The sequence below is a fragment of the Hemitrygon akajei genome, chromosome 10 (assembly GCF_048418815.1).
Source record: "Hemitrygon akajei chromosome 10, sHemAka1.3, whole genome shotgun sequence".
Classification (NCBI taxonomy): domain Eukaryota; kingdom Metazoa; phylum Chordata; class Chondrichthyes; order Myliobatiformes; family Dasyatidae; genus Hemitrygon; species Hemitrygon akajei.
The window spans coordinates 51,582,861-51,654,949 of record NC_133133.1 but is presented as its reverse complement, the minus strand read 5'-3'; the positions used below and the strand labels follow the sequence as shown (position 1 = coordinate 51,654,949).

Genomic DNA, 72,089 nt, shown 5'->3' with positions numbered 1-72,089 from the left:
TTCTCTAAGGGTTACAGGCAATCATATAGTCTAGACAATCCTGTGATTTACAGAGAGCAGTAGACACTACATTATTGTTTTCTAATCTGAGATTATAATAATGATATTAATAAAAAATCAGATATGTAACAATGACACAATAAAATTTTTACAATGAAACTGCCTTAATGGTACTAGCTTGCACCATTTACTCATCTTGTACCCTTGCCAGTGCAATAATAAAGTCTAAAAGATAAGGTAAGCAGATGTACAGTGAAACATCAAAACAAAATGTAAAATGTGTCATTGTGTCCAAATAAATGCTGAGGGGCAGCCCGCGATTGTGACATGCTTCCTGTACCAGCAGAGCATGCCCTCAACTTTCTAACCCTTTCTGAAATGTGGAAACAAACAAGAGTAACTGGAGGAAACCCAGGCAGCCATAGGGAGAATGTAGAAACTTCTTCCAGCAGGAATTGAACCCCAATTGCTGATCACTGGTGCTATATTAACATAACTGTGCTACCAAGAATATGGAAAAGAGATATTCAAAATATTTGATCTCTGTAGGAATGTAGGAAGGGGTGAAATGCCTGCTGAGCATTGAGAATTCCATTGGAAATGTGGCTAGTGCTAACAGACAGGTACATTGATTGATTGATTGGATTGAAGAAATGCTTTCAACATGGTTGGATACTCATCAACATCAGGGATCTCCAGGAGCCATGTAGAGAAATTGCTGATCATGTTTTGGACATTAACTGAACCTCTATATTTTGGTGGAGACACTGTACCTCATCTCCATGAAAATGTATGAAATGTGTATAAAAATATTGTTTCCTACAAAGAGAGTGTGTGGGCCACATCTGGTTGGTGATTAGGCTCTTCTCCATTCTACAGATGAAAGATGAATCAATAAATCCTCTTTTGTCATGGTCCCTTCTAGCACCTGACTAACTTCCTCAGGAATTGGGCCTAAATCACCTCGTTTAGTTCCCAATCATTCCCAGGTTCCAATAACTACAAACACCTGCTTTCCATCAGCCAATGCTGCATAAGAATCCTGTGACCACAACTAGAAGGTGCTGGTTTGTTGACTTGTGTATGAGTAACCTTGTTCCATGGTCCTTAGGACTATCAGTTCCAAGTCAAGCATTGGTCCTGAATTCTCTACTGAAACCAGGACTCTGGGTAAAGACTCCCCTGGCACCCATTCCACGCTTGCTATGACGGTAATGCCTGTCGACTCGACCTCCGTGCCCGTGTTCAGCACTTAGGTTCGTTCCACTGCCACGTCCTTGCAACATCTTTAGTTGACCTAAGTATTGATTTCTCTGAGTGATTGTTACTTGCTGCAGCAGAACTATAAGACAAAATTAAATTCAAATTTCCAAAAATTGTCTACCCTTATGTTATTTTTTTCATTGCTGCCTTTTCCTTTGTCAACAATTGCACTCTGGGTGGAGCTAATTCAACTCCTATAACACTTGAGCAGAATAATCCAAGTGCAAGACCAAGATCACCAGTTTGTCCTATGGATATTTAGGGAACAATAGAGAAAGTAGAGTGTGGAACTTCTGTCATTTTAACAGGCAGTTTAAATGAGAAATTATTCCAGATGTACATTGTGTGATGGTAACAGTAGAGGATTATACTTTTCATGGTTCAAGTGGTACCGCTTTGGATTTAACTGTTACTGGAAAAAGTTAAGAAATAAGATAGATATTTTATTTTCTGAACTACTGCTTCAGATTATTTGAGTATTTGGGAATTATTCAACAAATCTACAACTAGTTTGCTTATTAACCTTGGTCTAATCTTTTTTTTTTCTTGGTATCATAAATAGAATAATTGGTGCACTTCATCTTCAGCTTCTTTGGTGGCTCCTTGGGCAAGAGAACGACTTGCTTTTATTCCAGTTTTGTAGATTTTAAAGCATTTTATGAGATCACATAGGCTTTTCTACAGATAGGCAGATCTGAAAATGGGGATGAGGAAGGGGAATAGACATGTGGGTATTTTGTAAGATGACATTTTCCTTCTGTTGCTTGTACAGGGCTCTCCTGTGCATCTAGCACATACCCTGGGGTTCCCATTGTTGCCTTGAAAGCTCCTTCTTCACATTGACAATTCAGGAGTCAGTGGGGATGAAGCATTCATTGAAAATGTCACTGAATATTATTCCGTAGTAATCATCTGCCCTAACAAAGCTGAAAAGCGACTGTTTAGTGTCAGCCAATAAATTTAATATGAAATTTAATATAATTAATTTTGTTTCTTGTACCATATCACAGATCCTTTTATTCCTTTCAATACCATGAACTGTGCTGCCTCTGTTCAAATACATCTCTTCTGAAGGCAGCAGTGATGACCTAGTTTTGCAATCCACACAAACAGAATCATCATCTGATAAAATCATCACATCACAGAAACCAGTCTGCCCTCCATGGACTATGTCTATTCTACTTGCTGGTTCAATATAGCAGCTAGCATAGTCAAATACCCCACCAACCCCAACATTCTCTCATCTCCCCTCTTCTATATTGCTGATTTTTTTTAAACCCTCAAAGTGCATCATCAATCTCAAGGGCAGGTTCTACACCATTGTTATAAGATTATTGAATGGTTCCTTAGTGCAGTACGATGGACCTTGCATTCTGCCTCGTGAAGACCTTGCACTCTATTGTCCATGATCTGCACTGTTCTTTCTCTGTAGCTGTTAAACTTTTTCTACATTCTGTTAGTTTTACCTTATGTATGTACAGTACCTTCATACATTGTGTAATGCATTGATCTGTATGAACAGTATGCAAAACTAAACTTTCATTCTACTTCTGCACAAGAAAAAATAATAAACAAATTGCAATTCCAATTCTAATTCATCTCCAGATTCACCATGCCTCATAATCGTAAGGACTTCTGCAAGGTGTACCACAGACTCGTCTTTTGGAGGCAACAGGAACAAAGCGTGGTTTGTCTTTCGTGATGGTTCTGGTATGTCTTTGTAGATCTGTTTTATAGTTTTTGTACTGTTATATTTCTGCAAAATTCATGTCAGAATTGATTTATATTCTTGATTGGCTCAAAAAATGGAGCCAGTTATTATTTGAACCTTGCATAACTTTGTTATATGGTGCTACTACTCTTAATAATTCTGAATCTGTATCTAAAGCAAACCTTCTTGAGATACCACCCTTTTAGAAGTCCTTGATGGTGCGAGGGTTATGCTCACAATGGAGCTGACACACCTTACAACCCTCTGCAGCCTCTAGTGATCCTGTGTACTGGATCTTCCATACCAGGCAGTCATACATACATCTGTAGAAATTTACTAGTGTCTTTGGTGATATAGTATCTCTCTTCAAGCTCCTAATGAAGTAAAGTCACTGGTATGCCTTCACTATTGAATCATAGTGTTGGGCCCAGGATGCATCCTTCGACATGATGAGGCCCAGGAATTTGAAGCTGCTCACTGTGGTCTCTCAATGAGGACTGGTTTGAAATCTCCTGACTTCCCCTTCCTGAAATCCACAATCAATTCCTTGGTTTGACCCTGAGTGCTAGGTGGGTTTTTTTGTGACACCACCCAACCAGCCAGGAACATGCACTCTTCTCATTATTACCATTGGGGAGGAAGTACAGGAGCATGAAAATCCACAGTCAATATTTTAGGAACAGCTTATTCCACTCTGCCAGTAGATTTCCAAATTCATGAATGCATAAACACTCCCTCACAATTCCTCTTTCGCATTATTTATTTATTTATTTTTCTCACACTCTACAGTAGTCATTTTATGTACTGCACAAAATAGCGTGACATATGTCAGTGATAATAAATGTGATTCTTTTTCTTCTCTGCACCTTTGAAGTAATTCATATCTATGACAAACATGATTTATTTTTGCAGTATATCAAAATGGACTATGTCACAGCAATGTGACATCAGTATTTATTACACATTCATTTATCATGTTTGCTTGTTTTATAACATGCCACAAAACGAAAATAGAAACTTTAAGAAAATTAGTTTGTTCAATAAATAAAACCAAAGTGATTATAGATACTTCACATACGCTGAGTTAAAGCACCTATAGAAGCTTAAGTAAGTGTCAAACTGGACAAAACAAAACTAGAGGTTACAATGCTGGTCACTTAGCTATAGGAGGGATGCCATTAAACTAGAAAAGATGTAAGAAAGATACATATGTTGCCAGACTAGGTTGAAGTAATAAGAAGAGGCAGTATATGACTAACACACACTAAATTCAAGAGGAACTCAGCAGGCCAGGCAGCATCTATGGAAATGAGTAAACAATCAATGTTTTGGACCGTGAATCTTCATTAGGACAGTAGGGTCTTGGCCCAAAACATCGACTGTTTACTCCTTTCCGTAGACGTTGGCTGGTCTGCTGAGTTCCTCCAGCATTTTGTGTGTATTACTTTGATTTCCAGCATCTGCAGATTCTCTCTTGAATAGGACTGTATTGCATGTTGTATAACTATATTGATTCAAAGCTGTAAAGACACTCCTTGCAATTGAATTGAATTGACTTTATTACTTACATCCTTCATATACATGAGGAGTAAACATCTTTACATCATGTCTCTGTCTAAATGTGCAATGTACAATTTATAGACATTTTTAATAAATAGTATGTACAACAGGACACTCAATATAACAGAAATACATTTAATAATAGTTGTATTAGCATGAATTAATCAGTTTGATGGCCTGGTGGAAGAAGCTGTCCCAGAGCCTGTTGGTCCTGGCTTTTATGCTGCGGTACCGTTTCCCAGAGGGTAGCAGCTGGAACAGTTTGTGGTTGGGGTGACTCGGGTCCCTAATGGTCCTCCAGACCCTTTTTACACACCTGTCTTTGTAAATGTCCTGAAAAGTGGGAAGTTCACGTCAACAGTTGCGCTGTGCTGTCCGCACCACTCTCTGCAGAGTCCTGCGATTGAGGGAAGTACAGTTCCCATACCAGGCAGTGATGCAGCCAGTCATGATGCTCTCAATTGTGCCCCTGTAGAAAGTTCTTAGGATTTCGGGGCCCATACCAAACTTTTTCAACTGTTGAGGTGAAAGAGTTTGTATATTCTCCCTGGAATCATGTGGTTTTCCTCCAAGTGCTCTGGTTTCCTCCCACGTTCCAAAGAGATACAGGTGAGGGTTAGTAAGTTGTGGCCATGCTGTGTTGGCATGGGAAGCATGGTGACACTTGCAGGTTGCCGAAGGACATATCTGAATGTGTTGGTTGTTGATGCAAATAACGTATTTCATTGCACATTTTGTTGTTTCAATATACATTACATCTGACAAGTATAGCTAATCTCTCTTTATTGGCCGGAACCATTTACTCAGTGTTTATTCATACTCCTCTCTAAAACCATTCTCCCTTCCTGATATGGTAACTCTAAGGGCTTGGGGTACTGACACAGAAGAGAAGAAAATCCCTAAAGCAGATCATTCTCTCCCTTTTAAAGCGTGCATCAAACACATGGAGCTCACTGGAGGAGTGCCAGTTACTCTGTGTGGCTTTGCCTGCTAGAATGTAATGGCATGCAAACCACGCCATAGCTGTGGTGTATTGGGATGTGTCTCTAATTTCACACAGAATTTCCTTTTTGCTCTCACGGTAGCATTCTTTTGGTTGTACCTGGACTTCTTGTAGAAATCTAGATCGTCAGTCTTGAACACCGCAAAGCTAGATCTCAGCAGACTGCAAATCTCACAGTTCACCCAGGGCTTCTGGTTTAGGATGACTCACTGCGTTCTCGGAGACTCACAATTATCCGTGCAGGTCTTGATGAAGTCAGAGATGACTGTGGCATATTCATTCCGATCTGAAGTTGAATGCATAAATATTGTACAGCCCAGTGTTTCAAAGCAGCCTTGTAAACAAATGCTCCTCTGCCTCCCTTTGCCATATCTTCGTGATCCTCTCCACTTGGTATTACAATCCTCAATTTCTGCCCATGTATTGGGGGAGTACAACCACAGAGTACCAGCAGATTTGCCAAAACACTGTAATTACCAGCAAGGACAGAAATTATTCTCTATCCCTACTTACCTTGGAATATATTTTACAGTATAACGTGGAATGTGACTCGACGTTTAGTTCAAGAGCCTGATGATTGAGGGGTAATAACTGTTTCTGAGCCTGGTGACGTGAGTCCTGAGGCTCCTGTGTCTTCTTCCCAATGGCAGTGGTGAGAAAAGAGAATCACTTGTGTGGTGGAGGTTCCTGATAATGGATGCTCCTTTCCTGCAACAACACTTTGTTAGATATGCCCAAGAGTGGGAGAATTTTACCCATGATAGACTGGGCCATATCCACTACTTTTTGTAGCATTTTCCATTCAAGGACATTGGTGTTTCCATACCAGACTATGATGCAGCCAGTCAATATACTCTCCACCACACATCTACAGAAGTTTCTCAGAGTTTTATATGTTACTAGACAACCGGGTGACCGTTTGAGAGAAAGGTAGTGCAGTCTGATGTGACCAGAATGAACATTAAATTTTCCTGAATGCTATTGCTATCGCTTTGCTTTGGAAATTGAAGAAGAAAAACTCAGTTTATTAAAGAAGAAAGATGCATAGCAAGGGAAATATTGCTCCTCATTTAACGAAGGACACTTTTAATGACAACATTTCTGGTTGATAAGCCACCCTTGTGCCTTTCACTGTCATTCTGGAGACGTGCAGTGCTTTCATCCGCTGTCCCTTCATGTCTTCTGCTGTTTGTCTCTGATCCTGGAGACGTGCATTTCTCTGCTCCTTTGTCCCTTCCTCTCTCCGCCTTCTGTGCTGACATTGAAAAAGAGGTTGGTGTTTAAAGCACAAGTCAGAAGATGAATACCAGAAAATTTTCAAGTAACTGAATATCCCTTGAAGTACAGTTAAGTTCATCATCAAGAAATGGAAAGAATATGGCACAGCTGTAAATCTACCTGGAGCGGGCCATCCTCAAAAACTGAGTGATTGTGCAAGAAGGGGACGAGTGTGGGAAGACCTATGGAACTGCAGGACTTACAAGCTTCAGTAGCTGAGAATGGAGAGTCTCCACATACAGGAACTGTTGCCTGGGTGCTTCACCAGTTGCAGCATTATGGAAAAGTGGCAAAGAGAAAGCCACTGTTGGAAAAAAAACTCACATGAAATCTTAGGAAGAGTTTGCCAGAAAGCATGTGGGAGACTCTGAAGTCAGGTGGAAGAAGGTTCTATAGGCTGATGAAATCAAAATTGAGCTTTTCAGCCATCAGACTAAACCCTATGTTTGACATAAGCGAAACACTGCACCATCTCTACTGTGAAGCATGGTGGAGTCTGCATCATGCAGTGAGGATGCTTCACTGCAGCAGGCCCTGGAAGGCTTGTTAACCTAGAGGGTAAAATGAATGCAGCAAAATCCAGGGAAATTGTCGAGGGAAACCTGATGCAGTCTGCAAGAGAACTACGACTTGGGAGAAGATTTGTTTACCAGCAAGACAATGACCCCAACATAAAGCCAAAGCTACACAGGAATGGCTTAAAAACAACAAAATTAATGTCCTAGAATGGCCAAGTCAGAGTCCAGACCTCAATCCAATTGAGAATTTGTGGCTGGAGTTGGAAAGGGCCGTTAACTCATGAACCTAAAGCAATCTGACAGAGTTTGAGCAGTTTTGTAAAGAAGAATGGGGAAAAATTGCAGTGTCCAGATGTGCAAAGCAGGTAGAGACCTATACACACAGACTCAAGGTTGAAATTGCTGCCAAAGGTGCATCTACTAAATACTGACTTGAAGGGGGTGAATAATTATGCAGTCAATCATTATGTCCTTAATAATTGTAATAAATATAGACCAATTTGTAGAATTTGTTTTCACTTTGACATGAAAGACACTTTTTCTGTTGATCAGTGTCAAAAAAAGTCAAATTAAATCCATTGTGATTCAATGGTGTAAAACAATAAAACATAAGTACTTCTGGGGGCGTGGTATTGAATACTTTTTATAGGCACTGTATATATCAAAAGGACAAAACTGACCAGTTAGCCTTTTGCAAGATGTTGTTAATTGTCATGGTTCCGGTTGGCTGTTCCCCTTTAATGCTCCTTTCTCCCTGATTATGCACTAATTTCAGTCTTAGGATTTCCAATTACTGCTAGTTTACTTGATTGCAGTTCACCTGGTTTTCATCAGAGACTGTGGAATAAATACTGGTGTCACTATCACAGGTTGCCAGTTTGTTGGTCTACTCTCATGTGATACTTCATTCCCTTGTCCGATTAGAACCGTTAGTTCTAAGTTCTGCTCTAGTTTCAATATAGTCCTTGTAAATCCTGTCTCCCTGTCAAGATTCCTCCGGTTTGCTGTTCTATGTTCACGTCTATGCCAGCCTCCCCAACTCAGTCAATGTGCCAGTGTCCTGCACTTGGGTCCTCCTCAGTTGCCCCATGCAACAGTTAACATAAAATACATAATAAGGCTAAAGGAATATTCCTAAAGCAATATGCTGTGACAGGTTTGGAAAGGTGCCTGGTTATTAAATGAAAAGTGGCTGGAAATAGTAATTTGACTCCAAGTCACATGCTAAAAGTCTGTGCTACTGAGGGTTGAATCAAAGGGATACCTTTGCATAACCAAATACTGTCCAGGCATATCTCAGATTGGACTGTTGAGAAATGTTCTGTATTTTATTTTTATTTCCAGTTGTAAACCAAAAGAGACTGAAGAATGATCATTCTTTGAAGGAAGCTCGCAAGCACATGATCTATGTATTTCTGTGTCTACCTTTCTTTCGTTCTATCTTATATAGCATTTGGTAATTGGTAATTGTTAGAATCAACATTGGATGGAATAAAGTCAACATTCCAGAATGGCCATGTGCAATTTAGATTAACATTGTGAGTTACATGAGTATATCTAATTGTGAATATGAAACATCCATATTTTAAACATTGGTAACCAATGAATAATTTGAGTTGTTATTGTGGAGAGATATGTTTAAGTAGTCTTAAACATATTGTTCCATAAAGTGGATCATTTTCCCCTTGTGTTAATTATGATATAGGTTATAGACCTCCAATGCCATACAGTGGTTTCTGGTCATTTCATAAGTTTAAATGATATTCTTCAAATTTATATCTTGAAAAATTTTGGAGATTTTGTCTGTAACTAACTAAATTAAGGACTGTTACTGTGTTCTGGGACAAGATGCCCAAAGGGAATTATGTCAATCTGCTCAGTAACTTTCAATTCCCTGGCAATGACCACCTCATTTTCACCAGGGATATCCAGTCCATGTACACTTCGATCCCCAATCAAAACAAATCTTAAAGCTCTTTGTTTCTTTCTCAGTAAAAAAAGCAAAGAGTTCCCCTCCACCACCACTCTCCTCTGTCTTGCAGAATTGGTCTTCACTCTCAACAATCTTTCCTTTGGCTCCTTCCACTTTCTCCAGACTCATAGGGTAGCCATGGGCACCAGCATGGGTCCCTGCTATGTCTGCCTCTATGTTGGCTATGTAGAACAGTCTATGTTCCAAGTCTTCTCCAGTAATGCTCCCCAGCGCTTCCTCCGCTACATTGACAACTGCATTGGTGCTGTTTCATACACTCACACTGAACTCAACAATTTCATAAACTTTGCCTCCAACTTCCACCCTGCCCTTGAATTGACTTGGTCCATTTCTGACTCCTCCTTCCCCTTGCTCGATTGCTCTGTCTCCATTTCTTGTTGCAAGGACGTGGCTGGAGATGAACCCAAGTGCAGGACACAGGTGTGGAGACAGAGTCGTGAGGTGTTAGCACCATCGCAAACAGGGAACCGGTATCCAGGCCAGTCTTTACATAGAGACAAGGTTTAAGTAGAACATCTAGGAAATGATGCGGAGTTTAGAACTGACAGTCCTAAGGAATTGGGAAATGAGGTTTACTCACACAAGAGTCGACCAACTGACAAAGCTTGGCTCTGACGCCCGAGTTTTATCCTATGTTCACTCCATACCTGCGAGACGAATTGGGGACCCTGATCAGAGATGAAATCCGAAAGTCTGCAGTGTCTTGTGCCGAAGGGAGTTTAGGGAGGGCTACAAAATGCACCGTTTTGGAGAAGCGGTCTACCACAGTGAGTATGGTGGTGTTTCCATGTGCAGGGGGTAGACCAGTGACAAAATCTAGGGCGATGTGTGACCAAGGACGACTCGGGACAGGTAGAGGACGAAGAAATCTGGCAGATAGACGGTGGGAGGCTATTCTGTGGGCACAGAGGGAACATACCGAGACATAGGAATGGATATCCGCATTCATGGAAGGCCACCAAAAGTGTCTTTTCAGGAGAGACAGTGTCCGATCACTCCCAGGGTGGCAGGCGAACCGAGACGTGTGCCCCCACTGGAGAACCTGAAACCTGACGGAATCGGGCACAAAAAGGCGATTGGCGGGTCTTTTGCTGGGGTCAGTGTCATCCTGTTGGGCCTCATTTACAATAGACTCGATTTCCCAAGCGAGGGCTGCCACCACACAGGGTGGTGGGAGGATGGTCTCTGGGCTGGAAATGTCCTCCTTGGAATTGTACTGGTGGGAGAGCGCATCAAGTTTCCCGTTCTTGGACCCCAGACGGTAGATGAGAGTAAACTTGAATCGTCCAAAGAACAATGCCCAGCGGGCTTGGTGGAAGTTCAAGCATTTGGTGGTCTGGATGTATCCAAGGTTCTTATGATCAGTCCAAACAATAAATGGGTGTTCCGCCCCCTTCAATGCCAGCTTGACCGCCAGTAGCTCCCGGTTCCGCATGTTGTAATTTCATTCAGCAGGGGATAGCCGGTGAGAAAAGAAGGCACAAGGATGATGCTTCAACTCGTCTGGAGTTGATTGTTGGGACAAAACTGCTCCCACCCTGGAGTCAGAGGCGTCAACCTCTACAATGAATTGATGGGAGGGGTCCGGTTGGACCAGGATGGGAACGGTCGTGAAACGCCTCTTCAGGTCAGTGAATGCTGAATCACCCTCGGGGTCCCAAAGGAACGGTGTTGTAAGGGAGGTAAGTCGGGTGAGGGGCGCTGCCACCCGACTGTAGTCCCTGATATATTGGCAATAGAAGTTAGCAAGCCCCAGGAACCGCTGAAGTTGCTTGCGGGTCGTGGGTCTGGGCCATTCTTCCACTGCCTGGATCTTCTCAGCATCTGCCCTCATTTGTCTGGTCTCGGTGATGTAGCCCAGGAAGCTGACCGAGGGAACGTGGAATTCACATTTTTCCACTTTCACAAATAACTTGTTCTCCCACAGACTCTGTAGGACTTGGCAGACATGCTGAATGTGTTTCTGGAGCTGCTGGAGAATATCAAGATGCTATCTAGGTAAACGTACACAAAGCGGTTAATAAAGTCCCTCAGCACATCATTGATTAGGGCTTGAAAAACGGCGGGGGCATTGGTGAGGCCAAACGGCATGACCAAGTATTCGAAGTGGCCTAATTGTGTATTAAATGCTGTCTTCCACTCATCTCCCTCCCTCATCCTGACTAGATGGTAGGCGCTACAAAGGTCCAACTTCGATAAGATGGTGGCTCTGTAAAGTGGTTCAAATGCCGAGTTAATGAGGGGCAGTGGGTACTTATTTTTGACAGTTATGTTGGTTAGGCCTCGGTAATCAATACAGGGATGAAGCGACCCATCCCTTTTCTCTACAAAAAAGAAACTGGTGCCCACCAGGGAGGATGAGGGTCGAATAATGTCCGCCGTGAGAGATTCACTAATGTATTTCTCCATGGCCTCTCTCTCAGGACGGGACAAGTTATACAGGTGACTGGTGGGTAACGAGGCCCCAGGGAAAAGGTCGATAGTGCAGTCATACGGGTGGTGTGGAGGCAGGGAAAGAGCCCATTGTTTGCTGAATACCTGTCCCAGGTTGTGGTATTTGGCGGGGACTCCAGACAAGTCGAGGGGTTCCAGGACAGGCGGGGTCGCGGTAGCCTCCCTACTGCCGACTGCAGACAGGTGGCGTGGCAAAACGGGCTCCAGTTGGCTATCCTCCCCGTAGACCAGTCGATGTAGGTTGTGGTGGTTCAACTATGGGTACCCTAGAACTACAGGGGCTTGAGAATGGATTAGATTAAATTGTACCTTCTCTTGATGGTTTCCAGACAGAATCAAGGTCAGGGGTGGTGTACAGTGGGTGACCCAAGCCAGCAGTTTTCCGTCCAGTGTCCAGGCCTCCAGAGGGGTACTTAACGGTTCCTGAGGTATTCCGACCCAGGAGGCTACATCCTCATCCAGCAGATTTCCCTTGGCACCGGAATCCACCAAAGCGGGTAGGGACTGTTGTTGATAGCTCACAGTAGCCGGAATCTGCATCCAGATTTGGAGAATTGAAGAGAGTGTTGTCCGACTCACCAGAACATTAGGAGTGGAAGCTCTGTGAGGAACGGAAGGGGGAGAGAGGTTAGGGCTGGTTGTAGATGGTAAAATGAGCCGTGGGCTGACCCAAGGAGCAGGACGATTGGTCTTTTCTCTCAGACACTCTCAAAGTTGATTATCTAGACTGGTGGCTAGAGAGATCAGAGCGTCCAGGCTGTCCACGTCATCCCTCGCTGCCAATTCATCCTTTATCTTGTCTGAGAGGTCCTGTCGAAACACTTCCTGTAGTGCCTCGACATTCCACCCAGAGTCGGCCGCTAATGTTTGGAGCTTCCAATCTTTGCGAACCAGGACAAAGAGTTAGCAGGCGCTTAGCGGCGTCCTTTCCGCAAATCGGCCGTTCATTTCAGAGACTGAGGAGGAGAAGGAGGAACAGACCTTTGGCCGGTTGTCCCAGATCGCAGTGGCACATGCCAAGGCATCCCCTCGTAACAGCCCCATGATGTACGCAATTCTTGATCTGTACGATGTGTACGTACGTGGCTGCTGCTTGAAAACCAAGGAGCATTGTAGCAGGAAGACTCGGCACTTCCCTAGGTCCCCAGCGTTGGGATCTGGTTCAGGTACGTACGGCTCTCGAGGTGATGGTATTGCTGACCCAAGTGGCGTAGCCATCCCAGGCTGTGCGGTTTGGTCAGACTGGGTTCTTGGCAGGGATGGAGTAAGGGGAGGGGATACCCAGTCAACCTGCTCACTGACCTTCTTTACATCCTCAGACTGGGCACAAAGATCGCAGTTGATCATGTACACCCAGTAGGGAGCCCTGGCTGACGAGGGCCTGTTGCATGGGGTCCATGGCCGCTAGGTTCATTCTTGGCCAGTTCGTGCTGTTGCAAGGACGTAGCTGGGGATGAACCCAAGTGCAGGACACAGGCGCGGAGACAGAGTCATGAGGCATTAGCACCATCGCGAACGGGGAACCGGTATCCAGGAGGGACTTTACATGGAGACAAGGTTTACATAGAGTATCCAGGAAAAGATACAGAGCTTAGAACTGACCATCCTAAGGAATCAGGAAACGAGGTTTACTCACACTAGAGTCAACCAACGAACTGGCAGAGCGTGGCTGTGACGCCAGAGTTTTATCTTATGTTCGCTAATGGGAACCAGCTGTGCTGTAATTAATGGAACTGGCAATCATAGGGAATCGGACAACAGGAATTAAAGCACAATCAATGAGATAACAGCAGGATGGGGAATTGCCAGATGGGACTATGATATTTCTGGATGCAAACTATCGACTAACATTTTTTATAAACCTACCAATTCCCACAGTTATCTTGACTATATGTCTTCTCACCCTGCCTCCTGTAAAAATGCTATTTCCTTTTCTCTGTTCCTTCCTCTCCACTGCATCTGTTCCCAGGATGCAGCCTTCCTTTCCAAGACGTTGAGACATCCTCCTCCTTCAAAGAATGGGGTTTTCCTCCTTCCACCATGGATGCTGCCCTCACCCACACCTTCTCCATTTCCCTAATATGGGTGCTCACCTTTTCTTCCTGTCACCTTAATAGTCCTTACCTACCACCCCATGAGCCTCCACATCCAACATATCATAAGGCCATAAGATATTGGAGCAGAAGTAGGCCATTCAGCCCATTGAGTCTGCTCTGCCATTCAATCATGGGCTGACCCAATTCATTCATCATTCCCGCTCCTCTGCCTTCACCCCATACCCTTTGATGCCCTGGCTAATCAAGAACATATCTATCTCGGCCTTAAATACACCCAATGACTTGGCCTCCACAGCCACTTGTGGAAACAAATTCCACAGATTTATCACCCTCTGACTAAAGTAATTTCTCCATATCTCAGTTCCAAAAGGACATTGTTCAATCCTGAAGTCGTGCCCTCTTGTCCTAGAATCCCCTACCATGGGAAAAAACTTTGCCATTCATCCTCCACATCCTCCACCATCTCCAAAAGGATCCTAGCACTATACATATATCTAATCCTACCCCTTCCCTGCCTTCCACAGGGATTGCTCTCTCTGTGATTCCCTTGTCCATTCATCCTTCCACATGAATCTCCCTCGTGGCACTTATCTCTGCAAGCGTCCGAAGTGCTAAACTTGCCCATTCACCTACTCCTTCACCTCCATTCAGGGCCCAAAACAGTCCTTCCAGGTGAGGTACGCTTCACCAGCAAACCTGCTGGGGTTTTCTATTGTGTTCCAATGCTCCCAATATGGCCTCTTCTTCATTGGTGATTCACATCATAAATTGAGAGACCGCTTTGTTGAGCACCTCAGCTCCATCTGCCAAAAGTGGAACTTCCTGGTAGCCAAACATCTTAATTCCAATTCCCATTCCTGTTCTGACATGTTGGTTCACGGCCATCTCTTCTGCTGAGATGAAACCGCTATCGGGGTGGAGGAGCAACAACTCATATTCCGTCTGGATAGCCTCCAACCTGATGGCATGAATATCAATTTCTCCTTCCAGTAAAAAAAATGTTTTCCGTCCCCCCACCCCTCTTCTTTTATTCCCCACTCTGGCTTTTTAACTCTTCTCACCTGCTTATCACCTCCCCTTGGGTCCCCTCCTTTCCTTTCTCGAATGTTCCACTCTCCACTCCAATCAGATTCCTTCCTCTCCAGCCATATACCTTTCCTACCCATCTGGCTTCACCTATCGCCTTCTAGCTATCCTCCTTACCCTCCCCTCGTCTTTTTATTTTGGTGTCTTCCCCCTTCTTTTCTGGTCCTAAAGAAGGATCTCAGCTTAAAACGTCAACTGTTTTAGGGTCTCAGCCCAAAACGTCGACTGTACTTCTTCCTATAGATGCTGCCTGGCCTGCTGCGTTCCACCAGTATTTTGTGTGTGTAGCTTTATTTTCTGTCTTGCTTAATATTCAGCCTGCTTTCAATAAATAAAAAACATAAGAAAACCAAGAGCAACATGTAGTTAAATGAGTATTGATACTGCATGAAATGGAGTTTCCATGGCAAAGGACCCTGCAGTCAGTCAGCAGCCAGTAAATCTATCCCACTGGTCCCCCAAATGCTTGTTCATCTATACAGACCAGACGTACATTGAGCATTTGAGACCTGGTAGAACCTGTCTTCCTTTACTACCTACCTGTATTCCTTTACCATAGGTAAGCTGTAGGTAATGAATTAAAATCAATGTGACATGTCTTCTGTGATGGACAAGTTATTCAAAACTCCCAGAATATGAATATAAAGAAAAATTGGGTGTATTTCAAAACAAGCAGTGGATACGAGGATGGAGAGTGCCAACTTGTTTAAGGGAAAATAGTTGGGCTTGCTGAATAGTAACTTTACATTCCATATTAATAGTAAAAGATAATGAAAAACAGCTGGATTTTATCAGGCATTTCATTAGTTAATCTAATGCTGCAACTCAATAGGGCATTTGTTAGATGAATGCATTGATCATGGAAGAATTGAATTGAATTAATTGAATGTGTTCCAGATTGCCTCACTGGGTGGAAGTGATTATATGATGGGGAGTAACAGGGCCAGGGTCCCCTCATTTTTAAATGGTATTATCTTATTAAAAGCAAATATGATCAGAGAGGGAATAATGGGTAAATTATGATGTAATATTTCTTAAGTTGTAGTTCTTTGGAATAGTTTATCCCAAAGTGCTGTGGATGGCCTCATGAGTATATTAAGGCCAAGATCATTTTGCACACTTTGGGGATTTCTGTATAGGGGTCTGGAGAGTAAACCAGACAAAGTGCAGAGCTAGCCATGACGTTACTGACTGACGGAACAGGTTGGAGTGTGGTCTATACCTGCTCCAGCCAAAGAAATGGGATACGGTGACAAATCTTGCAGTTATGTACCTTTAGCTTTTAAAAGATTTCAGGGGATAAGGAATGAGTTGAACGAGATTCCTCTTTGATATATGCTAAAATGAAATGTAAGTCATAAAGGCAAAATTGTGCTAATCTGGAAATGAGGTTGCTTTAAGAAAGTTAAAGGAGTGCAAATCTACAGCCTTGAGAATAGATAATGAAGAATACATGTTTGTCTAAGGAAGGTGAGGTTATTTTGCAGGTGCAGGTACCAAATGTTGCTTTATCATGAGAAAGCACTGGGATTATATTTGAGTTTTGGAGAGATCTTGAAGAGTATAAGAAGGGGCTCTTCATTTCTTTCTTTTTCAATATTTTTATTCATTTCTTACAAAGAAAAATACAGAGTACATTAAGATATATATATATATATATATATGTATATATATATATATATCGGTTACAATATATTAAAATCACTGATAAAGTATAATTACTCCATATCCATAAATATTAAATTTAAACATAGTAGTGAAAAGAAATAAATTTTATTATACAAAAATTCTAAACCACTACCAGAAAAAGACCAGCTGTTTGGTTTAAAAAAAAGAAAAGGAAAAAATCCTTTACTTACAGTAAAACATATTATTAGCCAACATTTTTACTTAATAGGAAATCAAAGATTTTGAAAGTAATTCAAAAAAGGTCCCCACAATGTTAAAAAATCTGGCCTAGGTTCAGAAATTGAACAGCAAATCTTTAAATTTAAGCAAGACATAACATCATGTATCCAATGAGTATGAGTAGGAGGAGTTGCATCCTTCCACTTAAGCAACAATACCTTCCAAGCTATAAGAGAAATAAAGGCCAAAATATGGCGATCATGTGTCTCCAAAATGATATTCTTTACTCCAACAATACCAAATAAGGCAGTCAAAGGATTAGGTTTAAAATTTACTTTAAAAAGCACCGAAAAAGTATGAAATACTTCCTTCCAGTATTTTTCAAGACTTGGACAAGTCCAAAACATATGGATTAGTGAAGCTTCTCCATTATTACATCTATCACAATAGGGAGATATATCTGAATAAAAACGAGACAGCTTTAGACATATGGGCTCTATGAACTACTTTAAACTGTAAAGGGAATGACAGGCACATAACGATGAGATATTAACCAATTTAAAAATTTCATTCCAAGTGTCCTCAGAAATTGAAATCTGTAAATCTTGTTCCCAAAGATTTTAATTTTATCTAAAGGAATATTTCTCATTCCCAACAACATACCATAAATATTAGATATAGATGCATTTTGGAAGGGTCTCAAATTAAAAATAATATCAGGTAAATTTTTATCTAAACTTTTAGAAAATGTATATAGTTGAGAATGCAAAAAGACTCTAAATTGTAAATATCGGAAAAAAAAAAAGTTCTCGGTAGGCTGTATTTAACTGACAGCTGTTCAAATGAAGAGAGACTATCTCCAACAAACAAATCGTGAAAACATTTAATACCCAATCTATGCCACTCTTTTAAAAACTACATCAGACATAGAAGGTTTAAAAAAAAGTTAGAAAAAATAGGACTAGAAAGAGAAAAACTCAATAAACCAAAATATTTTCTAAATTGTACCCAAATCTTCAAAGAGTGTTATACAAAGTTATCAGTTAAATTACATAAAGATAAAAGAATTGAGGATCCGAGAAGAGAAATAATAGGAAATTTATTAACAGAGTTGGCTTCTAAAGAAACCCAAACCAAACAGTCCTCTTGATTAATATAACTAGAACGTTAGATTCTGTGTATTGACAGGCTCTTCATTTTATGTAACGGAAACTTCTTTTCAGGCAGAGGGATCAATGTGAAAATTTGATCCCCGGGTCTCTTTTAAACCTTTTCCCTCTCATCCTAAATCTGTGAATCCTAGTTTTGAATTCCCCTACCCTGGGGAAAATTATTATTACTATCCAACTTATCTCGGCCTCTTGTAGATATTTCTATAAGATTGCTCCTCATGTTCCAAGGATCAAAGACCAAGCCAGCCTCACCCTGTCACTCAGGCTCTCTACACCTTGCAACATTGTTCTAAATATTTTCTACATACTTTCCAATTGAACTAAACCTTACCCTTAACAGGGTGACCAAAGCAGTACACAGTAGATCAGGTGCGGCCGCAACAATTGGAACAAATGTCTCAGTTTCTTTGCTCAGAACCCTGACTGATGAAGGCCGGTGTGCTAACCACCTTTTCACCATCCTGTCTACTTGTGATGATGCTTTCAATGGCGTTGTACTTGCACTCCTATGTTCCTCTGTTCCATGACACTCCCTCGGGCATATACTAATAATAGTACAGGTCATGCGATAGTTTGACTTTCCAAATTGCATTATCTCAGACTTATCTGCATTGAAATCCATTTGCCACTCCTTGGCCCACTTGCCCAGTTGTTTAAGATTCCCCTGTAATCTATAATATATTCCTAATTAACAAAACATCCTGATTTGATATCATCTGCAAACTTTCTGGCCAAGCCTCATGTGTTTGCAAACAAGTCAATTATACAAACAATGAATGATAAATTATTGATCATTTAGACAAAAACTGGCAAAGTTTAGCATAGGCAAGTGTGAGGTTAGAGAAATCAAAAATTGATGATGATCTAAATGAAGAGGGACTGTGATTGAGGGACCTAGGTGAATGAATCATAAAAAAAACAGGCAGGTCCAACAGGCAGTTAACAAGGCAACGTCAGGGATGTAGATGAGGCTTGATGCAAAAGCAAAGCCATGGAAACGAATGAATGACGAATGATACTGTTAATAATAAAATGCAAAAATAACAAGGCACAAGAGGCCATAAAAGGAAAGAGAAAATGCATTAAATACCACAGGAACAGAAAATGAAGGCTAAGAGCAACTTGATGAGTCTGGTTAGTTTGATGGGTGAACAATGACTGTGGAAGCGAGCTGAGTTGAAATAGGTTACAGCTGATAAATTGAACATGAGTGACTCCTTTTAGCTAGACGGAGACTGGAGGGTGTCTGCCTGTGTTGGTCTGACAGGAACTCTCCCTGCTACAGCTGGCACCCAGTGGCCCAGGACAATGCAGATGGGTCCAATGGGAACTCTTGCAGAATACCCATGGATACAGCTAAATGAAACACATCACTCCGGGGCCCAAGTTCAGAACACAGTACCAACACTCATAACACAGTACAAGCCACATAAAACACACAAAAGAGAGCAAACATATATAAGATAGCAAGCTGATATAAGATATCAGTAACACACAGTCACAAACAAACTGGACTTTGTTCAAATTGAAGCGTTGCTAGTCTTTTACCTGTTCCCCTAGTCCAAATGAGGCTGATGCTGAATCTGAACAGTGCATCCAAAGAGTGTAGAGCCTCCCCAGATCCACTACGGCCCAATTTGCCAACGAAACTCTCTGGCTAGAGAACCAGAAAATCCATCATCCCACAGTCTACTGAATGAGAATTAGATTTGTTTGCTTTTGGATTCAGTTACAAAAGTATTAATTTTCTTTTCCTCAGCTGACAAACCTTTAGATCCACGAGCTTACTGGTTGCTCTTCCTCTGTATAAGACCCAGGGAACTAAATGGCTTTCCATACAGAGATTACCCTGTTTAACAATCCTGTGATCATTTCAATTTGCCAAACCAATCATCCTGAGGGTACATTTCCTTCTTATCAACCTGAGCTGTGTTCATATATTAGAAATACGGAGCTTGGGCATTAACTTTTGTGATGCGTAGGGGTATTTATTGATTTATTCTTGATAGTTCATTGAATTCTTAAATACTATGAAAATTAATAGTAATCATTTATGAATCTTCAGAGTGTGACATTTTGTATATTACTCTTTTCCAGTCATTTTTCATTTACAATAATCACAAAATAATTGTTGTCCATTGAGTTTAAAAAACACTTAAAAAGCTTAATCAGCCAAAGATTGATATTATTCTCCTTCTATCACCTTATTGGTAGACCAGAATGCATATTTTCTCAAAATTGAACTTCCTTGATTCAGCTATGGCATTGCATATTGATTATGGAATTGTGTCCGTATAGTTATAAGTAGAGTAATAGATCTTGTTGGTTCCTTTCTTGTGCAGATTTGACCAATATTTGCTGTTGTGATTACTGTTGGTCAGAATGGTAATTGGAAACTTCAATTAAATTATTGTCTGGATCTCTGAAATAGATTGAAGTAATGGGACCCACTGCTCCAGTGCGCTCAACAGGTCCTTCCTCAATGTTAACTCCACAAACCTATTTTTAAAAAATGAGGAAGCCATTGTTATTTTCAGAAATGCTACAAATAGATCAGAGCAAACGATGAATAATGTTTATTAAGAAAGCTGGTCACCAAATAACTCTTTTTGCAATTTTATGCAATGTGCCAAACTGAAAGTAATGGAAGACGGGCATTGTCCAGTGTCTATTGTAACATCGCAGTTATGTATACAATAACATAGTTAGTTTAAATCAGGCTTTGCAAAGCAAGATTTCATATAAGGAATATTAGGCACATTTTCAAATTTCATTTTGGTATAGTCAAACATTTCATAACCATGTGTGTGAACAGCTCCATCTCGAACTACAGCTCCAACTTGAGGTCTAATGGTAAACACTTTTAAACAATTGTTCCTGTAACTAGTTAAACTTCTAAACCACATCCCAGGCATTTCATCAGTTTCTCCATCCATAGAAGTGGTTTTCTTTACTGCATAGATTAAAAAGCATCTGACCAACCTTAAGATGTTCAATCACTTTGCTTATTGGTGTGTCTGTGATTAAACAAAGATCAATGGATCCTGCTGTGGGCTTGTGTGCCTTTGGCTCAAATTCCTTTCCAATTTCATGCAAGTTGAATTTCTGATTCCCAAAGGAAAGCGCTTTGCGATTGCCCTGTTGAAAGTACACCAAACAAAATATATTACCCGCATTCTTGGAAAGAACATTTTCAAAATATCAGTTCTTAATATCTTGCTAGCCACCATTCAGTAAAGAACATGAATTAATTTCATTATGTTTTGGATACATAGGTTGGAATTGTCAATGGAATAGTCAGGAAGATTTATACTGTTAGAGGTCCCACGTTTTGGACATAATTAAATGCTATGTTCATCCGCAAAGGTGGACATTAAAGATTTGAAGATGAAGGAAATTATTTTCTGTCTTGCCTAATATTCAGCCTGCTTTCAAATTTTTAAATAGATGATCTAGTTATTACATGTCCTTCCCAGGGACGTACAGGTGAAGTCCAACAGTTGCAAGTTGGAAATGTGGCTGCCAGGTAACATATTTAAATGAAAACATAAGGAAAACAACAGCAACATGTGGTTAAATGAGTACTGATATTGCATGAAACGGAGTTTCCATGGCAAAAGACCCTGCAGACACTCAGTAGCCACTAAATATATCCCACTGTCCTCCCAAATGTTTGTTCATATGTACAACCACACATACATTTGTAACCAGCTAAAAACCTATATTCCTTTACTATTTGTGAGACCTTACTGCATACAAATTGTGCATGACCATGATGATTATGTATTAAAAGCATTTAACCTGTAACTTCCATAGAAACATTGAAAACCTACAGCACAATACAGGCCCTTCAACCAACAAAGCTGTGCTGAACATGTACTTACTTTAGAAATTACCTGGGGTTACCCATAGCTCTCCATTTTTCTAAGCTCCATGAACCTATCCAGGAGTCTCTTAAAAGGCCCTATTGTATCCACCTCCACCACAGTCGCCGGCAGCCCAGTCCATGCACTCACCACTGTCTGTGTGGAAAAAAAAACCTACCCCTGACATCCCCTGTGTACCTACTTCCAAGCACCTTAAAACTGTGCCCTCTTGTGTTGGCCATTTCAGCCCTGGGGAAAAAGCCTCTGACTATCCAAATGATCAATGCCTCTCATCATCTTATACGCCTCTATCAGGTCACCTCTCATCCTCCGTTGCTCCAAGGAGAAAAGGCCAAGTTTACTTAACCTATTCTCATAAGGTATGCTCTCTAATCCAGGCAACATCCTTACAACGGGATCCAACCACCAAGCACATCTTTCCCTCCTCCCCCACTCCCCCCCCCCCCAACTTTTGGCGTTTCACAGGGATCGCTCCCTATGCAACTCCTTTGTCCATTCGTCCCACTGATCTTCCTCCTGGCACTTACCCTTGTAAGCGGAACAAGTGCTACACCTGCCCCTACAACTCCTCCCTATCATTCAGGGCCCCAAATAGTCCTTCCAGGTGAGGTGACAGTTTACCAGTGAGTCTCTGTTGGAGTAATCAACTGTATATGGAGTTCCCTGTGTGGCTTCTTATATATCGGTGAGACCCAGCATAGATTGGGAGACCGCTTCACCAGAAAAAGCAGGAACTCCCAGTGGCCACCAATTTTAATTCCACTTCCTATTCCCATTCCAACATGTCCATCCATTGCCTCCTCTATTGTCGTAATGAGGCTACACTCAGGTTGGAGGAGCAACAACTTATGTTCCGTTTGGGTAGCCTCCAACCTGATGGCATGAACATCAATATCTCAAACTTCCATTTATGCCTCTGACATCTTATCTCCTTGCCTGTCGATCACCTCCCTCTGGTGCTCATACCCCTTCTTCCCCTCTTACATGGCCTTCTGTCCTCTCCTATTAGATTCCCACTTCTCCAGCCCTGTATCTCTTTCTCCAATCAACTTCCCAGCTCTTTACTTCACCCCACCCAGTTTCACCTGCCACCTTGTGTTTCTTCCTCCCCTCCTCCCACCTTCTAAATCTAACTCCTCATCTTTTTTTCTTCAGTCCTGATAAAGCGTCTCGGTCCGAAATATCGACTGCACTCTTTTCCATAGATGCTGCTTGGCCTGCTGAGTTCCTCCAGCATTTTGTGTGTGTTGCTTGGATTTCCAGCATCTGCAGGTTCTCTCTAGTTTGTGATAAAGAAAAACAGGCTCTGTTTTTAAACAAGCTGCTGACACCATGCAAGGATGGAGAGTGCCAAATTGTCAATTGAACTGGTTGGGCTTGTTGAAAGTAACTTTACATTCCATATTAATAGTAAAGGTATTGGAAAAACAAGAGGATTTTATCAGGCATTTCATTAGCTCATCTAATGCTGCAATTGAATGGGGCATTTCTCAGAAGAATGCATTGAGCAGGGAAGAATTGAATTGGATTAATCGAACGTGTTCCAGCATTGCCTCACTGGATTGATTACTAGGTGGAAGTGATTATATGATGGGGAGTAACAGGGTCAGGGTCCCCACATTTTTTAAAATGGCATTATCTTATTGAGAGCAAATATGATCAGAGAGGGTTAATCATAAAGTAATTTTTTTTATGTTGTAGTTCTTTAGAATAGTTTATCCCAGAGTGCTGTGGATGGTCCATGAGTATATTCAAAGCCAAGATCACACTGGGGTCTGGAGAGTAAACCAGACAAAGTGCAGAGCTGGCCATGATGTTACTGACTGATGACACAGGTTGAAGTGTTGTCTATCTGCTCCAGCCAAAGAATGGGATACTGTGACAAATCTTCAGTTAACTCCCTTTAGCTTTTAAAAGATTTCAGGGTGTAAGGAATGAGTTAAACGCGATTCCCCTTTGGTATATCCTCAAATAAAAATGGAAGTCAGTGATGCAAAATGGTGTAAGTCTGGATGTGAGTTTGTGTTGAGAAGTTTAAAGGAGCGCACGGCTGCAGCCTTGAGAGTAGATAAAGATGAATACATGTTTGTCTGAGGGAGATGAGGAGGTTGTGCAGGTGCAGGTACAAAGGTGCTTTATCATGAGAAAATACTGGGGTAAGAAATACATTTGAGTTGTTAAGGGATCTTAAAGGCTATAAAAAGGGGCACTTTCTTTGTGCATGGAACCTGTGTGAAAAATTTGCTCCCCAGGTCCTCTTTAAACTTTTGCCCTCTCATCCTAAATCTGTGCCCTCTGGTGGTAGGCTCCCCTACTCTTGGGGGGAAAATTATTATTACTGTCCACCTTATGCAGGCTTCTCATAATTTCAAATATTTCAGAAACAGAAACTGGTTTACTATCACTGGCATATAGCGTGAAATTTGTTAAATTTGTGGCAGCAGTACAATACAGTACATGATAAATATAGAAAAAACTGAACTACAGTAAGTATAGATGTGTATATTAAATAGTCAAATTAAAATAAATAGACAAAATCAGAAATTATTTTAAAAAAGTAGTTCCATGTCCATTTAGAAATTAGTTGGCAGAGGGGAAGAAGCTGTTCCCAAAGCTGAGCATGTGCCTTCAGGCTTCTGTACCTCTTTCCTGATGATAACAATGAGGAGAGGACATGTCCTAGGAGGTGTGAATCCTTGATGATGGAAGCCCCTTTCTTGAGGCACCGCTCCTTGAAGATGTCGGGATATTATAGAGGAGCTGTCTAATTGTATAACTCTTAGCAGCTTACTTCGATCTTGTGCAGTAGCCCCTTACCCACCCAACCACCAGACAGTGATGCGGTCAGTCAGAATGATCTACAAGGTACATCTGTACAAGTTTTCAAGTGCTTTAGGTAACAAACCAATTCTCAAACTCCTGATGAAATACAGCTGCTGTCTTGCCTTCTTTATAGCTGCATTGATACATTGGGACCAGGTTAGATCCTTGGAGATATTGACTCCAAGGAACTTGAAATTGCTCACTCTCTCCACCCTCAATGAGGATATCTATAAGGTTGCTCCTTTGTTCCAAGGAACAAAGACCGAGCCAACTTCAATAGCTTGATTTTCCAAATTGTTTCTCCTCACACTTATCTGCATTGAAATCCATTTGCCATTCCTTGGCCCACTTCCCCAGTAGATCAAGATCCCTATGTAATCTAAGATAACTTCCCAATTACCAAAACATCCTAATTTTGTGTCATCTCCAAATTTACTGACCAAGCTAGCCTCAACCAGTTGCTTCTTGCCTTCATTTACCTTGCTGCCTGTGGTGTTTAGACAATAGGTGCAGGAGTAGGCCATTTGGTCCTTTGAGTAGGAGGAGAAGATGGTGGCGCGCGCGGCCTCTCTGGAGAATGGATATCTGTTTCGTGTTAAGTAGGGATCCGTGCACAATCCTGATTTGATGGAGACAGACGTGAGAGCGTGGAGGATCATCTGGAAAAATTTCTGAAATGCCCGCTTCACTGCTGCTGCTACTGTGCGGTCCGGAATCTCCGGAGGAGAGGGCCTCCGAGACCTCGGCTTTGCTTGTTTCGGCGGCCGGGACGAGGTCGAAGGCGCTCGGGAGGCTGTATCGGAGGGGCTGGTTGGAGGCTTGAAGTTTTCAGACGGACTCAGAGTCTGCTGTCGTCGGGTGCTTCCGAGGCATTAATTGTCAGTGCCTGGAAGTTTATGGCAGGGAGAGTTTCTCCCTTTTGCTGCCTGATATCGGGACTATTGGAGTCAATCGGGACTTTGAGACTTTTTTTAAACCGTGCCCATGGTCTGTTTTTATCAAATTACGGTATTGCTTTGCACTGCTGTAACTATATGCTATAATTATGTGGTTTTGTCAGTGTGAGTCTTGGTTTGTCCTTTTTTTTTTTATTTTGTGATATCACTCTGGAGGAACATTGTATCATTTCTTAATGCATATGCATTTCTAAATGACAATAAACGAGGACTGAGTGTCCTCATAATCTAATCTAAGCCTTGTGCATTCACCATCTAATTAGTTATATAAATAATGAATAATAAATCATTGAGCATTTGGGCAAAAATTGGCAGAGTTCAGCAAGGGCAAATATGAGGTATGAGAAATCAAAAATTGGATTACTATATAAATGGAGAGGGACTGCGAGTGAGGGATCTAGATGTTCAAGTAAATGTATCATAAAAAAAAAGTCGACAAGCAGGTCCAACAGGTAGCTAAGAAGGCAATGTCAGGAAATAGAGAAGGCTTGACCCAAAAGCAGAGTAACAGAAATAATTTAGTATTGAACGATAACTTTAAAAATAGACCGCAAAAATAATAAGCCATAAGGGGCCACAAAATGAGTGAGAAAAAAAATACTAAACATGCTAATGGCATGTTGGCCTTCATAACAAGGGGAGTTGAGTATAGGAGCAAAGAGGTCCTTCTGGATTTGTACAGGGCCCTGGTGAGACTATACCTGGAGTATTGTTTAGTTTTGGTCTCCAAATTTGAGGAAGGACATTCTTGCTATTGAGGGAGTGCAGCATAGGTTCACGAGGTTAATTCCCGGGATGGCGGGACTGTCCAATGTTGAAAGATTGGAGCAACTGGGCTTGTATACACTGGAATTTAGAAAGATGAGAGGGGATCTGATTGAAACGTATAAGATTATTAAGGGATTGGACACGCTAAAGGCAGGAAACATGTTCCCGATGTTGGGGGAGTCCAGAACCAGAGGCCACAGTTTAATAATAAGGGGTAGGCCATTTAGAACGGAGATCAGGAAAAAAAATTTCACCCAGAGAGTTGTGAATCTATGGAATACTCTGCCTCAGAAGGCAGTGGAGGTCAATTCTCTGGAAGCTTTCATAAAGACTTAGATAGAGCTCTTTAAGATAGTGGAGTCAAGGGATATGGGGAGAAGGCAGAAACGAGGTACTGATTGTGGATGATCAGCCATGATCACATTGAATGGTGGTGCTGGCTCGTATTGAAGAATAAAGTTGCAACGTTTGCTGTGTGGCCAGAACTATGTGACCAGCCTTGTGTTTGCTATTTACTATGCATCCAACTTATTAGCCAGAATGTAATCTCTGTATTGTCTCTGTACTATTGAACACATCAGTGCCTTGAGAATGTAGCTAACAGTGAAAGTAAGCTCAGTGCCTTAAGAATGTAGCTAACAGTGAAAGTAAGCATGTAGAGATAACGGTGGTAGACGGGATCGTGGAGTGGTGTGATGGTATGGGAACCAGTCAAAGCCGGGAAGGGGGACACGTGTTCCAAGGAGTAGACTAGACAGGATCATGCGATGGTGTGAGAACCAGTCAAGGCACTAGAACAAGTATATGCCAATGAAACTAAGATAAGAAATTTACTATAAAGAATACTGTGAACCAGGGCTCGGCGGACAATTAGTGACACGCTCATTAATTGTCTCAGCTTTTGTTTGCAAATAAAGGCTTAAACTCCTCGAAGAGTCTTCTGCGTCTCCTGGTTATTTCAAGAAACCACGACAAAAATTGGTGACTGCGGCAGGACCGGAAAGAGACCCACGGAAAGGAAATGGCAGATTGGGGACGCTTCCCGGACCCCCGGGGACCCTCACAGGACTAACAGAATTAAGGGTGCACCCAAACAAAAGGTAAGCGCTTTTTGCGACAATTTGGACTAAGAATTCTGGTGGTTTTGGGGAGGTCTCAGGGACTCAGAAGTGTGGAACCACTGCCGAAGGGTGTCTCCGGTCCAAAGAATCTGGCAGAATTGGGGGTTAACAGGAGGCTCAGATGATTGATTGAGAACACTGCAGTGAGGGTAAGTACAAATAAGTTAATAAGGAGTCAAGTGAAGAAAAATTCCACGTGGTGTTGGTAAGTCCCTGTGGATACCGCTTCGTACGAAACTAAGGTCTGAACAGGCAGGGAAAGGTGCATAGAGAAAATCCTCGTGGATACTGCCTTAAGAGATAACGGTCTGAATAGATGAGGTGCAAAGAGAAAATCCTCGTGGATACCGCCTTAAGAGATAAGGGTCTGAATAGACGAGGTGCAAAGAGAAAGTTCTGTGGATACCACTCTAGGTAGAGGTCTGTACGAGCAGAACGGAATAGGAAACAAGGACAGTCCGATATATAGTTTGAAGCGCTGGTAGATAGATGATAGACTAGACATAGAATTAGAGTAAATAGTATTATCCAGTAAACAAACTGTGAATCTCTGAAATGCCTTAAAAAGAGAAAACAACATAACAGGTAAAGGAACGGCAGTAGAGATTCTGAGCAAAAAATTCCCAGTAAATAAATGTGAGATCACAAAAACTTCAGAAAAATGGGAAAAAAGAACCAAGAACCTGGTCACAAAATGGCCAAGAGAAGGAACGTTTGATGTAAGCTTGTGCGAAGAAATGGAGGCATTAATTAAAAATTACAAACCAAAAGATAAATCTAAGAAAAGAGAGCAAAAAAGAGAACGAGAAATGGAAGTGCTAAAACTCTTCAGAACGGAGGAAGAAAGGCTGAGGAGGACAGGTAGAATATTGATTACAAGCGAGGAAGACACTAAGGTGCTGGAGAAACAGCCTGTTAGAGGGAGGTACAGTGAGAAGCTGGCTTCAGCTCCATACCCAGATGTGAAAGAAACAGAAAAGCCCCCTCCCTATAATGAGGAAGTAACCCCTAAGCAATGCCCCCTGCTGACAGGTACAGTAAACATGCAGGGAGAAGTACAAGTTTGGGATAATGAGGAGGAAAAAAGACATTACGAGAAGGAAAAAGCGGCGATATGGAAGGAGATACAGGCAGAAAGGATAAAGGTGGAACAGGCAAAGAGAGAAATGAAAGAGATTGAACGGATGAAATACTTGAGAGAGGAAAAGGAGTATGAGGAGTACCGGTTATACCGTGGAAATGAACAGACTAGAAAAGAAAGTGGCTCATCAGGGCAGGAAGAGCTGAGGCATTCAAGAGGAAGTGGAAAAAAGATAGGAGATGAGAGTCTTGCAGAAACACAAGAGAGAAGGGAATCAAGCATGAGTAAGGATCATGAGGAGTCCCTGCCACAGGTGTACAAACACGGACAGGAAGAAAGAGAAGGTGACTCATTGGAGGAGCAAGAGTTAAGTGGAGAGAGAGGATGCGAGAATTTGTGGGGAAGAGGTAGGAGGCAGAAGCCTAGAAGAGCAGAAGGAGGCAGTAGGGAAGCGACTTGTGGAAGTAGAGAGAGAGCTAGATAAATTACTGAGTGGGGATTGCCAGAGGAGATGCGAAAAATACTCCAGGGGCCAACCAAGTATTGAATCAGGACAGAAAGGAAGGACTCCACAGGGAGACCGAGGGAAGAAGAGGACCCCGGAGAAATTTGTGTGGGAGGCAGTAAAGACATACCCAGAGACGGATGGGGAGTCAGGCGAAGAGGAGAGCCAAGGCAGGTGGGAAGGAGGAGGAAGAATGATGCCGTTGTTAGTTAAAGGATCAGAACAAGTGCAGTATATCCCTTGGGGATCCCAGGACCTAGAAGGGCTGAAAAACACTCTGCCCAGTCTACATGAAGGAGCGGGGAAATGGATTAGAGCCTTTGAAGAAGAAACGGTGGGATGATTATTGGCTATGGGAGATTTGAAGGCACTATTGATAAGGTTGATGGGAACCTCCAAATTTAACGAACTGATGGAAATGGCTGGCATAGTAAACTCGAACGACCCGAGAACTGATGGAGATGGGTTTGACAGAGTGAGGCAGAGGGTATGGCAGGCCCTCAGGAAGCTTTATCCACCCAAAGTGGACCCCAAAGCCTTAAAGGGGGATCTACTGGGAGACACTGAAAACCCAGCAGCCTACGTAGAAAACCAGTTGAAAAGGTGGAGACTGGAGACTGAGCAAGAGGTGGAAAATAGCTTATTTATCACCTCACTGTTCCGACATAGCATTTTGGATGCAATGCCTCCGCAAGTAAAATCCAAACTGGAGGAAGTGGTTGGGCTGATGTCAATGACCCCACAAGAATTTAGAGACCACTTAGTCCATGTGGTTGAGAAATACCGGAAAGACAAACAAAGGTTGGCTGAGCAGCAGGAGGAGGTGCAAAGAAAGTTAATACAAATGCAGCTCGAAGAACTCAAAGAAGGAAAAAGAGAAAAACAAAAAGATGCTGCCAGCAACCACCGGTCCGAGTACAGCCATCGAACTGGATGAAGCACCACTATATGGAGGAACCGATCATACTGTAAGACAAGGGCCGGAAAACCCCATGCCAATAATCAACGTCTTTGGAGGAGCATTCCCACAAATGCCCTATCAGAAACAGACTAAATTCAAACAGCCCAGACAGGACTGGAAGTCCCAAGAAGGGGGACAGAGGAGCTATGGGCAGAGGGGACCAGTGAGGAAACAGGGGGAAAGAGAGGTAGAGAGATTCTGCTGGGGATGTAATCAGCCAGGTCACATGAGAAGAGATTGTCTGTTTACACCATGGCCTGTCACACATCAGCAGGAACCGATAAGAAGGGAACTAAAGTTTAGCCAAGGACCAGCCCGCACAGGCCCAAGCGGACCTGTGAACTCCTATGCGAGGTGTTATGCTACTTCAAGAAGTTATAGTATCCCTGAAGTACGCTTCAACACTGATATCTCTGAACAGCAGACACTATTGCGGAAAAGGAGAAAATATGAACCCGACTCAACGATCTGAATAGATAGTATAGGACAGCCTAAAGGTATACCTAATGAATTTAAGACGAGGAATGAGATTGCTGCAGGTTTCGAAGCATTTCTACCCTTGATAGGAACTATTAAGAATGTTGAATGGATAAATTATATATATTACAATCAGCAAAGATTCATCAGCTACACTGATGATGCTTTGGAGGCCTTGGGACAACAGTTAGATGCAACTAGCAAAATGGCGTGGCAGAATAGACAAGCATTGGACTGGCTGTTGGCAGTAAAAGGAGGAGTTTGTGTGATGTTTGGAGAGCAGTGCTGTACTTTTATACCAAATAACACTAGTCCAGAAGGATCGTTTACTAAGGCAATGTATAAGTTGAAAAGTCTCAGAAAGGAAGTTAAACAGAATGCAGGGCTCGGACATCAGTTATTTGACTGGTTAGAAAGTAGACTTGGAGGATGGGGAGCATGGCTGACTAAGATGGCAATAACTGTCGGTATTGTGTTGTTGAGCTGTGCGCTTGTGCTGTGCTGTTTTCTTCCTTGTCTCAAGTCTCTTGTAGTGCGTGCTGCAACCAAACAATTTCCGATGCTCGTGGCGATGACTGAACCAAGCTTAGTGGAGAAAGAAGCACCGAAGTAGTATTGTTACAGCCTACAACGCCTGCAGGATGAACAAGAGCAAAACGACAGTGTGGGAGTAGATTGTAAGGGCTTCTGAGTTTTTTTTGTCCCCTGTCTCAGATACAAAGGGACAGGTTTTTGACTCAGCGGCCTAGGGTAACAGGGAGAGAATACTTTGAGGTCTTGGTGCAGAAAATTATAGTTTAACCCAAGATTTGGGAATAAGTGCTGGACTTTATTGGGGCTTTTGTGCGCGGACTCTTAGTCTTCTTTCTCTGTGTGAGACCCTATGGGTCTCAGAGGGGGGATTATATTGGAGAATAAAGTTGCAACGTTTGCTGTGTGGCCAGAACTATGTGACCAGCCTTGTGTTTGCTATTTACTATGTATCCAACTTATTAGCCAGAATGTAATCTCTGTACTGTCTCTGTACTATTGAACACATCAGTGCCTTGAGAATGTAGCTAACAGTGAAAGTAAGCTCAGTGCCTTAAGAATGTAGCTAACAGTGAAAGTAAGCTCAGTGCCTTAAGAATGTAGCTAACAGTGAAAGTAAGCATGTAGAGATAACGGTGGTAGACGGGATCGTGGAGTGGTGTGATGGTATGGGGACCAGTCAAGGCCGGGAAGGGGGACACGTGTTCCAAGGAGTAGACTAGACAGGATCATGCGATGGTGTGAGAACCAGTCAAGGCACTAGAAAAGGAGTAACAGGAGGCTCAGATGATTGATCGAGAACACTGCAGTGGGGGTAAGTACGAATAAGTTAATAAGGAGTCAAGTGAAGAAAAATTCCACGTGGTGTTGGTAAGTCCCTGTGGATACCACTTCATACGAAACTAAGGTCTGAACAGGCAGGGAAAGGTGCATAGAGAAAATCCTCGTGGATACTTTACTGTTACTCGCAGTAAAGGAGCCATTAGGAGGTAGTGATCACAATATGATAAGCTTTTATCTGCAATTTGAGAAGGATAAGGGCAGCTCGGAGGTGTCAGTGTTGCAGATGAACAGGGGAAACTATGGAGCCATGAGGGAGGAGCTGGCCAAAGTTGACTGGACGGATAGCCTAGCGGAAAAGACAGTGGAACAGCAATGGCAGGTATTCTTGGGAATAATGCACAAGGTGCAAAATCAGTTCATCCCCCAGAGAAGGAAGGATTCAAAGGGGGGAAGGGGCCTCAGTGGTTGACAAAGGAAGTCAGAGCTTGCATAGCATTAAAAAAAAAAGGAAATATAACAGAGCTAAGGTGAGTGGGAGGACAGATGATTGGGAAGTTTTTAAGGAACAACAGAACTTAACTAAAAAGACAATACGGGGAGAAAAAATGAGGTACGAACACAAGCTAGCCAGGAATATAAAGGAAGATAGCAAAAGCTTTTTTAGGTATGTGAAGAGAAAGAAGATAGTTAAGAACAATGTTGGGCCCTTGAAGAATGAATTGGGTGAAATTGTTATGGGAAATAGAGAAATGGCAGAAGAATTTAATGAGTACTTTAGATCTGTTTTCACTAAGGAAGACACAAGCAATCTCCCAGATGTATGGATGGGCCAAGGACATAGGGTAACAGAGGAAATGAAACAGATTGACATTCGGAAGGAAACGGTGATGAGAAGACTGATGGGACTGAAGGCTGACAAATCCCCAGGTCCAGATGGTCTGCACCCTAGGGTACTAAAGGAGGTGGCCCTGGAAATTGCGGATGCATTGGTAATCATTTTCCAATGTTCCTTGGATTCAGGATCAGTTCCTGAGGATTGGAGAATGGCTAATGTTATCCCACTTTTTAAGAAAGGAGGGAGGGAGAAAACAGAACTATCGACCTGTCAGCCTGACATCGGTGGTGGGAAAGATACTAGAGTCCATTATTAAGGATGAAATAGTGACATATCTAGATAGCAGTGATAGGATTGGGCCGAGCCAGCATAGATTTACCAAGGGTAAATCATGCTTGACTAATCTGTTGGAGTTTTTCGAGGATGTAACCAGGAAGTTAGACGGGGAGATCCAGTGGATGTAGTGTACCTCGATTTTCAGAAGGCATTTGATAAGGTCCCACATAGAAGATTGGTGGGTAAAATCAAAGCTCAGGGCATCAGGGGGAAGGCATTGACATGGATAGAAAACTGGTTGGCAGATAGAAAGCAGAGGGTAGCGGTGAATGGGTGTTTCTCGGAATGGCAGGTGGTGACTAGTGGAGTGCCACAGGGCTCGGTATTGGGACCACAGCTGTTTACCATTTACGTTAACGATTTGGATGAAGGCATAGAAAATAACATCAGCAAATTTGCTGATGATACTAAGCTGGGTGGCAGTGTGACATGTGATGAGGATGTTAGGAGAATTCAGGGTGACTTGGATAGGCTGGGTGAGTGGGCAGATACTTGGCAGATGACGTTTAATGTGAATAAGTGTGAGGTTATCCACTTTGGGAGTAAGAACAGGAAGGCAGATTATTATTTGAACGGTGTAGAGTTGGGTAAGGGAGAAATACAAAGAGATCTCGGAGTCCTTGTTCATCAGTCACTGAAGGTGAATGAGCAAGTGCAGCAGTCAGTGAAGAAGGCGAATGGAATGTTGGCCTTTATTACAAAGGGAATTGAGTACAAGAGCAAGGAAATCCTCTTGCATTTGTACAGAGCCCTGGTGAGACCACACCTGGAGTATTGTGTACAGTTTTGGTCTCCAGGGTTAAGGAAGGACATCCTGGCTGTAGAGGAAGTGCAGCGTAGATTCACGAGGTTAATTCCTGGGATGTCTGGACTGTCTTACGCAGAGAGGTTAGAGAGACTGGGCTTGTACGCGCTGGAATTAAGGAGATTGAGAGGGGATCTGATTGAAACATATAAGATTATTAAGGGATTGGACAAGATAGAGGCAGGAAATATGTTCCAGATGCTGGGAGAGTCCAGTACCAGAGGGCATGGTTTGAGAATAAGGGGTAGGTCATTTAGGACAGAGTTAAGGAAAAACTTCTTCTCCCAGAGAGTTGTGGGGGTCTGGAATGCACTGCCTCGGAAGGTAGTGGAGGCCAATTCTTTGGATGCTTTCAAGAAGGAGCTAGATAGGTATCTTATGGATAGGGGAATCAAGGGATATGGGGACAAGGCAGGAACCGGGTATTGATAGTAATTAATCAGCCACGATCTCAAAATGGTGGTGCAGGCTCAAAGGGCCGAATGGTCTACTTCTGCGTCTATTGTCTATTGTCTATAGAACAAGTATATGCCAATGAAACTAAGATAAGAAATTACTATAAAGAATACTGTGAACCAGGGCTCGGCGGACAATTAGTGACACGCTTATTAATTGTCTCAGCTTTTGTTTGCAAATAAAGGCTTAAACTTCTCGAAGAATCTTCTGCGTCTCCTGATTATTTCAAGAAACCACGACACTCGAAGAGCCAAATGGCCTACTCCTACATCTATTGTCTATTGTCTAAACACCACAGGCAGCAAGGTAAATGAAGGTGAGAAGCAACTGGTTGAGGCTAGCTGGTTCGCGTAATGTACTGTGTGAGTATTCATAGGTGAGAGTGCATATGACGTCAGAACGGGGGTTTAAGAAAGTGAAAGTCTGTTGAATAAACGTGGTTGTTCAATCTACAGCGGTGTCCGAGTCACATCAATACTACATGGTGTCAGAAGTAATTGCGAGAGAAAAAAAGAGTAAAAGATGTCACAGTTACAGCCACTGTCAAGTTTAAGCCTACAAGGTAATCTTGCTGAGAACTGGAAAATACGGATCCAGCAGTTTGAGCTGTTTTACACCGTTAGCAGCGTAGCTGAAAAGACGGAGAAAGTGCAATGTGCTACGTTTCTGCATGTGGCGGGGGCAGAGGCAATAAAGGTTTGCAACATGTTTGTCTTCCAAGATGATGAGCAAGATAAAATTGAAGTGTTGAAGAAAAAGTTTCAAGATTACTGCGAACCGGGAAAAAACCTACCGTACATCTGACACTTATTTTTTACGAGGGCTCAAGGACCGACAGAGACTATAGACGCCTACGTAACAGATTTGAAGAACAAAGCAAAAAACTGTGAGTTCGGACATCTGCATGATTCTTTAATACGCGACAGGATTGTATGCGGCATATGAGATGATCAAATGAGAGGCAGGCGATTGATGTTTACCGTGCCAGTGAGATCACGTCGTCAGGTTAAAGTGCTAAATGAAGAGACTGAAGTGCACAAAATAAAAACTGTGAAAACTGACAAGAGTAGGCCAAAGCCAGCTCCACAGGATGATCAAAAGGAAGTTAACTGCAACAGATGTGGTTATAAACATGGATACTGAAAATGTCCAGCCTGTGGTAAGACATGCAAGTTATGCAGAAAAGAAATCACTTTGCAAAGATGTGCAAATCGCAGAAGCAAGCAAGGAAAATGCATGCTGTGGAACAGAGTGTGGGCTAGAGTGACATGTTCATTGGCACAGTTGAAGTGGAACAGGAGTTATGCTTCAGGAATATTGATAATGCAGAGATGGAGGATGAAGATGATTGGACTCAAGATCTGATAATAAACAGGAGGAATGTGACATTTAAGCTTGACACTGGGGCAAAGTGCAATGTAATGTCAGCAGAAACATTCAACTCACTGGACATCAGAGGAAAACTTGGAAAATCCACCTGCAAGCTTGTTGCATATTTCGGCCACAAGACAGCATCAGTGGGAAAGAAAACACTCACCTGTGTGTACAAAGGACAAAAACACAAGATAGAGTTTGAGATAGTACAGCAACATGTTCCAGCAATACTGGGCAAAGCAACATGCACAAAGCTAGGCCTGGTGAAGCGAATTTATGGTGTTGAGAAAGAAAATGAGATTTTCAAAGACTTTGCTGACTTGTTTTCTGGATTAGGATGTTTACCAGGGAAACACCATATCCAAATTGATCCAACTATTGCACCAGTTGTGCATGCCCCGAGAAAGATTCCAGTAGCTCTCAGGGATCGAGTAGTGGAGGAGCTACACAGAATGGAACAGATGGGAGTCATAACGAGACAAATAGAACCGACCGACTGGATGAATAGTATGGTGACAGTGGTCACAGAAAAAAAATGAAGATTTGCATGGATACAGAAGATCTCAACCGAGCCATCAAAAGAGAGCACTATCCGCTGCTCACGGTTGAAGAGGTTGTCTCCCGCATGCCTAATGCGAAATACTTTTCAGTATTAGACGCAAATCAAGGTTTCTGGCAGATCAAGCTGGATGAGGAAAGTTCCAAATTATGCACCATAGGGAGATATTGTTTCCTGCGTCTGCCCTTTGGGATTTCTTCTGCATCCGAGGTATTCCAGAGGTCCGTGGCACAAATGATTGAAGGCCTGGACAGGGTGGTCAACATCATTGATGATTTACTGATATGGGGTGACACAATTGAGGAACATGATCAGAGACTGAGGAAGCTTCTGGAGAGAGCACGTGAGTACAATCTAAAACTGAACAAAAAGTAAATAAGTAAATAAGATCAGAACTATAGAGATCAAATACATAAGGTCACATACTCAGCGTTGATAATGAAAAGTTCAGGGCTGTGGTACAGCTACCACCACCCGAAGACAAGCAAGCATTATTGAGGCTCATGGGCATGATACAGTATCTTGCCAAATTCATTCCCAACTTATCAGAGGTCAGTGCTCCACTTCAAAAGCTACTAAAGAGCAACACTGAATGGCATTGGGAAGACGAACAGAAGAAAAGTTTTGACACATTGAAGCAGTTGGTTACCAATGCACCAGCACTCAAGTTCTATGATGTCAATAAACTGGTGATGATGTCTGTGGATGCCAGTTTGGAAGGAATAGGAGCTGTTATACTGCAGGATGGGAGGCCTGTGGCGTATGGATCATGAGCACTTACAGACTGTCAACGCCGATATGCTCAAATCGAGAAGGAATTACTCGCCATAGTTTATGGGTGTGAGAAGTTCCACCAATATGTATATGGCAAAGAAATCCAGGTTGAGAGTGATCACAAACCACTTGAGAGCATCTTCAAAAAGCCACTCCACCAAGCTCCTATGAGGCTGCAAAGGATGCTTCTCAGGCTACAGAGGTACACTCTCACAGTCACCTATAAGCCAGGAAAAGAACTGTACATCGCTGATGCTTTGAGCCGTGCTTACCTCAAAGAGCAAAAGGAAGAGTTTCTAGGAAGAGAGCTGGAGGTCAACTGGGTTACACCTCAGCTACCCATCTCTGAGGAGAAGTTGAACATGTTCAGGAAAGCGACTGCAGCTGATCCTGAAATGCAAATGCTAAGAAACATTACAATGAATAGATGGCCACAGAAAGATGTTCCAAAAGAATTACAGAAATACTGGACATTTAAAGAGGAAATCAGTTATGCATCAGGACTAATGTTCTTAATGGCAAAACTCATCGTACCAAAACAAATGAGACAGGAAATGCTCAGCAGAATTAATGAGTCACACCTGGGGATAGTGAAATGTAAAGAAAGAGCAAGGGACATTCTCTATTGGCCAGGTATGTCAACTCAGATAGAGGACATTGTGTCTCAATGTGCTGTTTGTAATGAAAACAAAAACAGCAATTCAAGAGAGCCTTTGCTTCCCCATCCACTACCAGGAAGACCATGGGAGAAGATTGGCACAGATCTCTTTCACTACAATGGTGCAGAATATCTGCTTTGTGTGGACTACTATTCAAAATATCCAAAGATCACCAAGTTAAGTGACACGTCCAGTCAAGGTGCCATTATCGCAATGAAGTCGACATTCACAAGACACACTATTCCAGATATTGTCGTTAGTGACAATGGTCCACAATATGCCAGTGGTGAGTTTAGAGGGTTCTCAGAAAGCTGGGAATTTCAACATGTTACTTCCAGTCCAGAGCATGCTCAGTCTAATGGACAAGCAGGGGGAACTGTACAAACTGTGAAGAACATACTCAAGAAGGCACAAAGCAGCACGGTGACCCGTACATTGCTCTGCTTGAATACCGCAACATACCGATTGAGAGTGTGGGGTTCTCTTCTGCGCAGCTGTTGATGGGACATCGTCTGAAGTCCAAACTGCCAACATCCCCAACTCTACTGACTCCTGAAGTTAATCTTGAAGTACATGACAAGCAAAAGTACAAGCAAATAAAGCAAAGGAGCTACTATGACAGACATACAAGACAGTTGCCAGATTTGCATACTGGTGAAAATGTCAGGATACAGAGAGGAGACACTTGGCAACCAGCTGTGGTTGTGAACAGACATCAGCAACCAAGATCCTTCATAGTTCGCACGCCGGATGGAAGAATCTACAGGAGGAACAGGAAGCATCTGCTGAAGACAGGCGAGAGGGAGTTTCCACGTACAGATGCAGGGGACATTTCCACAGATACAGACATGGGAACAAATGACACCAAGAGTGAGGGGCGCGACGAAACCCCATGGTGCAATGAAAGTGAAGGTTCAGCGCGGGCCAAATGAAGTGGGATTGCAGACCGCAAAGACACAGAGGTCATTCGAGAGACTGACACTGATGAAGGACAAGCACAGTCACAGTTGTATCGCACACAGTCTGGGAGACAAGTCAAACTTCCAGCTAGATACAGAGACTAGATCTACCTACAGTCTCAGTTTGAGGCAAAGTCACACATATTATAAGGTCCAAGGTGTGAAATAAAAGGTTTATTAGTCTATGTTAGTAAAAGAAAATATACTGCTGTTAGTATTGTAAGATTCAATGTTGAATACAGTATAAGATGTTAAGATGTTTTAGTTTATATCATGGCTGTTGCAATGTAAGAAAGGCATTGTTTTGGCAATTCAGTGTTGTAAAAAAGTCTTGAAGGGGGATGTAATGTATTGTGTGAGTATTCGTAAGTCAGAGTACGTATGACGTCAGAATGGGGGTTTAAGAAAGTGGAATCTGTTGAATAAACGTGGTTGTTCAATCTACAGCGGTGTCCGAGTCACATCAATACTACGGTTCGATGGGTGAACAAGAATAGTCGCTGTGGGCTGGGTTGAAATAGGCTGCAGGTGATTTGGAAAGGAGTGGCAGGTGACTCCTGTTAAAAGGCTAGAAGCTTGGAGGTGCATACTGTGCAGGCCTGTCAGGGCCCCCCCTCCCCCCTCCACAGCTGGCACCCGATGGCCCAGGACAATCCAGACGGGTCCATTGGAAAGCCTCGGTGTGCAATGGATCCAACATGTAACTGGACAGCATCCAAAACATCTCCTCCAGGGTGCCCCCTTCCCAGTTTACAAGATGCTCTACAAGGTGACGAGGTGAATCCATCAGCCAGTGAGCTGTCCAGCATCCTGGGTTCTGGAGGTACAGATTCAGGTGGTTTGACTGGTCCATGGACAACGGGCTTGAGGCAGGACACATGGAAAGTAGGTGTGATCATGAGGGCTGGTGGCCTCTGGAGATGGTAAGTGACTGGACTGATGTGTTGGGTAATCTTAAGGGGTCCAGTGAACCTGGTGAGAGTCTATGGGAGTTGGTACACAGAGGCAGATCTCAGATGGACAGCCAGTCCATAGGCCATAGTCTGGCAGGGCACTGCTAGTGGTTGGCCTAGTGGCAATAGGCATGGATGGCAGCTAGGGTGGTTCTCTGAGCTTTCTTCCAAGCATTCCAGCAGTGGAAAACCAGGGCCCTGGCAAATGAGACCAACTGGCTCCTCTGCAGGAATCAATGGGGGTTTTTATTGGAGGGGTCGTGCCTGTCACATGCCCATTACCTGGTCAAAAGACCCACCACCTGCCAATCAAGGTTTGACCCCTCCTCACCCATCAATACACACCTAACCACTGGCCCCTTTAATTAGCCTTGTACTTGGCCTCGGGCAATTGGCCTTTGTAATCAGCTTAACTCTGCTGGCACCGAGCCATTGGCCCCCCCAGTGAATTACCTGGGTGGGGCCCTGCAGCCCTGCTGGACTATAAAGGGTGCCACGTGTGCTGGACCCTGTAACACTTACCCAACAGGCTGGTATATGTCTAGGGGAAAAAGAGATCCAGCCACACACCAACCCCACCTCCCATACACGCAGGTGCTGTGAGAATCGAGTTTATGCCTCGCGCCCCCGCCGGCAGTATCAAACTCACAACAAATACCGTTATGAAATACACTTTAAAGAGTTTACTAAAATTAAAAGAGTATTAGGCAGTACAATATATACCGTAGATTCCGGACTACAGAGCGCACCTGATTAAAAGCCGCTGGCTCTAATTTTAGAAATAAAATCAATTTTTTACTTGTACAGGCCGCACCGGATTTTCAGCCGCAGGTGTCCCACGTTGTAATATGAGATATTTACACAGAAAGATATTACACGTGAGGATTTTTTAACTTTTAATTAAATCCATATGGTAACATAAACAAATACATATTGCAAATGCTTTTTTTCGAACCGTGCCTGTAACGCGACTACTTTTAAATATACGTTGCGTATACTTCTTTACTGAACAACATTCCAATATCTCCTAACGACTGGTAAAAAATATATATACTGCAGCCTACCAGGAAAAGTTATTGATCGCCTTTAACTTAAAAGCAGCGTTTTCGCTCCGCCGCTCACCCCCCTCCTTCCCGTTTATCGCAAACTGGTATCCCACAAGACGCGGCGAAACCGGGTGTGACGTCATAGCATCCCGCGATGTAGTACAGAAAACAAATATAGTTAAAACAGTTCTAACTTTAACTAACAAATGAATTACTAAGCGAAAATATTATAAACTAAATAACTGCCATAAAGGCAGCACAATGCTTTTCTTCGAGTGTTTTCCATGTTGATGAGGGTGAGTACAAATGACTGATTTACAATAATTTAATTGTGAAAGTGCACTTGATTTATCGTACAATTTCATTGGACCTCTGTGAACTACTCATCAATTTTATTGGTCTACTGTTACGAGGCAAAATGTTTTTGGCGGCATGAAAAAAATAATGCATTAGCCGCTCCGTATTAAAGGCCGCAGAGTTCAAAGCTGTTCAAAATGTGGGAAAAAAGTAGCGGCTTAAAATCCGGAATCTACGGTATATATATATACAAGAAAAAAACAAAAGGCGCCAACTTATCAAAGTTCAGTCAGTTTAGTGCACATTGGTGGAGCTCATCCAGCGAACCATTCGACTCCTCGGTGGTCGTCCTCCCGAAACTCCCACTTCGGACTCCCCGGTGGTCTCCCGAGCGCACGTCCTCCTTCCTCGGCGTCTCCCTCCGGACTCCCCAAGCCCGCGCAACCCCTCCTCCAAGTTCCCAGCCTCACAAAACACAATAACATTCCCCATTGATTAACAAATGAATACAATTACCATATCAGCCATTCTAAAGCGAAACAACGGCAAGAGAAACTTTTAACAGACAAAGAAGCATTCCTATTCGTAACAAACCAAAGAAGCCCTTTTTGGTAACATACACAGGACATTGTACAACCCTTTCTCTCTTTGCCATCCGAGGGATCACCCTGTTTCACTCCGGGCTGAGAATCATGGAACAGTGTGGGAGAAATTACTGGTGAGTTGTGCATTGAATAGGGTTGGGAACGTTGGTTATTGTCCCTAAAGGCAGAGAGCCGTCCCTGTACAGAGTCAAGGGGGGTGGGTATTGTATTGACTTTTCCTGTGTGTGTGTGTACGCGTGTACTTTATTACCACACGATTTTCCCACGTTCGTTAGTAATTGTCCACGTGTGTTTTCTTGCCGATCTGACTACTGTAAATTGCACACGTGTGCGTGTTGCTTCTGCTGCCATTTTCCCACGTTTGCCTTCTGTAAATAAAATCCTTCACTACCAAGGCTGTGTGTCCAAAATCCTTGTCCTTGAGGTATCAAATCTGTTTCCTCACTTACAACAGGTTTGGCAGCCATGAAGGAAACTTGAAAGGGTGACAGAGGAGTTTGCAGATCGTGGGATAATTCAATGTGGAACAGGTACTCCTTCCATGTGGAAGGGTTCGAGGCAGTGAAGCATCGCAGAAAGTTCCCCACTTGTTGACTGGCTCTTTCTGACTGACCATTGGTCTGTGGATGATAGCCAGAGGACAGGCTCACTGAAGTGTAAATGAGTGAGCAGAAGGCTCTCCAGAAGCGGGAGACAAACTGTGGGCCCCAGTCCAACACAATGTCCTGAGGGAAACCATGGAGGCAAGCCATGAAGTCGGGGCGAAGTCAAGACGGTCTTAAACAGCAACTCCTTTGCTTGCATCTTTGGAAACAACTTTATTTCTATCTTTGATATCTCTTTTTTTTTCTCTTTAGGGTGTGTGGGCTTCCTTTGAAGACCCTGACCTGGCCTTTACACTCTGACTTCGGTTCTTTGCGCGAATGGGACCAGCTCTCAGGGCCTCATAACTGGCCGCTTTTTGATATCCCAAGGACGAGGCCTGGAAGATAGAAACATAGAAAACCTACAGCATGATAGAGGCCCTTCGGCCCACAAAGTTGTGCCAAACACATCCCTACCTTAGAAATTACTAGGCTTATCTATAGCCTTCTATTTTACTAAGCTTCATGTACCTATCTAAAAGTATCTTAAAAGACCCTATCATATCCGCGTCCACCACCGTTGCAGGCAGCCCATTCCAAGCACTCTCTGATTAAAAAAACTTATCCCTGACATCTCCTCTGTACCTACTCCCCAGGACCTTGAACATGTGTCCTCTTGTGGCAACCATTCCAGCCATGGGAAAAAAGCCTCTGACTATTCACACGATCAATACCTCTATCAGGTCACCTCTCATCCTCCATTGCTCCAAGGAGAAAAGTCCGAGTTCACTCAACCTATTCTCATAAGGCATGCTCCCCAATCCAGGCAACTTCCTTGTAAATCTCCTCTGCACCCTTTCTATGGTTTCCGCATCCTTCCTGTAGTGAGGTGACCAGAACTGAGCACAGTACTCCAAGTGAGGTCTGATCCAGGTCCTATATAGCTGCAACATTACTTCTCAGCTCCTAAATTCAATTCCATGATTGATGAAGGCCAATACACCATACGCCTTCTTAACCACAGAGTCTACCTGCGCAGCTGCTTTGAGCGTCCTATGGACTCAGACCCCAAGATCCCTCTGATCTTGACTTAACAAAATGAACCACTTCATACTTATCTGTGTTGAACTCCATCTGCCACTTCTCAGCCCAGATTTGCATCCTATCAATGTCCCGCTGTAACCTCTGACAACCCTCCACACTATCCACACCTCCAACCTTTGTGTCATCAGCAAACTTACTAACCCATTCTTCCACTTCCTCATCTAGGTTATTTATAAAAATCACGAATAGTAAGGGTCCCAGAACAGATCTCTGAGGCACTCCACCACTGGTGACCGACCTCCATGCAGAATATGACCCATCTACAACCACTCTTTGCTTTCTGTGGGCAAGCCAGTTCTGGATCCACAAAGCAATGTCCCCTTGGATCCCATGCCTCCTTACTTTCTCAATAAGCCTTGCATGGGGTACCTTATCAAATGCCTTGCTGAAATCCATATACACTACATCTACTGCTCTACCTTCATCAATGTGTTTAGTCACATCCTCAGAAAAATCAATCAGGCTTGTAAAGCATGACCTTCCTTTGACAAAGCCATGCTGACTACTCCTAATCATATTATACCTCTCCAAATGCTCATAAATCCTGCCTCTCAGGATCTTCTCCATCAACTTACCAACCACTGAGGTAAGACTCACTGGTCTATAATTTCCTGGGCTATCTCTACTCCCTTTCTTGAATAAAGGAACAACATCTGCAACCCTCCAAACATCTGGAACCTCTCCCGTCCCATTGGTGATGCAAAGATCATCGCCAGAGGCTCAGCAATCTCCTCCTTCACCTCCCACAGAAGCCTGGGGTACATTTCGTCCAGTCCCAGTGACTTATCCAACTTGATGCTTTCCAAAAGCTCCAGCACATCCTCTTTCTTAATATCTACATGCTCAAGCTTTTCAGTCTGCTGCAAGTCATCACTACAATCACTTTCCATAGTGAATACTGAAGTAAAGTATTCATTAAGTGCCTCTGCTATTTCCTCCGGTTCCATACACTCTTTCCCACTGTCACACTTGATAGGTCCTATTCTTTCACATCTTATCCTCTTGCTCTTCACATACTTGTAGAATGCCTTGGGGTTTTCCTTAATCCTGCCCACCAAGACCTTTCCATGGCCCCTTCTGGCTCTCCTAATTTCCTTAAGCTCCTTCCTATTAGCCTTATAATCTTCTAGATCTCTAACATTACCTAGCTCTCTGAACCTTTTGTAAGCTTTTCTTTTCTTCTTGACTAGATATATTACAGCCTTTGTACACCACGGTTCCTGTACCCTACCATAACTTCCCTGTCTCAATGGAACGTATCTATACAGAACTCCAGACAAATATCCCCTGAATATTTGCCACATTTCTTCTGTACTTTTTCCTGAGAACATCCGTTTCCAATTTAAGCTTCCAATTTCCTGCCTGATAGCCTCATAATTCCCCTTACTCCAATTAAACACTTTTCTAACTTGTCTGTTCCTATCTCTCTCCAATGCTATTGTAAAGGAGATAGAATTATGATCACTATCTCCAAAATGCTCTCCCACTGAGAGATCAGACACCTGACCAGGTTCATTTCCCAATACCAGATCAAGTACAGCCTCTCCTCTTGTAGACTTATCTACATACTGTGTCAAGAAACCTTCCTGAACAAACTCTATCCCATCTAAACACCTCGCTCTAGGGAGATGCTAATCGATATTTGGGAAATCAAAATCTCCCATCACGACAACTCTATTATTATTACACCTTTCCAGGATCTGTTTCCCTATCTACTCTTCAATATCCCTGTTACTATTAGGCGGCCTATAAAAAAAACACCCAGTAAAGTTATTGACCCCTTCCTGTTCCGAACCTTCACCCACAGAGTCTCTGTAGCATGTCTCAGAGGATCTTGTTAATGAAGGCTTGGAAAACAGCCGGACCATTGGAGAGCCCACAAGGCATCACCAAATATTCGTAGTGGCCAGTGGGTGTTATGAAATGGTTCTGGGATTGGAACTGGTGATCTGAATGTCAATTTGGAGGGCCAGAGTGATGAGGCTTTTGATGTCGGTGGACATCTCCCAGATAGACGGCTCACCTTTCAAATACAATGACAAGCTGTGATGGCAGTGGACCAGCAGAATGTTTGCATTCCAGTCTCACTGTGCCGCGATGGTCCTAAGTTTCACGGTGTAATCCAGCACCGAGCATGGGACTTGACACAGGGGAAGTATCCAATCTGCTGCCTCCCTTCTATTTCCTGGATGGTTGAAAATCAGCGCATCTCCAGCACTGATTTCCTCTTATTTATTGCAAATAGTGGTCTTATTGTCTCAATAGCGGCAACCCAGGTCGGAGCTTACCCAGGCAAGAGAAAGATGATGAAGGCAATCTTGGCTCTGTCCATAGAATGCAGATATGGGTGGAACTCAAAGTGCAAGGTGCAATGGGACAGGAAATTGCGGCATTGGGTTGGGGATCTGCTGAAGCATTTGGGCGCCAGAATCCGGGGCTCAGAGGGAGCTGCAACCTGGTGTGAGGTCACTGTATCGAGATGGAGAGTTGGAAGAGAAAGATAAGCAGATGGTCAATGGTTTCCTGCTGCTTCTGGATCATGTGCTCATGTCAACCTAACCTTCATTTAGGTGAGCAAACACTGCTGGGTCAATTGCTTGTTCACTTATCCTATCAGGAAACATAGAGAAGGCTTGGCCCAAAAGCAGTGCAGCAGAGATGATTCAGGGATGAGCTATTACTTTAATAATAGACTTTAAAAATAACAAGCCGTGAGGGGCCATAAGAAGAGAAAGAACATATGCTAAACATCATGGGCAAAAATGAAGTCTGGGAACAACTGGTTAAGGCCGGTTGGTTCAATGGGTGAACAAGGACTGTGGCTGAGAGCTGGGTTTAAATAGGCTGCAGGTGATGAGTGGGAAACGAATGGCAGGCAACTCCTGTTGGCTGAATGGAGACTGGGGTGTGCCTGCCTGTGCAGGCCTGACAGACAAATGGTGGTTAGCCTTTATTGCAAAAAGGTTTGAGTTTAAGAGTAGAGAGGTTTTGTTACAGTGCTGGTAAGGCCACATCTGGAATACTGTGCACAGTTGTGGTCCCCTTAAAAAACAGCTCTCGTAACATTGGAAATAGCCTTAAGGAGCTTCACCAAGCTAATATCTAGGTTGAGAGGATTGTGTCATAGAAGAAGAACTGAACAGTTTGGATTTGTATTTTTTGAGGATTAGAATAATGAGAAGTGACCTAATTCAAACTTATAAAAATCTTAAAGGAGCCTAACAGGGTAGATGTTGAGATGTCTTCACTAGAAGGAGAGCCATAAACAAAGGCACATAGCTGCAAAATCAGGGGCTGGTCATTTCAAACTGAACTACTGTATATGGAAATTCTTCTCTCAAACCGTAGTGAATCATGATTCTCTGTTTCCAAGAATGGTGGATGCTTGATCATTAAAAAAAAGGTAGGGTTAGATAAGCACTTGAAATATCATGAAGTTTATGGTTATTGTAAACTGAAACTGAAGTTGAAAACATTATTATTATTACTGAGTCAGAATTCAACGTCATAATTATAATGCTTCATGCTAAGGAAACAGCTCACCATCACCTTCTAGAGTAATAAAAGAAACCCTGATCTGATTGATAACCAAGACAAATTGCAAAAGAGAGGAAATACAGTCGGCCCTCCTTATCTGCAGATTCCGTATGCGTGGATTCAACCATCCGCGGATCGGGAAATCCCGGAAGTTCTTTCTCCAACGCTCATGCTTGAGCATGTACAGACTATTTTTTCTTGTCATTATTCCCTAAACAATACAGTATAACAACTATTTACATAGCATTTATATTGTATTAGGTATTATAAGTAATCTAGAAATGACTTAAAAGTACAGGCAGTCCCCGGGTTATGAATGAGTTCTGTTCCTGAGTCCGTCTTTAAGTTGGATTTGAAGTCAGAACAGGTACATCCGGTATTACTTAGCGTCAGTTAGTCAAACATTTTTCTTAGTATATAGTACATATTTTACCTTTCTATGCATATAAAACTCTTAAGAAATATACGTATTTTAATAATTTAACCTCTGCATTGCTTAGCAATAATTGTAGCTTTCATCGGGGCAGGGCCTTTCATATGCTCCATTAAAATTGTTCCGATCGTTGACCAATTGTAGCCTAATGTTTTTCCATGACCGATGGCATTTCACCTCTTTCCGATCGCTTTATTACTTCCACCTTATTTTCAATCGCGATCGTGATTACTTTCGTCAACAGAAACACTGCGGATTCAAAGCTGCGATGCCAGGTCCTAATGTCCACTGCACGGAGACACGTTAAATAAAGTCCAGGGTTCCGCTGGGTCCTAAAGACCACCGCACTGATACATGTTAAATAAGGGACTTGAGCATCCTTGAATTTTGGTATCCACGAGGGATCCCGGAACCAATCCCCCGCTGATAAGGAGGGCCAACTGTATGCATGTTTGAGAGAGAAACAACAGGCTTTACCTGAAATTTTAAGTAAGACTGAACTATTTGACAAATTTATAAGAATATGAGAGAGAACTGTTGGAACAGTTTTTCCAAATTTGGAAAGATGTTTTGGTTATGAATGTATTTAAATGTAGAGGGACAAATAGTGTTGATGAAATCAAAAAGTACACAAATGGCAAACAAGAAAAACTGATAAACAGAAAATTTACCTTGAAAGTGACAACTTGCATTCCCAGTGTTTGAGAGTAGAACGTGACAGTATTTTCAATGCTCTTTACTGTCAAAACAAGGTGATCCATTCCTTTGATCTGGACTGGCGAAGTAATGTTTCTCCGACTTAGTTGGATTAACATCTGCAGTATAAAATATACATAATATAAAACAAAATTTACAAACTTGGTACATCTGTCTACATTTTCTTGCTATCTTGGTAAAGTAGCCAGCATAATCAAAGATCCCAAGCTCCGTGAACATTTTGTCTTCTCCCCACTCCCATGAGGCAGTAGATACAAAAGCCTGAAAATACAGGTAATACACCAAGCTTAAAAACAGCTAATGAACAATCCTCTAATACAATAAGATGGACTTGTGACCTCAAAATCTATCTTGTTATGGCCTTGCACCTTATTGCCTGCACTATACTTTCTCTGTAACTGTAACACTTTTGCATTCTATTATTGTTTTGCCTTGTAAGATTTTAATGCACTGATGTGATGAAATTATCTGTATGAATAGCATGCAAAGCAAACCTTTCCATTATACTTTGGTACATGTGACAGATAATAAACCAACTTACCAATTTGCTCAGTACTGTTCCATATTTCCTTATGAGATAGAAGGAGGTTATTTTGGCTCACCATGTCTATGCTGGTTCACAGAATGCTGGTTCATCTACTTCTCCCAGATTCTTCCTGTTGCTTATATGGTAGGGGTAATTGGCCAATGAATCTATCAACAAGCTTGTCTTTTGGAAGTGGGAGGAAATCAGAGCACATAAGCACAGGAAAAATGTACAAACTCCACATGGTCAGCACTAGAGATCAGGAATGAAGATGGGCTACTGGAACTGGACCTAGTGTGGGCAGAGGGCCAAAGAGTTGACATGGACATGGTGGATCAAAGGGGTCAATCTGTGACTCCTATACTGGACTGCTCTGAATCATACATCTACAACCTCCAGAACTTTATAACCTTTACTGTACTTTCATTTATTACAACTTTGATCTTTGTCAAGGATACATTTACCTTGTCAAAAAAAAGTTGCCCAAACACATTTAGGAATTTCCAACCACAATAAAAAAAAATTATCATACTTGAAAAAATTGTTTAAAAATGTGTATTAGAGAGAACATATGAGCTTTAAGTTTTATTTATTTGGTTTTATGGAAAACACCACAGTCTTTAAACACCACACCAATGGTGTACATGACCATGTAGATGGATTTGAGCTGATTAATGTGCCAGTGTGAATTTGTAAAGAATTAAGCCATCCAAAACTGTTTTAAAGACCTATGAGCTGGATCGGGTTAATGGCTAGTTGTAGGTTCTTCAGAGAACAAAGACTTGGTGTATCACACTTTAGTTGTCTATGTTGCAGGATCGAGGTGCAGAGCAATCTTATTCCATGGTCATAGAGTTACACAGTGTAGAAACAGTTCCTTCAGCCCAACTGGTCCATTCTGACCAAGATACTCAATCCAAGCTTGTCCCGTATGCCAACATTTGGCCCATAACCTTTCCAATCCACGTATGTACCTATCCAAATGTCTTTTAAAAGTTGTTTTATCCAGTGGCAGCTCCAAACAAACCTGAGCCAAGGTGCTGGTATACCATATTTGGCCCTCCAATCATAGTTGGCACATCTAGTGTAATCACATTCATTTGAGTGAGCTAATAATCTCCAATTAAAAGTTAATAGAATCTGAGTTTTTATCAATAATGTTAATTAATTGATATTAGTGATTTTAATCAACTCACATGTTTTTGGATGAGTGAGTTTTTGTTTCATCTATTTCTAAACATCTCCAATAATCAGGCGCAGTTAGAAAGAATGGAAAAGGCCTACTGACAGGACCACAGCTACTTCATGGAACTGAAAGGTAACACATATTGCTGCACAAGATTGAGATGGCTTTGTATGTCCCATGAGAGAGGAATTCAGCTTATTAACTAAAATGAACATTCATGGAATTGGACACGAATTACTAATCTGGTTGATAGAATTGTTAGTCAACAACAGACAAAGTACAGTATATACATACAATCATATTAAACAATGTGTACAAACCAGATCCGTAAGTCTAAGTTTGATATTGACACAATGCTGCTAGTAAAATAGGCAAAGAATATGGGAGAAAAAGAATTAGAAATAAATGTCAGTAGGTTAAGTGGAAACCCTGAGAGATATTAATGTCCAGGTACATACATCACCAGAATGTACATGCCAGGCCTCGCACAAAATGTAATTATAAAGATGAAAGTAATGTTAGCCTTACTAATTTATAACCTAGAATGTAGAAAGAGGTTTCTACAGTATTTCCATATGGGAGGAGGTACAAAAGCTTGAAATCCCCCAGCCTCAGTTTAGGAATAGCTACTTCCTTTCAACTATTTGGTTCTTAAACCAACCAGGGGAAAAACCTTAATCATTATAGTTTTGCAACACTATGAACACTTTTGACCATCTTGCACTAGAATGGTTGTTTTTTGCCCTAATTATGGTTACTTGTAAAAATTGTGTATACAGTAATTGATATTTAATCTACGTGTTCCTTGTGAATGCTGCTTGCTTATATGATGCAAAGTGACTGTGATGCTGCCGTAAGTAAGCTTTTCATTGCACTGTGCATATGATAATAAACTTGATCATGTCTAGAACGGTTCCATAGATTAGTAGGTAGTAAATATAAGGCCATGATCTAAGAGTGGCAAGAAAAAGAAAACAGGAAACTAGTCCAGAGAACCTGAGATTAGAAGTAGTGAACTTGCGCAAATTCATCATTGACGAAATGGGTATCTGGCATTAAAAAAATTACAAAAGGTTGGAACTATGAATGGAAAATAAAGTTCTACTAAAATATTGGGTTCTTGAGAGTGTAGCCAGCAGAATAAACAAAAGCAAACCAATGGACATAGTGTATTTTTATTTTCAGAAACCCTTTGATACAGTGTTACACATGAAATTATTAAAACTAGAACACAAGGCTTGGATATGGCAAACTGGCATGGATCAAGGAGCACAGAAGTAAGAATAAATTGGAATGAGTGGGCACTGAAGGAAGTGACGGCTGTTTACAATTTATAGTGATTCAAATGTCACATGCCCATATGTTGATGATACAAAGCTGGATGATTGTGTGGATTTAGAGGAGAAATCAGAACTACTGCTGGGCCATTGCGACAGGGTAAGTGAATGAGGATGTGGCAGATGGAATGTTTAGTGGAAAAATATCAGATTGTCAAATTTGGTAGAAGAAAAAGGAGAAAGGTGAAGATTTTTATTTAAAAATGAGAGATTTAAAGTGTTGACATTCAGAGGGAATTGGATGTCCTCATTCTTGGGTCACTGAAACAGAACATTCAAGCATTTAGGAAAGTAAACAGCACGTTGGCCTTTATTTGAAGAGGGTTTGAACACGGGAGTAAAAACACCTTATGCAATTGGAATGTTGTGTACAGGTCTAGTCATCCCACCAAAGGAAAGGTACACTCGGGAAGGAAGGAAGAAAACAAACATTCACCAGTTTGAATCCTGGAATAGGGGGAGCTGGTGGTACTATGACAAGATATTGAGCAAACTAGGCTTTTACTCTCTGAGTGCAAAAGGCTTTGTTAGTGAAATATAATTAGGTCCTTGCTAGCAACAGACAGACCATTCACAGATCTGCATATTCACAAGATCAGCCTTGTATTACTGGAAGTAATGGAAAACATAGGCTGTTCCTCCAGAACCCTGTGCTCTGATCTCTCTGCTGTAAGATGCTTTGTGCTGGCAGATATTGAAATATCAAACAGGGCTGGAGCTGGTTCTGGGGGAAGCTCAGGGTGTTAGGAGCATGGCCCCAGGTGAGCCAGAACAGCTGAGGTCTGAAGCGAGTGTCTCTGGAGCTGGGGTAGGGGCACTAAGAAGTCAGCAATGCAGGAAATCTGTGACTGAAGCCAGAATCTAGTTTGCTGCAACTTAAATAGGAGTTACAAAAACAACCTGCTGAAAGAACTCAGTTGTTGAGCAGCATCTGTGGGGAGTGGCTGGGGGAAGGAAATTATCTATGCTTCGGGTTGAAACCCTGGGACTTTCGACTCACAATGCAGTCAATTCCTTTTCTCCCACTCTACCCCTTACAGTTCGACCCACTGAGCTCTTCCAGCAGATTGTTTGTTGCATCCAGGTTTTTGCTGTCTCCTGTGCATTCATTGTAATCACAACAAAACATTGCCTTTGAACACACCTGGCAGGAAGGGTGAACTCTGCTGATGAGATGAATTGTCCTGCTGGATTTTCATTCCCACCCTAAATGGAGATCAACAGTTTCTTGTGTCTCCTTATATCCACAATGGGTTTGACTGCTCCGTGTGAATGCAACCTCAGTGCTATTGCCAATACCCATTATGGTACCTATACTACTTTGCTAATGACAGGAAGCCCCTAGCCTTTGTGAATAATGAGGAGTTAGCACATACAGTACTGTGCGAAACACTTAGGCACATAGTTAGGAAAGGGGGAAGGGAGGGGGAGGGAGCAGGAAGCACAAAAGAGATATTCTGTAATGATCAATAAAGCAATTTTTGGAATCAAATAACCTTGTCTGGTGTCTCAGGATGAGTGTCCCTGCACCAACACCACTCCGGCACTCCTCTCTGCCACCAGTGTCACACCCTCCCGTGGCGTTCCACCCTCTCCATTTCCCAACATCCTTTACTCCTGCCAGATTTATAAACTCGCTCTACACTCAATGATGATGAGTACAGTACTGTGCAAAAATCTTAGGCACCCTAGCTGTATATATGTGCCTAAGACTTTTGCACAGTAATGTACAAAATCCTACAACACCTAACAGTGTAGATGTGGGGATGAAGATTCCCATGACAAGGATTTCTTGAACCAAAGGAAAAATGGGAGTGGACATCCAGGATAGAGATAAGAAAATAAATGTCTTCATCTGGAGGGTGAATGGCATATCGTGCTTTTCTTTCTCATATTCAGAAAGCAGTAGATAATTACCCAGTCCGAGAGCTGCAGATGCAAGCTGTAGCAGGAATTGCTTTAGTCAGAGGGTGGGGAATCTGTGGAATTCTTTGCCACAGGCAGCTATGGAGGTCAAGTTATTGGGTATATTTAAAACCAGGACGAACCAAAAGGGTCAGACCTGTTGTGCTCACAGATCTCAATTTTGCAGATGACATAGTCCTGCTCTCTGACCAGATGCAGGAAGCACACCCATCTACTGACAAAAGTGGAAATTGAGTGCAATAAAGTTGGACTTCACCTAAACGCTCAAAAGACAAAGTATATGCCGTTCAACTGCGACGAAGGTACTCTCAAGACCGTAAAGAATGATACCATTAAGAAGGTCTTAGACTTAAAGTACCTCGGGTCAAGAATGATGAGTTCGGAGAAGGACATAAAGATACGGAAGGTGCTAGCGTGGAGGGCTATGAACGACATGAAGGAAATCTGGAGGATGAACCTGACCAGAGGGCTCAAAAAGAGGATCTTCATAGCAGTCATAGAGTCCATTCTCACGTACGGATGCGAGACGTGGACATCTCACCAGGACCATGAGAAAGTCACTAGAAGGTTGCTATACTCGAATGCTCCGGATGGCTCTGATGTGAGTTGGCAACAGCACATGATGAATGTTAAGCTCTATGATGACCTAACGATGCTCACGACTAAAATCGAGGCGAGAAGCCTGCAACTAGCAGGGCACTGTCTACGCCACCCTGAGCTACCTGCCAGCCTAGTCATCACATGGGAGCCCAAGCGTGGGAGGGTGAACCCTGGGCGCCTTCCCAAGACTATGGTCAACACATTCCTAGAAGATAGTGGCACAGCTAATGTAGATGAACTGAACACACTGATAAGGCAGAGGGAGGAGTGGAGAGTCCGTCATCATGCCCGACGCCGGCCCCCTAGGCCTGAGTCAACGTAGTAGTAGTAAAGCGGAGGTTGATAGGTTTTGAGGTTCTGAGATAAAGACAGGAGAATGGGGTTGAGAGGGATAATAAATCAGCCACGATTGAACGGCAGAGTAGACTTAATGTACGAAATGGCCTAATTCTGCTCCTATGTAACATCATCATTATTGGAATGGCCACATTTGGAGTGGGCCAGTGTTAAAGTGGGAGCCTTTGGCTCAATGGGCTAAAATGGGAATGAGCAAGCACAGGCTGAGGTTCTAAGTAAGTTTCTAGTAAATTTTTTTCTCTCTTTTTGTCTATTAGTACACAGCTAGTGCACTGGAAATTGGTCCAGATTTAGTGGTATGTTTTGTGTGAGCTGTGGGTATCCTAGGAGACCTCCAGTCTCCCTTAACTACATCTGCACAAAATACACCCAAGCTGCAGCTCTTATAGACCATGTTAAGGAACTGGAGCTGCAGGTTGATGTCCTTCAGCTCATAACAGCTCATAAGCAGTTATAGATTGGGGCTACAGGGAAGTAGTCACCCTTAAGTTACAGGAAGCAGGTGCCTGACTGACTTATAGAAGAGGGAAGGGGATTAGGCAGCCAGTGAAGGTACCACTGTGGAAGTTCCCCTCAATAATAAGTATACCACTTTGCATAATGTTGGAGGGGGCAATTTACCGGAAGAAGTTGCAACGACTGAGTCTGGCTCTATGGCTCAGAAGGGAAGGGGGGAGAAGAGGAGTACAGCAATGATAGGGAATTCCATAGTCATACAGGAGAATCTGTGGATGTGAAAGGGACACCTGGTTGGTATTTTGCTTCGCAGGTGCCAGTGTCAGGGATGTCTTGGATCAGGTCAACAACATTCTCAAGGGGACAGTGAGCAGCTCGAAGGCGTGCTACATATTGCTACCCACAATATAGGTAGGAAAAGAGAGGAGGTCCTGAAAAGAGAGTTTAGAAAACGAGGTGGAAAACTGAAAAACAGAACTTCCAAGGTAGTAACCCCTGGATTGCTGCCTGTGCACATGCCAGTGAGTGTAAGAGAAGGATAATTTGGCAAATGAATGCATAGCTGAGAAATATGTGCGGGGAGAGGGGTATTAGATTTGTGGATCATTGGCATCTCTTCTGCGGAAGATATTGTTGTGTATTTAATATTTAAATAATATGTGAGTAATCTTGTATATATATTGGTTGATTAATCATTCTTGTTCGTTCATATATGTCAAACTCAAGGCCCGCGGGCCAAATCCGGCCCGCGGTGGAATTATCTTTGGCCCGCGAGATAATATCTAATTACTATTAAAGCTGGCCCCAGTAATCGAAGCGCCTATGACGTATGATATGGCTAATGCTGAGTTTATTCAGGTACCAGGTTTTCAGGGTTTTTAGTGTTTATTCGGCTTCCCTGGTTTATTTCCTGAATATCACTAATGAATAATTTTTTTTTCTATTAGAGCTGGCCTGCCGGTATATTGCATGCACCACTAATACTACAAATCCCACAATGCACTGCCAGTGCATTGCTCGCGCTTGCCTTACTCTCTCATCAGCATCCTTATGGCGCTAGTCACGTGTGGTCAACTTTCAGCTATCCCTCACCCCAAAAATGGCTGAACGAAAGGTGGACTTTGAAAACAGGGGTTTTCAAGGCAGGTGGGAGGCAGAGTATATGTTCGCAGATATAAAGGGCAAACCTGTTTGTCTTGTGTGCGGAGACGGTGTGGCTGTAATTAAAGAATATAACGTAAGACGACACTATGAAACGAAACACCACGACAAATACAAGCATCTGGACAAGAAACAGAAGCTCCAGAGGGTAGAAGAGTTGAAAAGAAGTCTGGCGTCACAGCAGGCTATGTTCACAAAAGCCAAAACACAAAGTGAGGCTGCTGTAAAGGCTAGTTTTATTGTGGCAGCAGAACCCGGCCCTTTACTGAGGGAGAATTTGTTAAAAACTGCATGATGAAAGTTTGCGACGTCATGTGCCCAGATAAAAGGCAAGCATTTTCAAATGTGAGCCTGAGCAGAAACACCGTTGCTGACCGTGTACGTGAGCTTGCCACCAATCTACAACAACAGCTGGTGGGGAAGGGAAGAGATTTCATCGCACATTCCCTTGCTGTGGGTGAGAGCAGGGACACTTCTGATACTGCCCAATTGTCAATTTTCATTCGTGGAGTGGACTCAAGTCTGTGTGTAACAGAGGAACTTTTGGGATTAAGATCAATGCATGGCACAACTACTGGAAAAGATCTCTTTGAAGAGGTATCTAGATGTGTAAATATAATGAGGCTGCCTTGGGATAAACTTGTGGGACTGACGACAGATAGAACGCCCGCGATGTGCGGTCAAAAGAGTGGATTGGTGGGCAGGATCCGGGAGAAGATGCGGGAGGAAAACAGCGCAGGTGAGCTGACAGCTTATCACTGCATCATACACCAGGAATCGTTGTGTGGCAAAGCCTTGAAAATGGAACATATAATGAGCACCATAACACGAGCAGTTAACTTCATAAGAGCCAAAGGTTTGAATCACCGCGAGTTCAAGTCGTTTCTGGAGGAGTTGGGTTCAGAATATAATGATTTGCCCTATCACATAGAGGTGCGATGGTTAAGCCAAGGAAAAGTGCTGAAAAGATGTTTCGAGTTGCGTGAGGAGATCTGTCAGTTCATGGAAAGCAAAGGGAAAGACACAACCAACAGAGCTCCGGGATAAAAAGTTGCTTTGTGAAATGGTGTTTCTGTGTGACATCACGAGCCATCTCAATGCGCTCAACCTGCAGCTTCAGGGGTGGGGTCGTGTGATCACAGACATGTACGCTGCAGTGTGGGCTTTTAAAACCAAGCTGCGCCTGTGGGAGACGCAGATGCAGCAAGAAAACTTGAGCCATTTTCCGTGTTGCCAAACTATGAAAGAGCAGGTTTCTACCGCAGTGTTCCCACGTGCAAAGTTTGCTGAAAAACTTAGCATACTTGGTGCCGACTTCACACGGCGATTTGCCGACTTTGAACCCCAAAAAAGCAGGTTTGAACTGCTCAGTAATCCATTTGCAGCTGACGTGGAAAGCGCACCAACCAACATACAAATGGAGCTGATTGAACTCCAATGTAGTGACACACTCAAGACAAAGTATGACTCGGTGGGCGTTGCACAGTTTCTACATTTCATTCCCGACACATTGCCCCAGCTGCGTACCCAAGCTGCTCAAATGCTCTCTATGTTTGGCAGCACATATCTGTGTGAACAACTGTTCTCTTTGATGAAGATAAACAAAACATCACACAGGAGTCGTCTTTCTGATGAACACCTTCACTCAATTCTGAGGATTTCCTCAGCTCAGAGCCTGACTCCAAACATTGATGAACTTGCATCCAAGATGAGATGCCAAGTAACTGGCTTAGACTAGTGTGAATCACAGAGTGTTGGCCTGTGGAAAAATGTTTTCATTAGAAATTACTCCGGAAAAGCTGCAAATAAAGCCATAAGAAATAAATGCAACTGATTTTTTATTTATTTAATGTTCAATGTTGTTTTTGTAGGCAATAACCTAAGCTTTGTTAGTTCCAGGTTAATATGTGTAATAAATTCATTTCAATAAGTTTTGCAATAAACACTGAACCAGTCCGGCCCTCGACTTGTACCCATTTTTTAATTTTGGCCCACTGTGTATTTGAGTTTGACACCCCTGGTTTACATAATTCATTACGGGTTACAGATACTGGTCAGTTGTGGAGAGCGCCCTCTTCTTTGTGGTGGCGTGTTGGGGAGGAAGCATTAAGAAGAGGGACGCCTCACGTCTTAATAAGCTGGTAAGGAAGGCGGGCTCTGTCGTGGGCAAAGTACTGGAGAGTATAACATCGGTAGCTGAGCGAAGGGCGCTGAGTAGGCTACGGTCAATTATGGAAAACTCTGAACATCCTCTACATAGCACCATCCAGAGACAGAGAAGCAGTTTCAGCGACAGGTTACTATCGATGCAATGCTCCTCAGACAGGATGAAGAGGTCAATACTCCCCAATGCCATTAGGTTCTACAATTCAACCGCCAGGACTTAAGAACTTTTTAAAAGCTATTATTAATGCTTTTTGAGATAGTGATTTAGATGCATATCATATTTTTTACTGAGTTAAGTATTGTATGTAATTAGTTTTGCTACAACAAGTGTATGGGACATTGGAAAAAAGTTGAATTTCCCCATGGGGATGAATAAAGTATCTATCTATCTATCTATATCTAAGAATATGCATCATCCCTCTACCACATGATACATATGTTCCTTGCTGGGAGTAAAGATGAAGCTAGACCTGCACTTTGTACTCCCATCGGTTCCTTTGAGTTACTTTAATGTTTCGAAGCTTGCAGAAAGAGAATGGTTACACCTGAACGCAAGGGGAACACTATCCTTATGGGCAGGGTTGCTAGAGCTGTTGGAGATGGTTTAAACTAATTTGCCAGGGGAATGGGAACCAGAGTGATCGAGCAGTTGGTATACCAATAGATGCATGCATGTGTAGTCAGACTGTGAGGAAGGACAGGCAGATGATAGGGCAAAATTGCAGTCAGTAGGATGAGTTTAAGTGTAAAATGGGGGATAACTCAAATGGGGTGACAAAAACTGGACTGAAAGTGTTAATATTTTTACGCACACAGTATACAGAATAAAGTAGATGATCAGGTAGTGCAGCTAGAAATTGTCAGGTATGATGTTGTCATCACTAAGTCGTGGCTGAAGGAAGTTGGGAGCTTAACATCCAAAGACACACGTTGTATTGAAAGGGCAGGCAGTCAGGCAGAGGGGGGTACTGAGGTTCTGTTGGTAAAAAATGAAATCAAATCCTTCGAAAGAAATGATGTAGGATCGAAAGATGTAGAATGTAAATGCAGATATAGGTACAAGGGTAAAAATACCTATTGGGAGCTATATATAGCCAGAAAGTGGGCTACAAACTACAATGGGAAGTAGAAAAGGAATGCAAAGAGGCATTGTATTGATAGTCATGGGGGATTTCAATAGATAGATAGATAGATAGATAGATACTTTATTCATCCCCATGGGGAAATTCAACTTTTTTCCAATGTCCCATACACTTGTTGTAGCAAAACTAATTACATACAATACTTAACTCAGTAAAAAAATATGATATGCATCTAAATCACTATCTCAAAAAGCATTAATAATAGCTTTTAAAAAAGTTCTTAAGTCCTGGCGGTAGAATTGTAAAGCCTAATGGCATTGGGGAGTATTGACCTCTTCATCCTGTCTGAGGAGCATTGCATCGATAGTAACCTGTCGCTGAAGCTGCTTCTCTGTCTCTGGATGGTGCTATGTAGAGGATGTTCAGAGTTTTCCATAATTGATCGTAGGCTACTCAGCAGCAGGTAGATTGTGAAAATGAGGTTGGTACTGGATCCCAAGAGAGTGGTTATTTGTAGAATGCCTTTGTGATAGCTTTTTAGAGTAGCTTGTGGTTGAACCCACTAGGGGAAAATCAACACACATAAAATGCTGGAGGACTCAGCAGGCCAGCCAGCACCTACTGAAAAAAGATCAGTGGACATTTCGAGCTGAGACCCTTCGGCAGGACTGCAGAAAAAAGCTGAGGTGTAGATTTAAAAGGTGGGGGGAAGGGAGAGAGAAACACAAGATGATAGGTGAAACCTGAAGGTGGAGGGATGAAGTAAACAGTTGGGAAGTTGATTAATGAAAGTGATACACGGCTGGAGAAGGGGGAGTCTGATAGAAGAGTACATGGAAGAAAGCAAAGGGGGAGGAGCAGCAGAGGGAAGCGATGGGCAGATAAGGCAAGCAGATAAGGTGAGAGGGAGAAAAGGGGATGGGGAGAGGTGAAAGCAAGGGGGGGATTACCATAAGTTCAAGAAATTGATGTCCATGTCATCAGGTTGGAGGCTACCCAGACAAAATAGAAGGTGTTGTTCCTCCAACTTAAGTGTGGCCTCATCACGACGGTGGAGGAGGCCATGGATAGCCATATTAGAATGGGATTGGAAAGTGGAATTAAAATGGGTGGCCATCGGAAGATCCTTCATTTTTTGGCAGACGGAGTGTAGGTGCTCGGCAAAGTGGTCTCCCAATCTACGTCAGCTCTCACTGATAAACAGCATGCCACACCGGGAGCACCGGACCTAGTACATGACCCCAACTAATGAACCAGATTTGATTAGGGAGCTTGAGGTAAAGAAACCCTTAGGAGACAGAGATCATAATATGACAGAATTCACCTGCAGTTCAAGAGGGAGAAGATAAAGCCAGATGTATGAATATTACAGTGGAATAAAGGAAATTACAAAGGCATGAGAAAGGAACTAGCCAAAGTTGCTTGGAAAGGGACACTAGCAGGAATGATGGCAGAATCCAGTTTCTGGGAGCAATTCATAAAGCACAGGATAGATGCATCTCAAAGATGAAGAAGTACTCTAAAAGGAGGATGAGGTAACCATGGTTGGCACAGTAAATCAAAGACAGCATAAAAGCAAAAGAGAGGGGACATAATATAGCAACAATTGGTGAGAAAGTAAAGGATTAGGAAGCTTTTAAAAACCAACAGAAGACAACTAAAAAGCATAAGGAAAGAAAAGATGAAATCTGAATGGAAGCTAGATAAATAATATAAAGAAAGATACAGGTTTCCCCCACTATTTGAAGGTAGAGCGTTCCTATGAAATGGTTCGTAAGCCGGAATGTCCTAAAGTGAAGAAGCAATTACCATTTATTTATATGGGAAAAATGTGTGAGAGTTTGCAGACCCAAAAAATAACCTACCAAATCATGCCAAATAACACATAAAACCGAAAATAACAGTAATATATAGTAAAAGCAGGAATGATCTGATAATACACAGCCTATATAATGTAGGAATACTTTTCTGTAATTATTGCAGCACTGTCCACTGCAGCGAAAATCTCACGAAATTGCTTCACGTTCAGTTCCTGGGCGACTTCACTTTTGGGCCGTTCGCTACTGCGTTCGGCTTCAATTGTTATCCTTTCCTCTTCATCAGCTCTTCATCTCTCAGTTCTTGGTCATGGGATGCCAAAACCTCTTCAACATCATCTTTGTCAACTTCCACAAACCCTTAGCCAAACTCACTATGTCCTTACTTTGTTCACCACGATCGAAACACTTAATTATGTCTAGTTTTACACTAAGTGTAACACCCTTACGTGCTCTTTTAGGCTTTTCCGATACCTTAGAATTCATCTTGCTAATAGATACACAAAATAAATCGACATAAAGCACAGATGCTCACAGACACGTGTTTAAGCAATGCCGGCTAGAATGCAGTTCCGGGGGAGGAGCTTGGCTGCTCGGCACGCGCGCTGTCTTTTTTCGTAACAGTGAAAACACCTTCTGTTAGCGAAAACAGGTAACTAATGTAGGTCTTTCGTAACAGCGAGTTGTCGTAAAATGAACATTCGAAAAACGGGGGACATCTGTACCAAACATTTCTTCAGATAAATAAAGAGAGCCGAGAGTAGATAGAGGACTGCTGGAAAATGATGCTGGAGAGAAAGTAAAGGGGAGACAAAGAAATGGTAGATGAACTTAATAAGTATTTTGCGTCAGTCTTAACTGTGGAAGACACTAGCATTATGCCAGAAATTCAAGAGTGTCAAGGGAAAAAGTGAGTGTCATTGCTATTACTAAGAGGAAGTTGCTTGGGAAGCTGAAAGGTCTGAAGGTAGGTAAGTCACCTGGTCCAGATGGACTACACACCAGGGTTCTAAAAGATAAAACTGAGGAGATTGTAGAGCCATTAGTAGTGATCATTCAACAATCACTTGATTCTGGAATGGTTCCAGAAGATTGGAAAGTTGCAAATGTCACTCCGCTCTTTAAGAAGGGAGGGAGGCTGTCATGAACCATCCAGACCAATGAGGGGCATCTTGATGCACCTGAATGTCATATTTAAAAATTTATTAGAGTTGTTTAATGGCCACTTTTATCATCAAGCTGTGACTGTGTTTTCATTATGTGAATATAGTTTCCTTCAGCTTTTCCTTCTTAAGTGATTAGTTTTTGATTTTGAGCTGCACAGGTCTCCTGTGTTTTATGTTCTGTTTGAGGTTATTCTGGACCCGTGCTCATCGCTGAGTCCTGGATTTGGGTTCTGTGTGACCTAGTGTTCTGTGCACTCAAATCCTGAGTAAGTGAGCTCCTAGTTTGATTACTCCTTGTAGTATCCCCCCAATTAATCCTCATCATTGATTTCTACTATCGAGTCCTGAGTTTACTCCGCACCTAGCTCTGCTCATCTGGAGATCTTTACAGTGGCAAAAGAGGTTGGCCCTCAACCAAAAGGAATTTATGGGCGAGTTAACCTCATTTCAGTCATTGGGATGAAGTTGGAGTACATTAATAAGGATGAAGTTTCAGTACTTGGAGGTACATGATAAAATAGGCCTAAGCATGGTTTCCTTGTGGGGAAATCTTGCCTGGAAAATCTGATGAAATGCTTGAAGGCAGGATAGACAAAGGAGAGCCAGTAGTTATTTTTTAACCTGGATTTTCAAAAGGCCCTTGACAAGGAGCTATACATGTGATTGCTTAACAAGATAAGAGCCCAGGATATTACAGGAAAGATACTAGCATGGAGAGAGCTCTGGCTGGTTGGCAGGAGGCAAAGAGTGAGAATAAAAGGGGACTTTTCTGGTTGGCTATCATGACTAGTGGTGTTCTGCAGGGGTCGGTGATGGGACTGCTTCTTTTCACATTTTAAGTGAATGGTTCGGATGACAGAATTGATGGCTTGGAGGTCAAGTTTCTGGACAACACGAAGATAGATGGAGGGGCACAGAGTGTTGAGGAAGCAGGGAGACTGCAGAACTTGGACTGGGAGAGGAGGTAATGAAGTAGCGGATGGAATATAGTGTAGTATAGTCATGCACTTTGCTAGAAAGAATAGAGGTGTACTGTAGACTATTTTCTAAATGGGGAGAAAATTCAAAATATTGGTGCATAGGGACTTGGGAGTCCTTGTGCGGGAATCCCTAATGTTTAACATGCAGGTTGAGTTGGTGGTAAAGAAGGCAAATTAAATAACAGCATTCATTTTGTGAGGACCAAAATATAAGAGCAAAGATGTAATGCTAAGTCTTTATAAGGTATTGGTCAGACCGAAATTGGAGTATTGTGAGCAGCTCTGGGCCTTTTATGTATGGAAAAATGAGCTGGCATTGGAGGAGGCCCAAAGGAGGTTCACAGGAATAATTCAGAGAATGAAAGGGTTAATGTAAGAGGAGCGTTTGATGGCTCTGGGCCTGTACTCGCTGGAGTTTAGAAGAATGGGAGGGGATGGGGGATCATTGAAAGCTATCAAAATTGAATGGCCTAGATAGAGTGGATGTGGAGAGGATGTTCCCTACAGTGAGTGCGTCTAGGACCAGTCGACACAGCCTTGGGATAGAGATAGGTCCATTTAGAACCTGGATGGGGAGGAATTTCTTTAGTCAGAGGCTAATGCATCTGTTGAATTTATTGCCGCACATGGCTGTAGAGGCCAAATCATTGAGTCTATTTAAAGTGGAAGGTTGCAGCTTCTTGATCAGTCAGTGAGTCAGAAGTTATGGGGAGAGGGGTAATAAATCAGACATGATTAAAGGGCCTAATTCTACTCCTATGTCTTATGGTCTTAAGCCGATTAGGTAACTCTATACATGAAAATTGAAAGCAGAAATAAGGTATCCTGACCTTTGAGCAAACCAGGATCAATATTCGTGTGGGAATGGGATAGAGGGAATTAAATCAAGGTTAAAAGCTTCAAGGCTGTGAGCTACTGTATGTAGAAGGATATGGAATGACGAGTTCTTTCCCGTGTTATAACCAGCACAACAAGCAGAATAACCCCCAGTCAAGTGCTTTTCATAGCATGATTCTGGAGAGCGTGGTCTGGAATCGCCCAAGGTACTCAGTGGAGCCTTGAACTTCACGAAGGAGACGACAGAACGACCACACACCTGGAATGAGACCGCACTCCTCGCAAATCAGTCCCGTAATCAGGCTCAGAACTGAGAATGGTTTCAAACCGAACCACTTCCACCGTGACCAGAGCCGTAAAACCACTCGATTCGCGACTTTCACAGCTTGAATATTTTTCCATATAATGTTGAAATAAAATTACCTGAGGATAAACGCCACAATAACGCAAAGCTGTAGGAAGGAGCCCTTTAAAAAGCGCCATGTTGATTGCTGAAGGACCGGAGATCGCCACCACTTCCTGGATTGGATTCGTACTACCGTATTCTCTGTACTATAACAACCCGAAAGAGTACAGTGACTACAACTACCTGGAAGAGTACAGTGGGGCCCGTGTCTTGAGTATACTTTTGCCCCAAATATCAATAAGCTCCAGGTTAAATAGCATTAGCAATAAAGTCTCTCTAGTATTTTGATTAACTTACAACACCCTCTTTGTTTCGTCAGTCATACGGTGAAACCGTTGACCCTTCATAACAAACACCTTTATTAATCAGTAATTAATATTCACGACTTCGCGCTTAAAGCATTTAAATAATTGATTTAATTTTATTTATTATATACTATATTATTAATATATACAAGAGAATAATTTAAACAAAGAACGTACATTGTAGAAAAACACCTAATATACAATTGGACACCCGCAAAACGCTGGGGGAATACAGTGCCGCGTCTTTGGAGGGATGCTTTACCTGCCCCCCCCCCCCCCCCCCGCTTTCTGCAGGGATTGTTCTTCCTGTGATTCCTTTGTCCGTTAGTCCTCCCCCACTTAATCTCCTTCCTGGTCCTTAACCCTGCCAGCAGCCTAATTGCTACACCTGTCCATTCACCACCTCCCTCACTTCCATTCAGGGCCCCAAACAGTCTTTCCAGGTGAGGCAATGCTTCACCTGTGAGTCTGCTGGGGTTGTCTATTGTGTCTGTTGCTCCCGATTCAGCCTCCCCTACTTCGGTGAGACCCATGGTAAGTTGGGGGACCACTTTGTCAAGCTGCTCTGCTCCATACACCAGAAGCAAAACTTCCCAGCAGCAAAACATTTTAATTCCCATTCTCTTTCCCGTTCCATCGTGTTGCTTGGTGGCCACCTCTTGTGCCAAAATGAAGCTATCCTCAAGGTGGAGGAGCAACACCTTATACTCTGTCTGGGTAGCCTCAAACCTGATGGCATGAACATTGATTTCTCCTTCTGGTAAATTTCTCCCCACTCCCTCTTCTATTACCTTTGGCCTCCAACATTTCACCTATCACCTCACTCGGGACCCTCCTCCTTCCCTTTCTCCTATGGTCTACTTTCCTCTCCTATTAGACTCATTCTTCTCCAGCCATTTATCTTTTCAGTCCACTTGGCTTCACTTATCACCTTCTAGCTATCCTCTTTCCCTCCTCCCACCTTTTTACTCTGACATCTTCCCCCTTCCTTTTCGGTCCTGAAGAAGGGTCTCAGCCCGTAATGCTGAGGTTTTTTTTTTCATTTCCATTGATGCTGCCTCACCTGCTGAGTTTCACCAGCTTTTTGTGTGTACTGCTTTGGATTTCCAGCATCTGCAGACTTTCCTGTGTTTATCTTTGGAGGGAAACCAATAGACAACATTTCAAGCCAAGACCCTTCCTCAGGACTGGAAGAATCAAGAAACAATTCAGTGATTCTCCATATATACGGTAATCTAATATAAATTAGATGCTTCTTTTTCCAGGTTTTTGAAGATGATAGAACTTCCTTGGGTCTAATGGTTGCATTCCTGTCTGAGTATCATGAATGGTGGTTCTGGAAATCAGGCATTTTGTATGCCAGTCAGCTGTGTTGAGGTTTCCAAGGCGTGTGACAACACAGTGGTAACGCATGCCCTGCAGGGTGCCCTATTGACAAATATATTAATATGAGTAACTGTTGGTGATGCTGATGGCTGGTCAAGCACTGTTGACTGGGCAGATAGTTAATCATCAATTTGATACCACTGTTGTCATTCCAGATCTTTCTGCAGGGTAGGAGAGTTAAAGACTAGGGGACATAGATTTAGAATGAGAGGGGGAAGGTTCAAAGAAACTGGAGGGGATACTTTTTCATGTAGAGGGTGGTGATTATATGGAATGAGCTGCCAGAGAAAGTGGTTGAGGCAGAAGCACCAGAATTGAGGGGTGTGGCTTACAGATAGATTGGCTGAATGCAGGACACTGGAACTGGATCAGTGGTAACCATGGTTGGCATGGACGTATTTGTATGGGTTGAAGGGCCTATATCTGCTGTATATTGCAGACTCTACAAGTCTATAACTAAAAGCCAGCTGACCTCTACCTTAACCCTGCACAGGTGAACCTGCCTCCCTCTCCATCAAGTTCTGTTTAAAAGGATTATCATTTCTTTGTAAGAGAGGTGCTAATAGATTTTCTCTGACTGCTGTTGCAATTCTCCACAGGTTCCATGTTTTTTTTTGGTATTCTTTGAATTTTTTGCAGTCTACTGAGACTAACGTGCCAAATGCTGATGGACTTTGTTATGGTGTTGAGATTCATGCACAATTGCTCCCAGGGATGGGGCAGTGGTAGGTATTTCCCTTAGATAAGCATTAAGGTGGACACAGAAGAGGAGGAGGAGAGGCAGATGGAAGCGGGGAGAAGGGTTAGTAAGTACTATCTTAGCAGGGTTTTCAGAGAACAATTTTTAACAAGAAGTTCAGGAAGGAATTGCATGTTAACTGCATTGTGGGAAGTGCAGCTTTACTGGTGTTACAAATGCTTCCATCCTGAGACAGGGTAGTAGATATGAGCTGAATATCTTTTACCGGCTATACCTCAGTAAGACAGTAATCTGTTGATTATCTGTGATAGTCTACAATCTCTTGTGAAAAGCCACAGCCATGATGGGAAAAAATGAAGATTGATCATGGTGAGCTGAGATTCCAATGCAGCGCTTAGCTACATCCGTTTATTCTAGATTGGAAGCTGGGCACGGAACACTGCATAATACTTGGAAGTGTATATGCTAGTAGAACAGTCCATTAGATAAATGCTGGAAAAAATAGACTACATCTGTGAAAAACCACAAGGAAAGTTGATGCTGGTCACCTCCACATTCCTTGCTACTGCATGCAGTCTACCAGCAGGAACTGTAGTTTGACCTTAGCAATTTTCCAAATGTTGACCCACTAAACTCGTAGCATGTAACCTCATCCATTGAGAAACTAGCTCATGTGCTATATCTGCTTCTAAAGCTACCTCAGTCTTTCTAGTGGGGATGCTCCCACAGTGCTGGGCAGTAAGTTCTAAAATTTAGACCCAGTGATAATGAAAAATATTTCCAAATCCACATGGTGTGAAGCTTGCTGAGAAACATCCAGTTGGTGATTTTCTCATGAACCCCCAAGCCTGTGATCAATAATTTGGGTGTAAGAGGAGCAATTGGAGTCATCCAGGTGGATAACTGCGGTAAATTTTGTTGATGGCAAATCTTTTAACCACAGTGCAAAGTTGTGGACAGAATGAATATTGATGGTGGTTGATAGGATGTTAATCAAGCAGACTGCTTTGTCCTGGATTGTGTTGAGAACTGTTGGAGCTGAAGATGTCTGGGCAAGTGGAAAATATTCCATCATCTCCTGACTTGTGTCTGGTAGATGTGGGTAAAATTTTGTGGTGATTCATCACAGGATACTCAGCTCTGGTCATTGCCTTTATTTAGCTGGTCCATTAGAGTTTATGGTCAAAGTTGACTACCAGGATGTTGATGGTAAGGGACTTGATAATAGCAATGCTAATGAATACCAAGGTGGGCAGTTCAGTGATCTTTTGTTGGATTTGTGCTCCTTGATGCCAAGGTTAACCAAATGCAATTTGATGCCAGGAGCATCGTTTTGTCCACACAAGAAATATGCTCATGAATAAGTTGCAATTATACAGTAGATGTGCCTAAAAAAAAAAACAATAATCTGGGATACTGTATATGTATTGTAACTGTCTCAGAGACAGGTTTCATTGAGATGTTTACCTGTTTTTGTCACAAATTCATGATTATTTTATCATAAAATATTTAATGTAAGGTTGGATTTAAGGACCAGAGTTTAGTGGGTCACGTGACCAGAGTTTAATGGTCACATGACCACAGTTTAATAAAGGCTTAACTGTGGTGTTATGGGTCAGAACCAACATGGAAGCAGAGTAAGACACGTGGCCCTAAAATAACCTTATTCTGCACATGGTCCAAGAGGCGCACACGGTAATTGTTTTACTTATTTATATATTCTGTACAGTGTTGTTGATGTGCCTGTATATGGACAGTGTGATATGTTTTTAGTGATTTATTTGATTTCAGCACACTTCTGTTGTGCTAACGTATTTGGGCCTGTTTATCAGCGGACACTAGCTTGAGAGACTTTAAAAGACTGAGAGATGTATGTTTCAAACCTTTTATGACCTTTATTTTCTTGTAGTTTTCATGGTGTCTACTGAAGAAAGAGAGAGAGAAATAAAATAAATCTTCAAGGACATCTGTATGTTACGTGGCTGTTATTTCATTGGACCGGTGCAGTTACATGTATTGTGTGACATGAGGGTTATATCATTAGAAGAAAAATAATTAGACAGATGAGGGTGTTGTGAGTCATATGAATATTAGGTATAAGCCACAATCAACAGGTATTGTAGCAGTATGACTAGGGTTTATTATGGAGTGGTGTGCGATGCTGATATTGTAAATGCTGGGGCTTTGGCCAAATATGTGATAGTAATTCATTTCCAGAAAACAACCAGCTCCATGAGATGACGTTGATTTCACCAGTCACCTCCAGATATGTTTACTAGACTTATAGACATTAAGGACCTTGGCCCTGCTCTCCACCGAAGACCACCAGAACAATAAGAGAATGTAAGTGCCTATGCTTCATATCATAGTTTGACTTGCTCCAATATGTCCACAGCTTTGGAATATCTTCTAGTAATGGCTGGCAGAAATTTGCTGATCCCCTTTAGGATGTGAAAGTGTTGTTTCAATCAGTGCTAGACAATTTGAATTAATATTAGTGATCCTCAAAGTCATACTCCAGCCTGTCATCAAAACACACAGCCTGTTATTCTTCCCTCACCAATACTAACACCTGGGACAACTGTGTGAGTCAAACATGTTGTCCTGGCACTGAAATTGGGTGGTTTTTAGTAGCAGTGACTTGAGTTCAACTGGAGGTATTGGAAAATATACTATGCATTAGCAGCATTCACTATATAACCACGACTACTGAGTATTTACTATGCATTTATTCATTTACTAGATACATTGTATTCTTAGGTATATACTATGGCATTTAAGAATCTCTGTATTATTAGCAGAAATACACTTAGCATTTAAGAACACCTGTGTATCATTAGCAGAAATGTGCTTAGCTGAAATGTACTCCATATATTATACAATAGAATGGCTTATGAAGAGATAATGGTGGCAGACAGGATGATACGAACAGGCAATGGAATGTTGAGGGAGGCTGACTGAGAAACAACCGTGGCCAGGAATGAGGCCCAAGATGTGAACTGGAAAGAAATAATGGTGGCGAATCGAGAGCTAGTCAAGAGCGATTGATTAGTTAATGTATAGATGATATGCATCTATAGAATGATTGGATATGTTAATGCAACTAAGATAAGAAGATTGCTATAAAGAATGCTATTTACAATGATCTGCGAGCAATCAGTGACTAGCTCAGTGACTGTCTCAGTTTTGGTTTGCAAATTAAAGCTTAAAACTTCTTGAAGAATCTTCTGCATCTCCTGGTCGTTTGTGAGAAACGAAAAACCACGACAAAATTGGCACAGCGAGCAGGGTCGGAAAGAGACCCGCAACAAAGGAAACGGCAGATTGGGGATGCTTCCCGGACCCCCGGGGACCCTCATAGGGCTAACAGAATTAAGGGTGTACCCAAACAAAGGTAAGCGCTTTTTGCGACAATTTGGACTAAGAATTCTGTTGGTTTTGGGGTGGTCTCGGGGACTCAGAAGTGTGTAGCAACTGCCGAAGGGTATCTCCGATTCAAAGAGTCTGGCAGAATTGGGGGTTTGACAGGAGGCTCAGAGGATTGATCAAGAACACTGCAGTAGGGGTAAGTATGAATAAGGTAATAAGAAGTTAAGTAAAGAAAAATTCTATGTGGTGTTGGTAAGTCCCTGTGGATACCACTTCGTAGGAAACGAAGGTCTGAACGGGCAGGGAGAGAAAAGGTAAAAGAGCAAATCCTTGTGGATACTGCCTTAAGTGCTGTAAGGGTCTGAATAGATGAGGTACAAGAAGAAAGTTCTGTGGATACCGCCCTAGGTTGGGGTCTGCACAGGCAGAATGAAATAAAAGGTAAGGAGAGTTTAATAAATAGTTTAAACGCTGGTAAGATAAACGGTAAGACTAGGCACAGAATTAGAATAAATAGTATTACTCAGTAAGAGAATTGTGAGGCTCTGAAAATACCTTAAGGAGAGGAGAACAACATGGCAGAAGAGAAGGGAACGGCAGTAGAAATACTGTGCAAGAAATTCCCAGTAAGTCAAGATGAGATCACAGAAACCTCAGAGAAATGGGAGAAAAGAACCAAAAATCTGGTCACGAAATGGCCAAAAGAAGGAACATTTGATGTGAGTTTGTGTGAGGAGATGGAAGTGCTCATTAAAAATCATAAACCAAATGATAAGTCCAAGAAAAGGGAGAGGAAGAGAAAACAGGAGATAGAAGTATTGAAACTTTTCAGGATGGAGGGAGAGAGGTTGAGGAAGACAGGTAGGATATTAATAGAAGACACTAAGGAGCAGGAAAAACAGTCTGGTAGGGGAGAGGAGAAGCTTAACAGGGACTCGGCTTCAGCTCCATACCCAAACTTGGAAGAAGTAGAAAGACCCCCTCCCTATTACGAGCAGGGAACCCCTAAGCAGTGCCCCATGATATCAGGTACAGTAAATATGCAGGGAGAAGTACAAGTTTGGGATAGCGAGGAGGAAAGAAGAAAATATGAAAGGGAGAGAGAGGCGCTAGGGAAGGAGATACAGGCAGAAAGGATAAGGATGGACCAGGAAAAAAGAGAAATGGAGAAAGAGATTGAAAGGTTACAGGAATTGAGAAGGAAAAAGGAGTATGAGGAGTACCTGTTGTATGTGCACAGAACTGATCAGGCTGGGAGGGAAGGTGACTCAGCGAGAGAACAAGAGTCGAGTAGCGAGAGAGAAGATGCACGAGAAGGTAGGGGGAAGCTGGGAGACAGAAGCTTTGAAAAGGTAGCGGAAGAAGTGGAGAAGCAACTAACAGAAGTGCAGGATGAGATTAGGAGATATGAGGAGGGCATGAGAGACCAAGCAAGGACTGAACCAAGTCAGAACCCCGCGAAGAAAACAAGGGACAGTAGAAAGAAGAAGGGAAGAGGGAACCCCAGAGAGAATTGTGTGGCAACAAGTAAAAACGTGGTCGGATGGGGAGTCAGGAGAGGAAGAAGGTCAAGAAGAAGGGGAAGGAGAAAAGGTAATGCCGTTGTTGGTGAAAGGATCAGGTCGAGTACAGTATATTCCTTGAGGGTCCCAAGACCTGGAAGGGCTGAAAAATACTCTGCCCAGCCTGCACGAGGGGGCAGGGAAATGGATTGGAGCTTTTGAGGAAGAAACTACGGGACGATTATTGGCTATGGGAGATTTGAAGGCACTGCTTGTAAGGTTGATGGAAACCTCCAAATTACAAGAACTGATGGAAGGGGCTGGTCTGTGGAATGTGCACAGCCCACTGACTGACGGGGCCAACTTTGACCCAGTGAGGCAGAGGGTATGGCAGGCCCTCAGGAAGCTTTGCCCTCCCAAAGTGGACCCCAAAGCCCTGAAAGGGGATCCACTGGGAGATACCAAGAATCCAGCAGCCTATGTAGACAATCAAGTGAAATGGTGGAGACTGGAAACTGAGCAAGAGGTGGAAAGCAACCCGTTTATGACCTCACTGTTCCAAACTACTGTGTTGGATGCAATGCCTCCTCAAGTCAAGTCTAAACTTGAGGAAGTGGTCGGGCTGATGTCAATGCCCCCACGAGAATTCGAGACCATGTAGTCCATGCGGCTGAGAAATATCGAAGGGACAAATGAAAGTTGGCCGAACAGCAGGAGGAGGTGCAAAGAAAGTTAATGCAAATGCAGCTTGAAGAGCTCAAAAAGAAGGAAAAAGATAAAAGCAAAAAGATGATGCCAGCAACGACTGCTTTGAGTACCATCAGTGAAACAAGTGAAGTACCACTATATGGAGAGACCAATCATACTGTCAGCCAAGGGCCAGAAAACTCCATGCCAATAATAAACATCTTCGGAGGGGCATTCCCGCAGAATAAATTTACACAACAGCCCAGAC

General features: G+C 42.6%; 1 protein-coding gene across 1 annotated transcript; it reads right to left on the bottom strand.

Annotated features, from left to right (window-relative positions):
• Positions 1-16,584: 16,584 nt before the first annotated feature.
• On the bottom strand, positions 16,585-64,018 carry glod5 (glyoxalase domain containing 5). Its single transcript, XM_073058278.1, has 4 exons — positions 63,890-64,018; positions 47,824-47,967; positions 20,926-21,081; positions 16,585-20,442 (listed from the first exon to the last, which is right to left on the bottom strand). The coding sequence occupies exons 1-4, from the start codon at positions 63,947-63,949 to the stop codon at positions 20,311-20,313; spliced, it is 492 nt and encodes a 163-aa protein (XP_072914379.1). The 5' UTR covers positions 63,950-64,018; the 3' UTR covers positions 16,585-20,310.
• Between the last annotated feature and the right edge of the window lie 8,071 nt (positions 64,019-72,089).

Excerpts from the sequence above, each read along its gene's own strand:
- glod5 (XM_073058278.1), bottom strand. The coding sequence starts at position 63,949 with ATGGCGCTTTTTAAAGGGCTCCTTCCTACAGCTTTGCGTTATTGTGGC. Across the intron at positions 47,968-63,889 it reads ATTGTGGCGTTTATCCTCAG|ATGTTAATCCAACTAAGTCG; the intron begins GTAATTTTATTT and ends TTTATACTGCAG. Across the intron at positions 20,443-20,925 it reads AAGTGATTGAACATCTTAAG|GTTTGTGGAGTTAACATTGA; the intron begins GTTGGTCAGATG and ends TTTTAAAAATAG.